At 42.9% G+C, this 72089-nt stretch overlaps 4 non-coding genes across 4 annotated transcripts; all 4 read left to right on the top strand.

Annotated features, from left to right (window-relative positions):
• The first annotated feature begins 14450 nt into the window (after nt 1–14450).
• LOC140274269 (U5 spliceosomal RNA) lies at nt 14451–14564 on the top strand. Its single transcript, XR_011908238.1, has one exon. It is a non-coding gene; the product is annotated as a U5 spliceosomal RNA (small nuclear RNA).
• Nucleotides 14565–34202: 19638 nt separating this feature from the next.
• LOC140274270 (U5 spliceosomal RNA) lies at nt 34203–34316 on the top strand. The gene has a single exon (XR_011908239.1). It is a non-coding gene; the product is annotated as a U5 spliceosomal RNA (small nuclear RNA).
• Nucleotides 34317–63600: 29284 nt separating this feature from the next.
• On the top strand, nt 63601–63714 carry LOC140274158 (U5 spliceosomal RNA). Its single transcript, XR_011908136.1, has one exon. It is a non-coding gene; the product is annotated as a U5 spliceosomal RNA (small nuclear RNA).
• A 308-nt stretch (nt 63715–64022) lies between these two features.
• Nucleotides 64023–64206, top strand: LOC140274389 (U2 spliceosomal RNA). The gene has a single exon (XR_011908343.1). It is a non-coding gene; the product is annotated as a U2 spliceosomal RNA (small nuclear RNA).
• Nucleotides 64207–72089: the final 7883 nt, after the last annotated feature.

The following is a 72089-nucleotide window of genomic DNA, read 5'->3' on the forward strand; positions in this document are numbered from 1 at the left end:
CCGACCATAATTGCTGAAAAATGTGTTAGAAAAGACTAGAATGCCGGACAATACATCATCAAAAGCTGGGAGAGGTGGTGTTCGGCTGCAAGTAGGTGTGAATGTCCAGCCATAATTACTCACAAACGGGTAAGAAAAGGTAGTTTTGCCAGACCATACACGATCAAAACAGGGAGCGGAGGTGGTTCAGCCGCAAGGTCTGAATGTCTGACTAAAGTTTATAAAAAGCGGGTAAGACAAGGTGCGAATGCGCGACAATGTATGATCAAAAGAGGGAGCGGAGGGGTTCCGCTGTAAGACGGTGTGAATGTCCGACCATAGTTGGTAAAAAGCAGGTAAGAAAAGGTTGACATACCCGACTGTACACAATCAATTGCGGGAGCGGAAGTGTTCGGCTGTGAGTAGGTGTGAATGTCCGACCATAATTGCTGAAAAATGTGTTAGAAAAGACTAGAATGCCGGACAATACATCATCAAAAGCTCGGAGAGGTGGTGTTCGGCTGCAAGTAGGTGTGAATGTCCAGCCATAATTACTCACAAATGGGTAAGAAAAGGTAGTATTGCCAGACCATACATGATCAAAACAGGGAGTGGAGGTGGTTCAGCTGCAGGGTGTGAATTTCTGACTAAAGTTTGTAAAAAGCGGGTAAGACAGGTGTTCAGCTGCAAGGTGTGAATGTCCACCCATAATTCCTGAAAAATGGGCAAAAAAAAGGTGTGAATGCCCAACCATACATCATCAAAAGCAGGAGTGGAAGTGTTCGGCTACAAGAAGGTGTGAACGTCCAACCAAAATATGTAAAAAGAAGTTAAGAAAAGGTTCGAATATCCAACCAAACATAATCAAAAGCGGGAGCAGAGCTGTTCGACTGCAAGTAGGTGTGAATGTCAGATCATAATTTGCAAAAAGCTGATGAGAAAGGGTGAGAATGCCCGACTATACATCATCAAATGCGGGAGCGGAGTTGTTCGGCTGTGAGTAGGTGTGAATCTCCGACCATAATTGCTGAAAAATGTGTTAGAAAAGGTAAAAATGCCGGTCCATACATCATCAAAAGCGAGAGAGGTTGTGTTCGACTGCAAGTAGGTGTGAATGTCCAGCCATAATTACTCACAAACGGGTAAGAAAAGGTAGTAGCCAGACCATATATGATCAAAACAGGGAGCGGAGGTGGTTCAGCTGCAAGAAGGTTTGAATGTCAAACTAAAGTTCAAATATATTAACAAAAGCGGGAGGAGAGGTCTTCGGATGAGAGTGGTTGAAAATTTCCAACCATAATGTATAAAATGCGGTGAAAAAAAAGGTGTGATAGAACACTAAAAGGTGGAGCGGAAGTGTTCGGCTGCAAGAAGGTGTGAATGTCCGACTATATTTGGTGAAAAGCAGGTGAAGCAAGGTCTGAATGCCCAACCTTACATCATCAAAAGCAAGATCAGAGTTGTTTGGCTGCAAGAAGGCCATAGTTTGCCAAAAGCGGGTAAGGTGCGAATGTCCGACTAAATATCAACAAAATTTGGGGCGGAGGTCTTCGGATGCAAGTGGGTGTGAATATCCCACCATACAAGTATGGTGGGTGGAGAGGAAGCTGTGAATAGCCGACCATAGTTTGGAAAAAGCGGGTAAGAAAAGGTTTGAATGCCCGAACATACACCATCAAAAGAGGGAGCGGAGGTGTTCCGCTGTACGAAGGTGTGAATGTCCAACCATACTTGGTAAAAAGCGGGTAAGAAAAGGTTAATATACCCGACTGTACACAATCAATAGCGGGAGCGGATGTGTTCGGCTACAAGAAGGTGTGACAGTCCGACCATGGTTTGTAAAAAGCCGGTAAGAAAAGGTGCGAATGTCCGACAATGTATGATCAAAAGAGAGAGCGGAGGTTTTCGGATACACGAAAGTTTGAATGTCCTACCATAGTTTGTAAATAGCGGGTAAGAAAAGGTTCAAATGCCCGACTATACACCATAAAAAGCGGGAGCGGAGGTGTTCCGCTGTAAGACGGTGTGAATGTCCGACCATAGTTGGTAAAAAGCGGGTAAGAAAAGGTTAAAATACCCGACTGTACAAAATCAATAGCGGGAGCGGAGTTGTTCGGCTACAAGAAGGTGTGAAAGTACGACCATGGTTTGTAAAAAGCAGTTAAGAAAAGGTTCGAATATCCAACCAAACATAATCAAAAGCGGGAGCAGAGCTGTTTGACTGCAAGTAGGTGTGAATGTCCAGCCATAATTACTCACAAACGGGGGAAGAAAAGGTAATATTGCCAGACCATACATGATCAAAACAGGGAGCGGAGGTTCAGCTGCAAGGTGTGAATGTCTGACTATAGTTTGTAAAAAGCGGGTAAGACAAGGTGCGAATGCCCGACAATGTATGATCAAAAGAGAGAGCGGAGGTGTTTGGCTGCAAGGTCTGAATGTCCAACCATAATTTGTAAAAACCGGGTAAGAAAACGCTCGAAAGCCCGACTATACATCATCAAAAGCGGGAGCGGAGGTGTTCAGCTGCAAGAAGGTGTGAATGTTCGACTAAAGTTTGTAAAAAGCTGGTAAGACAAGGAGCGATGTCCCGACATTGTATGATCAAAAGCGGGAGCGGAGGTGTCCAGCTGTGAGTAGGTGTGAATGTCCGACCATAATTGCTGAAAAATGTGTTAGAAAAGGTAAGAATACTGGGCCATACATCATCAAAAGCGGGAGAGGTGGTGTTCGGCTGCAAGAAGGTGTGAAAGTCCAACAATGGTTTGTAAAAAGCGGGTAAGAAAAGGTTAAAATACCCGACTGTATACAATCAATAGCGGGAGCGGATGTGTTCGGCTACAAGAAGATGTGAAAGTCCGACCATGGTTTGTAAAAAGCGGGTAAGAAAAGGTGCGAATGTCCGACAATGTATGATCAAAAGAGAGAGCGGAGGTTTTCGGATACAAGAAGGTTTGAATGTCCCACCATAGTTTGTAAAAAGCGGGTAAGAAAAGGTTCAAATGCCCGACTATACACCATAAAAAGCGGGAGCGGAGGTGTTCCGCTGTAAGACGGTGTGAATGTCCGACCATAGTTGGTAAAAAGCGGGTAAGAAAAGGTTAAAATACCCGACTGTACAAAATCAATAGCGGGAGCGGAGTTGTTCGGCTACAAGAAGGTGTGAAAGTACGACCATGGTTTGTAAAAAGCAGTTAAGAAAAGGTTCGAATATCCAACCAAACATAATCAAAAGCGGGAGCAGAGCTGTTTGACTGCAAGTAGGTGTGAATGTCCAGCCATAATTACTCACAAACGGGGGAAGAAAAGGTAATATTGCCAGACCATACATGATCAAAACAGGGAGCGGAGGTTCAGCTGCAAGGTGTGAATGTCTGACTATAGTTTGTAAAAAGCGGGTAAGACAAGGTGCGAATGCCCGACAATGTATGATCAAAAGAGAGAGCGGAGGTGTTTGGCTGCAAGGTCTGAATGTCCAACCATAATTTGTAAAAACCGGGTAAGAAAACGCTCGAAAGCCCGACTATACATCATCAAAAGCGGGAGCGGAGGTGTTCAGCTGCAAGAAGGTGTGAATGTTCGACTAAAGTTTGTAAAAAGCTGGTAAGACAAGGAGCGATGTCCCGACATTGTATGATCAAAAGCGGGAGCGGAGGTGTCCAGCTGTGAGTAGGTGTGAATGTCCGACCATAATTGCTGAAAAATGTGTTAGAAAAGGTAAGAATACTGGGCCATACATCATCAAAAGCGGGAGAGGTGGTGTTCGGCTGCAAGAAGGTGTGAAAGTCCAACAATGGTTTGTAAAAAGCGGGTAAGAAAAGGTTAAAATACCCGACTGTATACAATCAATAGCGGGAGCGGATGTGTTCGGCTACAAGAAGATGTGAAAGTCCGACCATGGTTTGTAAAAAGCGGGTAAGAAAAGGTGCGAATGTCCGACAATGTATGATCAAAAGAGAGAGCGGAGGTTTTCGGATACAAGAAGGTTTGAATGTCCCACCATAGTTTGTAAAAAGCGGGTAAGAAAAGGTTCGAATGCCCGACTATACACCATCAAAAGCGGGAGCAGAGGTGTTCCGCTGTAAGACGGTGTGAATGTCCGACCATAGTTGGTAAAAAGCGGGTAAGAAAAGGTTAAAATACCCGACTGTACACAATCAATAGCGGGAGCGGAGTTGTTCGGCTACAAGAAGGTGTGAAAGTCCGACCATGGTTTGTAAAAACCGGGAAGAAAAGGCTCGAAAGCCCGACTATACACCATCAAAACGAAGGTTTGAATGTCCATCAATAATTGCTTTAAAACAAGAAAGTAAATTTTCGAATATCAAACCGCACATGATCATAAGCGGTAGAGGAGGTGTTCGGCTGCAAGAAGGTGTGAATGTCCACCCATAATTCATGAAAAATGGGTAAAAAAAAAGGTGCGAATGCCTAACAATACATTATCAAAAGCAGGTGTGAATGTCAGATCATAATTTGTAAAAAGCTGATGAGAAAGGGTGAGAATGCCCGACTATACACCATCAAATGCGGGAGCGGAGGTGTTCGGCTCTGAGTAGGTGTGAATGTCCGACCATAATTGCTGAAGAATGTGTTAGAAAAGGTAAGAATGCTGGACCATACATCATCAAAAGCGGGAGAGGTGGTGTTCGGCTGCAAAAAGGTGTGACTGTTCGACTAAAGTTTGTAAAAAGTGGGTAAGACAAGGTGCGAATGCCTGACAATGTATGATCAAAAGCGGGAGCGGAGGTTTTCTGCTGCAAGAAGGTCTACATGTCCATCAATAATTGCTAGAAAACATGAAAGAAAATTTTTGAAAATCAAACCGCACATGATCATAAGTGGGATAGGAGGTGTTCAGCTGCAAGGTGTGAATGTCCACCCATAATTCCTGAAAAATGGGCAAAAAAAAGGTGTGAATGCCCAACCATACATCATCAAAAGCAGGAGTGGAAGTGTTCGGCTACAAGAAGGTGTGAACGTCCAACCAAAATATGTAAAAAGAAGTTAAGAAAAGGTTCGAATATCCAACCAAACATAATCAAAAGCGGGAGCAGAGCTGTTCGACTGCAAGTAGGTGTGAATGTCAGATCATAATTTGCAAAAAGCTGATGAGAAAGGGTGAGAATGCCCGACTATACATCATCAAATGCGGGAGCGGAGTTGTTCGGCTGTGAGTAGGTGTGAATCTCCGACCATAATTGCTGAAAAATGTGTTAGAAAAGGTAAAAATGCCGGTCCATACATCATCAAACGCGAGAGAGGTTGTGTTCGACTGCAAGTAGGTGTGAATGTCCAGCCATAATTACTCACAAACGGGTAAGAAAAGGTAGTAGCCAGACCATATATGATCAAAACAGGGAGCGGAGGTGGTTCAGCTGCAAGAAGGTTTGAATGTCAAACTAAAGTTAAAATATATTAACAAAAGCGGGAGGAGAGGTCTTCGGATGAGAGTGGTTGAAAATTTCCAACCATAATGTATAAAATGCGGTGAAAAAAAAGGTGTGATAGAACACTAAAAGGTGGAGCGGAAGTGTTCGGCTGCAAGAAGGTGTGAATGTCCGACTATATTTGGTGAAAAGCAGGTGAAGCAAGGTCTGAATGCCCAACCTTACATCATCAAAAGCAAGATCAGAGTTGTTTGGCTGCAAGAAGGCCATAGTTTGCCAAAAGCGGGTAAGGTGCGAATGTCCGACTAAATATCAACAAAATTTGGGGCGGAGGTCTTCGGATGCAAGTGGGTGTGAATATCCCACCATACAAGTATGGTGGGTGGAGAGGAAGCTGTGAATAGCCGACCATAGTTTGGAAAAAGCGGGTAAGAAAAAGTTTGAATGCCCGAACATACACCATCAAAAGAGGGAGCGGAGGTGTTCCGCTGTACGAAGGTGTGAATGTCCAACCATACTTGGTAAAAAGCGGGTAAGAAAAGGTTAATATACCCGACTGTACACAATCAATAGCGGGAGCGGATGTGTTCGGCTACAAGAAGGTGTGACAGTCCGACCATGGTTTGTAAAAAGCCGGTAAGAAAAGGTGCGAATGTCCGACAATGTATGATCAAAAGAGAGAGCGGAGGTTTTCGGATACACGAAAGTTTGAATGTCCTACCATAGTTTGTAAATAGCGGGTAAGAAAAGGTTCAAATGCCCGACTATACACCATAAAAAGCGGGAGCGGAGGTGTTCCGCTGTAAGACGGTGTGAATGTCCGACCATAGTTGGTAAAAAGCGGGTAAGAAAAGGTTAAGATACCCGACTGTACAAAATCAATAGCGAGAGCGGAGTTGTTCGGCTACAAGACGGTGTGAAAGTACGACCATGGTTTGTAAAAAGCAGTTAAGAAAAGGTTCGAATATCCAACCAAACATAATCAAAAGCGGGAGCAGATCTGTTCGACTGCAAGTAGGTTTGAATGTCCAGCCATAATTAATCACAAACGGGGGAAGAAAAGGTAGTATTGCCAGACCATACATGATCAAAACAGGGAGCGGAGGTTCAGCTGCAAGGTGTGAATGTCTGACTATAGTTTGTAAAAAGCGGGTAAGACAAGGTGCGAATGCCCGACAATGTATGATCAAAAGAGAGAGCGGAGGTGTTCGGCTGCAAGGTCTGAATGTCCAACCATAATTTGTAAAAACCGGGTAAGAAAAGGCTCGAAAGCCCGACTATACATCATCAAAAGCGGGAGCGGAGGTGTTCAGCTGCAAGAAGGTGTGAATGTTCGACTAAAGTTTGTAAAAAGCTGGTAAGACAAGGAGCGATGTCCCGACATTGTATGATCAAAAGCGGGAGCGGAGGTGTCCAGCTGTGAGTAGGTGTGAATGTCCGACCATAATTGCTGAAAAATGTGTTAGAAAAGGTTACTGGACCATACATCATCAAAAGCGGGAGAGGTGGTGTTCGGCTGCAAGAAGGTGTGAAAGTCCAACAATGGTTTGTAAAAAGCGGGTAATAAAAGGTTCGAATGCCCGAATATACATCATCAAAAGCGGAAGCGGAGGTGTTCGGATGCAAGAAGGTGTGAACGTCCGACCAAAGTTTGTAAAAAGCAGTGAAAAGCGAGAAAAAGCTTTTCGTGAGTTTTGCATGATTTGGGATTTTGCTTATAAAATGCATTACTTCACTCAAACTATGTTAAAACTGATTTGTCCTTCATATTTACCATGTCTAGAAAGATTTAAACAAAAAAACAACGTTGTACTTTGCAGTAAAAGAAAGAGCAAATCTAAAGTTTCAGGAATCCGAGTATAAGCCTGCTTTCATGAGTTCTGCACGATTTCGGATTTTGCTATAAAATGAATTGCTTTGCTCAAACCAAGTTAAAACTGCTTTGTCCTTCCATATTCATCAATGTCTAGATCGACTTCAACAAAGAAAAACATTGGACTTTGCAGTAGAAGAAGTTGAAATCCATCTACACATTGATAAATACGAAGGACAAAGCAGTTCCCACTTGCCCATAAGAAAATAAGCTTATTCTCGGATTCCTGATCCTTCAGTTTTGCTCTTTCTTCTACTGCAAAATACAATGTTGTTCTTTGTTGAAGTCGATCTAGACATTGATAAATATGAATGAAAAAGCAGTTTTAACTTGGTTTGAGTGAATGAATTCATTTTATACATAAAATCCGAAATCGTGCAGAACTCATGAAAATAAGCTTATTCTCGGATTCCTAAAACTTTTGATTGGCTCTTTCTTTTACTGCAAAGTACAACGTTGTTTTTTTGTTTAAATCTATCGAGACATTGATAAATATGAAGGTAAAAGCCGTTTTAACATAGTTTGAGTGAAGGAATTGATTTTATAGATAAAATCCCAAATCATGCAGAACTCCTCAAAAGGGGCGTATGGCTTAATCACAAGTGTGGCTCTTTCTCATTCAGGGTAGTATGAGGAAGTTTATGCTTGAAATATATGTAGAAATGGGTACATATGAAGGACAAAGCAGTGTTAACTTAGTTTGAGTGAAGGAATTAATTTTATACATAAAATCCCAAATCATGCAGAACGTATGAAAAGAAGCTTATTCTCGGATTCCTGATCCTTCAGTTTTGCTCTTTCTTCTACTGCAAAATACAATGTTGTTCTTTGTTGAAGTCGATCTAGACATTAATAAATATGAAGGAAAAAGCAGTTTTAACTTGGTTTGAGTGAATGAATTCATTTTATACATAAAATCCGAAATCGTGCAGAACTCATGAAAATAAGCTTATTCTCGGATTCCTAAAACTTTTGATTTGCTCTTTCTTTTATTGCAAAGTACAACGTTGTTTTTTTGTTTAAATCTATCGAGACATTGATAAATATGAAGGTAAAAGCCGTTTTAACATAGTTTGAGTGAAGGAATTAATTTTATAGATAAAATCCCAAACCATGCAGAACTCCTCAAAAGGGGCGTATGGCTTAATCACAAGTGTTGCTCTTTCTCATTCAGGGTAGTATGAGGAAGTTTATGCTTGAAATATATGTAGAAATGGGTACATATGAATGACAAAGCAGTGTTAACTTAGTTTGCGTGAAGGAATTCATTTTATACATAAAATCCGAAATCGTGCAGAACTCATGAAAATAAGCTTATTCTCGGATTCCTAAAACTTTTGATTTGCACTTTCTTTTACTGCAAAGTACAACGTTGTTTTTTGTTGAAATCTATCTAGACATTGATAAATACCAGTCGAAACTCTGCTGCCGCTTTTGATCATTTATGGTTGGGCATTCTTACCTTTTCTTACCCGCTTTTTACAAATTATGATCTTACATTCACACCTACTTGCAGTCGAACACCTTCTCATCCACTTATGATCATGTGCGGTTGGGCTTTCGCACCTTTTCTTACCCATTTTTCAGTAATTATGGGTGGACATTCAGACCTTCTTGCAGCCGAAAACCTCCACTCCTCTTTTGATCATACATTGTCGGGAATTCACACCTTGTCTTACCCGCTTTTTACAAACTTTAGTCGGACATTCAAACCTTCTTGCAGCTGAACCACCTCCGCTCCCTGTTTTGATCATATATGGTCTGGCAATAGTACCCTTTCTTACCCGTTTGTGAGTAATTATGGCTGGACATTCACACCTACTTGCAGCCGAACACAACCTCTCCCGCTTTTGGTGATATATGGTCCGGCATTCTTACCTTTTCTAACACATTTTTCAGCAATTATGGTTGTAGAATCACACCTACTCACAGCCGAACAACTCCGCTCCCACATTTGATAGTGTATAGTCGGGCATTCTCACCCTTTCTCAACAGCTTTTTGCAAATTATGATCTGATATTCACACCTACTTGCAGTCGAACAGCTCTGCTCCCGCTTTTGATTATGTTTGGTTGAATATTCGAACATTTTCTTAACTGCTTTTTACAAAATTTGGTCGTACTTTCACACCGTCTTGCAGCCGAACACCTCCGCTTCCGCTTTTGATGGTATATAGTCGGGCATTCGAGCCTTTTCTTACCCGCCTATTACTTACTATGGTTGGACATTCAAACCTTCTTGTAGCCGAACACATCCGCTCCTGCTTTTGATGATGTATTATTTGGCATTTGCACCTTTTCTTACCCATTTTTCATTAATTTTTGGTCGGATATTCAGACCTTCTTGCACCTGAACACCTCTGCTCCCGCTTTTGATGGTGTATAGTCGGGCTTTCGAGCCTTTTCTTCCCCGATTTTTACAAATTGTGGTTGGACATTCAGACCTTGCAGCTGAAAACCTCCGCTCCCTCTTTTGATCATACATTGTCGGGCATTCGCCCCTTGTCTTACACGGTTTTTACAAACTTTAGTCAGACATTCACACCTTGCAGCTGAACCACCTCCATTCCCTGTTTTGATCATGTGTGGTCTGGAAATACTACCTTTTCTTCCCCCGTTTGTGAGTGATTATGGCTGGACATTCACACCTACTTGCAGCCGAAAAACCACCTCTCCCGCTTTTGATGATGTATTGTCCGGCATTCTAGTCTTTTCTATCACATTTTTCAGCAATTATGATCTGACATTCACACCTACTTGCAGTCGAACAGCTCTGCTCCCGCTTTTGATTATGTTCGGTTGGATATTCAAACCTTTTCTTAACTGCTTTTTACAAACTTTGGTCGGACGTTCACACCTTCTTGCAGCCGAACACCTCCGCTTCCGCTTTTGATGGTATACATTCGGGTATTCGAACCTTTTCTTACCCGCTTTTTACAAACCATGGTTTGTAAAACCTTCTTGTAGCTGAACAACTCCACTCCTGCTTTTGATGATTTATGGTTGGACATTCGCATCTTTTCCTACCCATTTTTCAGTAATTATGGGTGGATATTCACATCTTCTTGCAGCTGAACACCTCCTCTCCCGCTAATGATCATGTAAGGTTTGATATTCGAAAATTTTCTTTCATGTTTTAAAGCAATTATTAATGGACATTCACACCTACTTGCAGCCGAACACAACCTCTCTCGCTTTTGATGATGTATGGACCGGCATTCTTACCTTTTCTAACACATTTTTCAGCAATTATGGTCGGAGATTCACACCTACTCACAGCCGAACAACTCCGCTCCCGCATTTGATGGTGTATAGTCGGGCATTCTCACCCTTTCTCATCAGCTTTTTGCAAATTATGATCTGATATTCACACCTACTTGCAGTCGAACAGCTCTGCTCCCGCTTTTGATTATGTTTGGTTAGATATTCGAACCTTTTCTTAACTGCTTTTTACAAAATTTGGTCGGACGTTCACAATATCTTGCAGCCGAACACCTCCGCTTCCGCTTTTGATGGTGTATAGTCGGGCATTCGAGCCTTTTCTTACCCACCTATTACTTACTATGGTTGGACATTCAAACCTTCTTGTAGCCGAACACATCCGCTCCTGCTTTTGATGATGTATGATTTGGCATTCGCACCTTTTCTTACCCATTTTTCAGTAATTATTGGTCGGACATTCAGACCTGCTTGCACCTGAACACCTCTGCTCCCGCTTTTGATGGTGTATAGTCGGGCTTTCGAGCCTTTTCTTCCCCGATTTTTACAAATTGTGGTTGGACATTCAGACCTTGCAGCTGAAAACCTCCGCTCCCTCTTTTGATCATACATTGTCGGGCATTCGCCCCTTGTCTTACACAGTTTTTACAAACTTTAGTCAGACATTCACACCTTGCAGCTGAACCACCTCCATTCCCTGTTTTGATCATGTGTGGTCTGGAAATACTACCTTTTCTTCCCCCGTTTGTGAGTAATTATGGCTGGACATTCACACCTACTTGCAGCCGAAAAACCACCTCTCCCGCTTTTGATGATGTATTGTCCGGCATTCTAGTCTTTTCTATCACATTTTTCAGCAATTATGATCTGACATTCACACCTACTTGCAGTCGAACAGCTCTGCTCCCGCTTTTGATTATGTTCGGTTGGATATTCAAACCTTTTCTTAACTGCTTTTTACAATATTTGGTCGGACGTTCACACCTTCTTGCAGCCGAACACCCCCACTTCCGCTTTTGATGGTATATATTCGGGTATTCGAACCTTCTCTTACCCGCTTTTTACAAACCATGGTTGGACTTTCATACCTTCTTGTAGCTGAACAACTCCACTCCTGCTTTTGATGATTTATGGTTGGACATTCGCATCTTTTCCTACCCATTTTTCAGTAATTATGGGTGGATATTCACATCTTCTTGCAGCTGAACACCTCCTCTCCCGCTAATGATCATGTAAGGTTTGATATTCGAAAATTTTCTTTCATGTTTTAAAGCAATTATTAATGGACATTCACACCTACTTGCAGCCGAACACCACCTCTCCCGCTTTTGATGATGTATGGACCGGCATTCTTACCTTTTCTAACACATTTTTCAGCAATTATGGTTGGAGAATCACACCTACTCACAGCCGAAAAACTCCGCTACCGCATTTGATGGTGTATAGTCGGGATTTCTCACCCTTTCTCATCAGCTTTTTGCAAATTATTCTCTGACATTCACACCTACTTGCAGTCGAACAGCTCTGCTCCCGCTTTTGATTATGTTTGGTTAGATATTCGAACCTTTTCTTAACTGCTTTTTTACAAACTTTGGTTGGACGTTCACACCTTTTAGTAGCCGAACAACTCCGCTCCCGCTATTGATTGTGTACAGTCGGGTATTTTAACCTTTTCTTACCCGCTTTTTACCAACTATGGTCGGACATTCACACCTTCGTACAGCGGAACACCTCCGCTCCCTCTTTTGATGGTGTATGTTCGGGTATTCAAACCTTTTCTTACCCGCTTTTTCCAAACTATGGTCGGCTATTCACAGCTTCCTCTCCACCATACTTGTATGGTTGGATATTCACACCCACTTGCATCCGAAGACCTCTGCCCCAAATTTTGTTGATATTTAGTCGGACATTCGCACCTTACCCGCTTTTGGCAAACTATGGCCTTCTTGCAGCCAAACACCTCTGATCTCGCTTTTGATGATGTAAGGTTGGGCATTCAGACCTTGCTTCACCTGCTTTTCACCAAATATAGTCGGATATTCACACCTTCTTGCAGCCGAACACTTCCGCTCCACCTTTTAGTGTTCTATCACACCTTTTTTTCACCGCATTTTATACATTATGGTTGGAAATTTTCAACCACTCTCATCCGAAGACCTCTCCTCCCGCTTTCTTTAATATATTTGAACTTTAGTCGGACATTCAAACCTTCTTGCAGCTGAACCACCTCCGCTCCCTGTTTTTATCATATATGGTCTGGCAATACTACCTTTTCTTACCCGTTTGTGAGTAATTATGGCTGGACATTCACACCTACTTGCAGCCGAACACAACCTCTCTCGCTTTTGATGATGTATGGACCGGCATTTTTACCTATTCTAACACATTTTTCAGCAATTATGGTCGGAGATTCACACCTACTCCGCTCCCGCATGATGTATAGTCGGGCATTCTCACCCTTTCTCATCAGCTTTTTGAAAATTATGATCTGACATTCACACCTACTTCCAGTCGAACAGCTCTGCTCCCGCTTTTGATTATGTTTGGTTAGATATTCGAACCTTTTCTTAACTGCTTTTTACAAACTTTGGTCGGACGTTCACAATATCTTGCAGCCGAACACCTCCGCTTCCGCTTTTGATGGTGTATATTCGGGCATACGAACCTTTTCTTACCCGCTTTTTACAAACCAAGGTCGGACTTTCACACCTTCTCTTAGCTGAACAACTCCGCTCCCTCTTTTGATTGTGTACAGTCGGGTAATTTAACCTTTTCTTACCCGCTTTTTACCATCTATGGTCGGACATTCACACCGTCTTACAGCGGAACACCTCCGCTCCCTCTTTTGATGATGTATGGTTAGGCATTCGCACCTTCTCTCACCCGCCTTTTACTATGGTCGGCCATTCACAGCTTCCTCTCCACCATACTTGTATGGTGGGATATTCACACCCACTTGCATCCGAAGACCTCCGCTTCCGCTTTTGATGGGAACTGACAACATAAGAAGTCCGGACATACTTTGATAGTATATGAATAAGTGGGTAGCTACTGACAAGCATTAAGCATGTCACACAGCCCAAACATATAACATTTCAGGACACACCACACAGTTAACAACCACAGTGAAGCGTGTCAAAGCCCAAACATGTAACATTCAACAGGACACTTACACAACACATTCAAATCAAACAGTCAGACAACATACAAGAACATATACCCCAGCCGGCATTGCTCCCTGCCTATTTTCGTACAGCACACTATGTGTGCGCACACCTTTATTCACAAACTCTTCAACTTATACTCTTTTACCGAAGTTGCTACAGCTCGATTGGCCGAATACCCTTTGATCCTATTTCGGTGAATTTGACATCTGCCTTACATATAACAGATTAGCGGTTTAGCAGTTTTAATTTAGTTTGAGTGAAGGAATTCATTTTATAGCAAAATCCGAAATCGTGAAGAACTCATGAAAGTAAGCTTATTCTCGGATTCCTGAAACTTTAGATTTGCTCTTTCTTTTACTGCAAAGTACACGTTGTTTTTTTTGTTTAAATCTTTCTAGACATGGTAAATATTAAGGACAAAGCAGTTTTCACATAGTTTGAGTGAAGGAATTCATTTTATAGATAAAATCCCAAGAGTCTGATGGGAAAAGAGAGTGAATGCGAAGTAGACTTTAACACGGCTATGGGAGCGAGCCGAGTGTGGGCTAACCAGGAGAATTGCTTGAAAGAAATGCGACCCCGAATGAGCGGTCAGAACAAAGCCTCAATACGGGATTCTCGTGGTGTTTTTGTTGCTGCCTTGTCTTTTGCACAGAGTAAAAGACATGGCAGCCATCGAATAGGGCCCGATTGTTCCTACTTGGTCAGCCGAGGAGCAAGGGGGGGGGGGGGGGAGCAAGTGTCTCAACCAAGCAAAGCTCACCATGGGGAAGGTGGCTATGCCAACAAGCCTGATGCCCTGCTCCCGCAGTGACGGATAATCGTACTCTGGTTTCTCTTCATAACGTACAAGTCTTTCGCCTTTTACTAAAGATTTCTGTGGAGAGCAGCACTAATGAGTTGTTTCTATTTTTGGCAGGCTTTACCTTTGCGGGTGAAGCCCTTTCTGTCTGTGCAAAAGAAATCTTGTTACTGTGCAGAGTGACTTCTCTGAGTAGAGTCGCCTTACTTGTTGCGACTGTGCCGATGTTCGAAGCTGGAGTGCAAAGTTGTTGCTTGAATGGTGCTTGCTGGAGCGTGCGGGAGTGCAAAGTTATACCATTTAAAAGGGCTGAAGAGTGCTCAGTGCAGCGGGTGGGCGACACTCTGGCCACCTTGAAAACCGAGGTTACATCCACTACCAGGGGCAGCCCAAGTTCTGCCACAAGTGTGGTGGGCATGGGCACCTGGTTGAGGCTTGTACCAAGGTGTTATGTGGGAAGAGCAGAGAAATTGGGCAAACTTTTGGAGAGTGTCCAAATGGCAGGAAATGTAATCTCTGTGGAGAATTAAATCACCTCTTCAGAGATTGCCCTAAATCTTTTGCCAACAAATTAAAGACGGTAAAGCCACAGTCAAGCCAACAAAGAGAAGGACCAAAGGTGGCAGTTGGTGAACAAAGTGAAGAGGTTGACCCAATAAATTCAAACTTCCCGCCAAAAGCTTGGATTGGAAGTGAGGAGCAAAAAGGGGAGGGGCCTGTAGAGGCCTCACCACTCAGTGTTGAAGTCTGTGAGAATTCACAGGCAGAGGGTGGAGCTACGCTAAATGAGGAGGAAGAGCAGACAGGTGAGTCTAGTGAAGATACTCACCTCCCCGAAGGTCAACAGAAGGTCAATTTGTTGATAGGCATTCATTTATTTCTTCACTTCTGATGAAGTTTCAACAATAAACAACAAACTTTGTATTATTAGAAAGAACCAGAATAATTCTTCAGGAATCCGAAAATAAACTCTATTTTATGAGTTATGCACGAATTCGGATTCTCCTATGAAACGAATTCATTAACTCAAACCAAGTTAAGACTGCTTTGTCCTTCATATTTATTCATGTCTAATCAAGTTTCAACGATAAACAACGTTGTACTTTGTAGAATGAGAAAGAACTTCTTCAGCAATAAGCATCTCTCGACATATGACGAAGTACAGATTTTGCTATAAAATTAATTCCTTCTATCAGCCTGACTTAAAACTGTTTGTCCTCCTTATTTATCCACTTCAAATCAAGTTTCAACAAATAAAAAAAAGTTGTAGTTTGAGAAAGTACAACTTAATCTTCAGCAATCAGTATAAAAAGAGGTGCAAATGCCAACCATACATACCTACAAGGTGGAGCGGAAGTATTCAGCTGCAAGTAGGTGTGAATGTTCGACTATAATTTGTAAAAAGCGGGTAAGAAAAGGTTCGAATGCCCGACTATATATTAACAAAAGCGGGAGGAGAGGTCTTCGGATGAGAGTGGGTGAGAATTTCCAACCATAATCTATAAAATACGGTGAAAAGAAATATGTGAATGCCTCATAGAACACTAAAGGCGGAAGTGTTCGGCTGCAAGAAGGTGTGAATGTCCGACTATATTTGGTGAAAAGCAGGTGAAGCAAGGTCTGAATGCCCAACCTTATATCATCAAAAGCGAGATCAGAGGTGTTTGGCTGCAAGAAGGCCATAGTTTTCCAAAAGCGGGTAAGGTGCGAATGTCCGACTAAATAACAACAAAATTTGGGGCGGAGGTCTTCGGATGCAAGTGGGTGTAAATATCCCACCATACAAGTATGGTGGAGAGGAAGCTGTAAATAGCCGACCATAGTTTGGAAAAAGCGGGTAAGAAAAGGTTTGAATGCCCGAACATACACCATCAAAAGAGGGAGCGGAGGTGTTCCGCTGTACGAAGGTGTGAATGTCCGACCATACTTGGTAAAAAGCGGGTAAGAAAAGGTTAAAATACCCGACTGTACACAATCAATAGCGGGAGCGGATGTGTTCGGCTACAAGAAGATGTGAAAGTCCGACCATGGTTTGTAAAAAGCGGGTAAGAAAAGGTGCGAATGTCCGACAATGTATGATCAAAAGAGAGAGCGGAGGTTTTCAGATACAAGAAGGTTTGAATGTCCCACCATAGTTTGTAAAAAGCGGGTAAGAAAAGGTTCGAATGCCCGACTATACACCATCAAAAGCGGGAATAGAGGTGCTCCGCTGTAAGACGGTGTGAATGTCCGACCATAGTTGGTAAAAAGCGGGTAAGAAAAGGTTAAAATACCCGACTGTACACAATCAATAGCGGGAGCGGAGTTGTTCGGCTACAAGAAGTTGTGAAAGTCCGACCATGGTTTGTAAAAACCGGGAAGAAAAGGCTCGAAAGCCCGACTATACACCATCAAAAAGAAGGTTTGAATGTCCATCAATAATTGCTTTAAAACAAGAAAGTAAATTTTCGAATATCAAACCGCACATGATCATAAGCGGGAGAGGAGGTGTTCGGCTGCAAGAAGGTGTGAATGTCCACCCATAATTCATGAAAAATGGGTAAAAAAAAAGGTGCGAATGCCTAACAATACATTATCAAAAGCAGGTGTGAATGTCAGATCATAATTTGTAAAAAGCTGATGAGAAAGGGTGAGAATGCCCGACTATACACCATCAAATGCGGGAGCGGAGGTGTTCGGCTCTGAGTAGGTGTGAATGTCCGACCATAATTGCTGAAGAATGTGTTAGAAAAGGTAAGAATGCTGGACCATACATCATCAAAAGCGGGAGAGGTGGTGTTCGGCTGCAAAAAGGTGTGACTGTTCGACTAAAGTTTGTAAAAAGTGGGTAAGACAAGGTGCGAATGCCTGACAATGTATGATCAAAAGCGGGAGCGGAGGTGTTCAGCTGCAAGAAGGTCTAAATGTCCATCAATAATTGCTAGAAAACATGAAAGAAACTTTTCGAAAATCAAACCGCACATGATCATAAGTGGGATAGGTGTTCAGCTGCAAGGTGTGAATGTCCACCCATAATTCCTGAAAAATGGGCAAAAAAAAGGTGTGAATGCCCAACCATACATCATCAAAAGCAGGAGTGGAAGTGTTCGGCTACAAGAAGGTGTGAACGTCCAACCAAAATATGTAAAAAGAAGTTAAGAAAAGGTTCGAATATCCAACCAAACATAATCAAAAGCGGGAGCAGAGCTGTTCGACTGCAAGTAGGTGTGAATGTCAGATCATAATTTGCAAAAAGCTGATGAGAAAGGGTGAGAATGCCCGACTATACATCATCAAAAGCGGGAGCGGAGTTGTTCGGCTGTGAGTAGGTGTGAATCTCCGACCATAATTGCTGAAAAATGTGTTAGAAAAGGTAAAAATGCCGGTCCATACATCATCAAAAGCGAGAGAGGTTGTGTTCGACTGCAAGTAGGTGTGAATGTCCAGCCATAATTACTCACAAACGGGTAAGAAAAGGTAGTAGCCAGACCATATATGATCAAAACAGGGAGCGGAGGTGGTTCAGCTGCAAGAAGGTTTGAATGTCAAACTAAAGTTCAAATATATTAACAAAAGCGGGAGGAGAGGTCTTCGGATGAGAGTGGTTGAAAATTTCCAACCATAATGTATAAAATGCGGTGAAAAAAAAGGTGTGATAGAACACTAAAAGGTGGAGCGGAAGTGTTCGGCTGCAAGAAGGTGTGAATGTCCGACTATATTTGGTGAAAAGCAGGTGAAGCAAGGTCTGAATGCCCAACCTTACATCATCAAAAGCAAGATCAGAGTTGTTTGGCTGCAAGAAGGCCATAGTTTGCCAAAAGCGGGTAAGGTGCGAATGTCCGACTAAATATCAACAAAATTTGGGGCGGAGGTCTTCGGATGCAAGTGGGTGTTAATATCCCACCATACAAGTATGGTGGGTGGAGAGGAAGCTGTGAATAGCCGACCATAGTTTGGAAAAAGCGGGTAAGAAAAGGTTTGAATGCCCGAACATACACCATCAAAAGAGGGAGCGGAGGTGTTCCGCTGTACGAAGGTGTGAATGTCCAACCATACTTGGTAAAAAGCGGGTAAGAAAAGGTTAATATACACGACTGTACACAATCAATAGCGGGAGCGGATGTGTTCGGCTACAAGAAGGTGTGACAGTCCGACCATGGTTTGTAAAAAGCCGGTAAGAAAAGGTGCGAATGTCCGACAATGTATGATCAAAAGAGAGAGCGGAGGTTTTCGGATACACGAAAGTTTGAATGTCCTACCATAGTTTGTAAATAGCGGGTAAGAAAAGGTTCAAATGCCCGACTATACACCATAAAAAGCGGGAGCGGAGGTGTTCCGCTGTAAGACGGTGTGAATGTCCGACCATAGTTGGTAAAAAGCGGGTAAGAAAAGGTTAAAATACCCGACTGTACAAAATCAATAGCGAGAGCGGAGTTGTTCGGCTACAAGACGGTGTGAAAGTACGACCATGGTTTGTAAAAAGCAGTTAAGAAAAGGTTCGAATATCCAACCAAACATAATCAAAAGCGGGAGCAGAGCTGTTCGACTGCAAGTAGGTGTGAATGTCCAGCCATAATTACTCACAAACGGGGGAAGAAAAGGTAGTATTGCCAGACCATACATGATCAAAACAGGGAGCGGAGGTTCAGCTGCAAGGTGTGAATGTCTGACTATAGTTTGTAAAAAGCGGGTAAGACAAGGTGCGAATGCCCGACAATGTATGATCAAAAGAGAGAGCGGAGGTGTTCGGCTGCAAGGTCTGAATGTCCAACCATAATTTGTAAAAACCGGGTAAGAAAAGGCTCGAAAGCCCGACTATACATCATCAAAAGCGGGAGCGGAGGTGTTCAGCTGCAAGAAGGTGTTAATGTTCGACTAAAGTTTGTAAAAAGCTGGTAAGACAAGGAGCGATGTCCCGACATTGTATGATCAAAAGCGGGAGCGGAGGTGTCCAGCTGTGAGTAGGTGTGAATGTCCGACCATAATTGCTGAAAAATGTGTTAGAAAAGGTAAGAATACTGGACCATACATCATCAAAAGCGAGAGAGGTGGTGTTCGGCTGCAAGAAGGTGTGAAAGTCCAACAATGGTTTGTAAAAAGCGGGTAAGAAAAGGTTAAAATACCCGACTGTACACAATCAATAGCGGGAGCGGATGTGTTCGGCTACAAGAAGATGTGAAAGTCCGACCATGGTTTGTAAAAAGCGGGTAAGAAAAGGTGCGAATGTCCGACAATGTATGATCAAAAGAGAGAGCGGAGGTTTTCGGATACAAGAAGGTTTGAATGTCCCACCATAGTTTGTAAAAAGCGGGTAAGAAAAGGTTCGAATGCCCGACTATACACCATCAAAAGCGGGAGCAGAGGTGTTCCGCTGTAAGACGGTGTGAATGTCCGACCATAGTTGGTAAAAAGCGGGTAAGAAAAGGTTAAAATACCCGACTGTACACAATCAATAGCGGGAGCGGAGTTGTACGGCTACAAGAAGGTGTGAAAGTCCGACCATGGTTTGTAAAAACCGGGAAGAAAAGGCTCGAAAGCCCGACTATACACCATCAAAAAGAAGGTTTGAATGTCCATCAATAATTGCTTTAAAACAAGAAAGTAAATTTTCGAATATCAAACCGCACATGATCATAAGCGGTAGAGGAGGTGTTCGGCTGCAAGAAGGTGTGAATGTCCACCCATAATTCATGAAAAATGGGTAAAAAAAAAGGTGCGAATGCCTAACAATACATTATCAAAAGCAGGTGTGAATGTCAGATCATAATTTGTAAAAAGCTGATGAGAAAGGGTGAGAATGCCCGACTATACACCATCAAATGCGGGAGCGGAGGTGTTCGGCTCTGAGTGGGTGTGAATGTCCGACCATAATTGCTGAAGAATGTGTTAGAAAAGATAAGAATGCTGGACCATACATCATCAAAAGCGGGAGAGGTGGTGTTCGGCTGCAAAAAGGTGTGACTGTTCGACTAAAGTTTGTAAAAAGTGGGTAAGACAAGGTGCGAATGCCTGACAATGTATGATCAAAAGCGGGAGCGGAGGTGTTCAGCTGCAAGAAGGTCTACATGTCCATCAATAATTGCTAGAAAACATGAAAGAAACTTTTCGAAAATCAAACCGCACATGATCATAAGTGGGATAGGAGGTGTTCAGCTGCAAGGTGTGAATGTCCACCCATAATTCCTGAAAAATGGGCAAAAAAAAGGTGTGAATGCCCAACCATACATCATCAAAAGCAGGAGTGGAAGTGTTCGGCTACAAGAAGGTGTGAACGTCCAACCAAAATATGTAAAAAGAAGTTAAGAAAAGGTTCGAATATCCAACCAAACATAATCAAAAGCGGGAGCAGAGCTGTTCGACTGCAAGTAGGTGTGAATGTCAGATCATAATTTGCAAAAAGCTGATGAGAAAGGGTGAGAATGCCCGACTATACATCATCAAATGCGGGAGCGGAGTTGTTCGGCTGTGAGTAGGTGTGAATCTCCGACCATAATTGCTGAAAAATGTGTTAGAAAAGGTAAAAATGCCGGTCCATACATCATCAAAAGCGAGAGAGGTTGTGTTCGACTGCAAGTAGGTGTGAATGTCCAGCCATAATTACTCACAAACGGGTAAGAAAAGGTAGTAGCCAGACCATATATGATCAAAACAGGGAGCGGAGGTGGTTCAGCTGCAAGAAGGTTTGAATGTCAAACTAAAGTTCAAATATATTAACAAAAGCGGGAGGAGAGGTCTTCGGATGAGAGTGGTTGAAAATTTCCAACCATAATGTATAAAATGCGGTGAAAAAAAAGGTGTGATAGAACACTAAAAGGTGGAGCGGAAGTGTTCGGCTGCAAGAAGGTGTGAATGTCCGACTATATTTGGTGAAAAGCAGGTGAAGCAAGGTCTGAATGCCCAACCTTACATCATCAAAAGCAAGATCAGAGTTGTTTGGCTGCAAGAAGGCCATAGTTTGCCAAAAGCGGGTAAGGTGCGAATGTCCGACTAAATATCAACAAAATTTGGGGCGGAGGTCTTCGGATGCAAGTGGGTGTGAATATCCCACCATACAAGTATGGTGGGTGGAGAGGAAGCTGTGAATAGCCGACCATAGTTTGGAAAAAGCGGGTAAGAAAAGGTTTGAATGCCCGAACATACACCATCAAAAGAGGGAGCGGAGGTGTTCCGCTGTACGAAGGTGTGAATGTCCAACCATACTTGGTAAAAAGCGGGTAAGAAAAGGTTAATATACCCGACTGTACACAATCAATAGCGGGAGCGGATGTGTTCGGCTACAAGAAGGTGTGACAGTCCGACCATGGTTTGTAAAAAGCTGGTAAGAAAAGGTGCGAATGTCCGACAATGTATGATCAAAAGAGAGAGCGGAGGTTTTCGGATACACGAAAGTTTGAATGTCCTACCATAGTTTGTAAATAGCGGGTAAGAAAAGGTTCAAATGCCCGACTATACACCATAAAAAGCGGGAGCGGAGGTGTTCCGCTGTAAGACGGTGTGAATGTCCGACCATAGTTGGTAAAAAGCGGGTAAGAAAAGGTTAAAATACCCGACTGTACAAAATCAATAGCGGGAGCGGAGTTGTTCGGCTACAAGACGGTGTGAAAGTACGACCATGGTTTGTAAAAAGCAGTTAAGAAAAGGTTCGAATATCCAACCAAACATAATCAAAAGCGGGAGCAGAGCTGTTCGACTGCAAGTAGGTGTGAATGTCCAGCCATAATTACTCACAAACGGGGGAAGAAAAGGTAGTATTGCCAGACCATACATGATCAAAACAGGGAGCGGAGGTTCAGCTGCAAGGTGTGAATGTCTGACTATAGTTTGTAAAAAGCGGGTAAGACAAGGTGCGAATACCCGACAATGTATGATCAAAAGAGAGAGCGGAGGTGTTCGGCTGCAAGGTCTGAATGTCCAACCATAATTTGTAAAAACCGGGTAAGAAAAGGCTCGAAAGCCCGACTATACATCATCAAAAGCGGGAGCGGAGGTGTTCAGCTGCAAGAAGGTGTGAATGTTCGACTAAAGTTTGTAAAAAGCTGGTAAGACAAGGAGCGATGTCCCGACATTGTATGATCAAAAGCGGGAGCGGAGGTGTCCAGCTGTGAGTATGTGTGAATGTCCGACCATAATTGCTGAAAAATGTGTTAGAAAAGGTAAGAATACTGGACCATATATCATCAAAAGCGGGAGAGGTGGTGTTCGGCTGCAAGAAGGTGTGAAAGTCCAACAATGGTTTGTAAAAAGCGGGTAAGAAAAGGTTAAAATACCCGACTGTACACAATCAATAGCGGGAGCGGATGTGTTCGGATACAAGAAGATGTGAAAGTCCGACCATGGTTTGTAAAAAGCGGGTAAGAAAAGGTGCGAATGTCCGACAATGTATGATCAAAAGAGAGAGCGCAGGTTTTCGGATACAAGAAGGTTTGAATGTCCCACCATAGTTTGTAAAAAGCGGGTAAGAAAAGGTTCGAATGCCCGACTATACACCATCAAAAGCGGGAGCACAGGTGTTCCGCTGTAAGACGGTGTGAATGTCCGACCATAGTTGGTAAAAAGCGGGTAAGAAAAGGTTAAAATACCCGACTGTACACAATCAATAGCGGGAGCGGAGTTGTACGGCTACAAGAAGGTGTGAAAGTCCGACCATGGTTTGTAAAAACCGGGAAGAAAAGGCTCGAAAGCCCGACTATACACCATCAAAAAGAAGGTTTGAATGTCCATCAATAATTGCTTTAAAACGAGAAAGTAAATTTTCGAATATCAAACCGCACATGATCATAAGCGGTAGAGGAGGTGTTCGGCTGCAAGAAGGTGTGAATGTCCACCCATAATTCATGAAAAATGGGTAAAAAAAAAGGTGCGAATGCCTAACAATACATTATCAAAAGCAGGTGTGAATGTCAGATCATAATTTGTAAAAAGCTGATGAGAAAGGGTGAGAATGCCCGACTATACACCATCAAATGCGGGAGCGGAGGTGTTCGGCTCTGAGTAGGTGTGAATGTCCGACCATAATTGCTGAAGAATGTGTTAGAAAAGGTAAGAATGCTGGACCATACATCATCAAAAGCGGGAGAGGTGGTGTTCGGCTGCAAAAAGGTGTGACTGTTCGACTAAAGTTTGTAAAAAGTGGGTAAGACAAGGTGCGAATGCCTGACAATGTATGATCAAAAGCGGGAGCGGAGGTGTTCAGCTGCAAGAAGGTCTACATGTACATCAATAATTGCTAGAAAACATGAAAGAAACTTTTCGAAAATCAAACCGCACATGATCATAAGTGGGATAGGAGGTGTTCAGCTGCAAGGTGTGAATGTCCACCCATAATTCCTGAAAAATGGGCGAAAAAAAGGTGTGAATACCCAACCATACATCATCAAAAGCAGGAGTGGAAGTGTTCGGCTACAAGAAGGTGTGAACGTCCAACCAAAATATGTAAAAAGAAGTTAAGAAAAGGTTCGAATATCCAACCAATCATAATCAAAAGCGGGAGCAGAGCTGTTCGACTGCAAGTAGGTGTGAATGTCAGATCATAATTTGCAAAAAGCTGATGAGAAAGGGTGAGAATGCCCGACTATACATCATCAAATGCGGGAGCGGAGTTGTTCGGCTGTGAGTAGGTGTGAATCTCCGACCATAATTGCTGAAAAATGTGTTAGAAAAGGTAAAAATGCCGGTCCATACATCATCAAAAGCGAGAGAGGTTGTGTTCGACTGCAAGTAGGTGTGAATGTCCAGCCATAATTACTCACAAACGGGTAAGAAAAGGTAGTAGCCAGACCATATATGATCAAAACAGGGAGCGGAGGTGGTTCAGCTGCAAGAAGGTTTGAATGTCAAACTAAAGTTCAAATATATTAACAAAAGCGGGAGGAGAGGTCTTCGGATGAGAGTGGTTGAAAATTTCCAACCATAATGTATAAAATGCGGTGAAAAAAAAGGTGTGATAGAACACTAAAAGGTGGAGCGGAAGTGTTCGGCTGCAAGAAGGTGTGAATGTCCGACTATATTTGGTGAAAAGCAGGTGAAGCAAGGTCTGAATGCCCAACCTTACATCATCAAAAGCAAGATCAGAGTTGTTTGGCTGCAAGAAGGCCATAGTTTGCCAAAAGCGGGTAAGGTGCGAATATCCGACTAAATATCAACAAAATTTGGGGCGGAGGTCTTCGGATGCAAGTGGGTGTGAATATCCCACCATACAAGTATGGTGGGTGGAGAGGAAGCTGTGAATAGCCGACCATAGTTTGGAAAAAGCGGGTAAGAAAAGGTTTGAATGCCCGAACATACACCATCAAAAGAGGGAGCGGAGGTGTTCCGCTGTACGAAGGTGTGAATGTCCAACCATACTTGGTAAAAAGCGGGTAAGAAAAGGTTAATATACCCGACTGTACACAATCAATAGCGGGAGCGGATGTGTTCGGCTACAAGAAGGTGTGACAGTCCGACCATGGTTTGTAAAAAGCTGGTAAGAAAAGGTGCGAATGTCCGACAATGTATGATCAAAAGAGAGAGCGGAGGTTTTCGGATACACGAAAGTTTGAATGTCCTACCATAGTTTGTAAATAGCGGGTAAGAAAAGGTTCAAATGCCCGACTATACACCATAAAAAGCGGGAGCGGAGGTGTTCCGCTGTAAGACGGTCTGAATGTCCGACCATAGTTGGTAAAAAGCGGGTAAGAAAAGGTTAAAATACCCGACTGTACAAAATCAATAGCGGGAGCGGAGTTGTTCGGCTACAAGACGGTGTGAAAGTACGACCATGGTTTGTAAAAAGCAGTTAAGAAAAGGTTCGAATATCCAACCAAACATAATCAAAAGCGGGAGCAGAGCTGTTCGACTGCAAGTAGGTGTGAATGTCCAGCCATAATTACTCACAAACGGGGGAAGAAAAGGTAGTATTGCCAGACCATACATGATCAAAACAGGGAGCGGAGGTTCAGCTGCAAGGTGTGAATGTCTGACTATAGTTTGTAAAAAGCGGGTAAGACAAGGTGCGAATGCCCGACAATGTATGATCAAAAGAGAGAGCGGAGGTGTTCGGCTGCAAGGTCTGAATGTCCAACCATAATTTGTAAAAACCGGGTAAGAAAAGGCTCGAAAGCCCGACTATACATCATCAAAAGCGGGAGCGGAGGTGTTCAGCTGCAAGAAGGTGTGAATGTTCGACTAAAGTTTGTAAAAAGCTGGTAAGACAAGGAGCGATGTCCCGACATTGTATGATCAAAAGCGGGAGCGGAGGTGTCCAGCTGTGAGTAGGTGTGAATGTCCGACCATAATTGCTGAAAAATGTGTTAGAAAAGGTAAGAATACTGGACCATATATCATCAAAAGCGGGAGAGGTGGTGTTCGGCTGCAAGAAGGTGTGAAAGTCCAACAATGGTTTGTAAAAAGCGGGTAAGAAAAGGTTAAAATACCCGACTGTACACAATCAATAGCGGGAGCGGATGTGTTCGGATACAAGAAGATGTGAAAGTCCGACCATGGTTTGTAAAAAGCGGGTAAGAAAAGGTGCGAATGTCCGACAATGTATGATCAAAAGAGAGAGCGCAGGTTTTCGGATACAAGAAGGTTTGAATGTCCCACCATAGTTTGTAAAAAGCGGGTAAGAAAAGGTTCGAATGCCCGACTATACACCATCAAAAGCGGGAGCACAGGTGTTCCGCTGTAAGACGGTGTGAATGTCCGACCATAGTTGGTAAAAAGCGGGTAAGAAAAGGTTAAAATACCCGACTGTACACAATCAATAGCGGGAGCGGAGTTGTACGGCTACAAGAAGGTGTGAAAGTCCGACCATGGTTTGTAAAAACCGGGAAGAAAAGGCTCGAAAGCCCGACTATACACCATCAAAAAGAAGGTTTGAATGTCCATCAATAATTGCTTTAAAACAAGAAAGTAAATTTTCGAATATCAAACCGCACATGATCATAAGCGGTAGAGGAGGTGTTCGGCTGCAAGAAGGTGTGAATGTCCACCCATAATTCATGAAAAATGGGTAAAAAAAAAGGTGCGAATGCCTAACAATACATTATCAAAAGCAGGTGTGAATGTCAGATCATAATTTGTAAAAAGCTGATGAGAAAGGGTGAGAATGCCCGACTATACACCATCAAATGCGGGAGCGGAGGTGTTCGGCTCTGAGTAGGTGTGAATGTCCGACCATAATTGCTGAAGAATGTGTTAGAAAAGGTAAGAATGCTGGACCATACATCATCAAAAGCGGGAGAGGTGGTGTTCGGCTGCAAAAAGGTGTGACTGTTCGACTAAAGTTTGTAAAAAGTGGGTAAGACAAGGTGCGAATGCCTGACAATGTATGATCAAAAGCGGGAGCGGAGGTGTTCTGCTGCAAGAAGGTCTACATGTCCATCAATAATTGCTAGAAAACATGAAAGAAACTTTTCGAAAATCAAACCGCACATGATCATAAGTGGGATAGGAGGTGTTCAGCTGCAAGGTGTGAATGTCCAACCATAATTCCTGAAAAATGGGCAAAAAAAAGGTGTGAATGCCCAACCATACATCATCAAAAGCAGGAGTGGAAGTGTTCGGCTACAAGAAGGTGTGAACGTCCAACCAAAATATGTAAAAAGAAGTTAAGAAAAGGTTCGAATATCCAACCAAACATAATCAAAAGCGGGAGCAGAGCTGTTCGACTGCAAGTAGGTGTGAATGTCAGATCATAATTTGCAAAAAGCTGATGAGAAAGGGTGAGAATGCCCGACTATACATCATCAAATGCGGGAGCGGAGTTGTTCGGCTGTGAGTAGGTGTGAATCTCCAACCATAATTGCTGAAAAATGTGTTAGAAAAGGTAAAAATGCCGGTCCATACATCATCAAAAGCGAGAGAGGTTGTGTTCGACTGCAAGTAGGTGTGAATGTCCAGCCATAATTACTCACAAACGGGTAAGAAAAGGTAGTAGCCAGACCATATATGATCAAAACAGGGAGCGGAGGTGGTTCAGCTGCAAGAAGGTTTGAATGTCAAACTAAAGTTCAAATATATTAACAAAAGCGGGAGGAGAGGTCTTCGGATGAGAGTGGTTGAAAATTTCCAACCATAATGTATAAAATGCGGTGAAAAAAAAGGTGTGATAGAACACTAAAAGGTGGAGCGGAAGTGTTCGGCTGCAAGAAGGTGTGAATGTCCGACTATATTTGGTGAAAAGCAGGTGAAGCAAGGTCTGAATGCCCAACCTTACATCATCAAAAGCAAGATCAGAGTTGTTTGGCTGCAAGAAGGCCATAGTTTGCCAAAAGCGGGTAAGGTGCGAATGTCCGACTAAATATCAACAAAATTTGGGGCGGAGGTCTTCGGATGCAAGTGGGTGTGAATATCCCACCATACAAGTATGGTGGGTGGAGAGGAAGCTGTGAATAGCCGACCATAGTTTGGAAAAAGCGGGTAAGAAAAGGTTTGAATGCCCGAACATACACCATCAAAAGAGGGAGCGGAGGTGTTCCGCTGTACGAAGGTGTGAATGTCCAACCATACTTGGTAAAAAGCGGGTAAGAAAAGGTTAATATACCCGACTGTACACAATCAATAGCGGGAGCGGATGTGTTCGGCTACAAGAAGGTGTGACAGTCCGACCATGGTTTGTAAAAAGCCGGTAAGAAAAGGTGCGAATGTCCGACAATGTATGATCAAAAGAGAGAGCGGAGGTTTTCGGATACACGAAAGTTTGAATGTCCTACCATAGTTTGTAAATAGCGGGTAAGAAAAGGTTCAAATGCCCGACTATACACCATAAAAAGCGGGAGCGGAGGTGTTCCGCTGTAAGACGGTGTGAATGTCCGACCATAGTTGGTAAAAAGCGGGTAAGAAAAGGTTAAAATACCCGACTGTACAAAATCAATAGCGAGAGCGGAGTTGTTCGGCTACAAGACGGTGTGAAAGTACGACCATGGTTTGTAAAAAGCAGTTAAGAAAAGGTTCGAATATCCAACCAAACATAATCAAAAGCGGGAGCAGATCTGTTCGACTGCAAGTAGGTTTGAATGTCCAGCCATGATTAATCACAAACGGGGGAAGAAAAGGTAGTATTGCCAGACCATACATGATCAAAACAGGGAGCGGAGGTTCAGCTGCAAGGTGTGAATGTCTGACTATAGTTTGTAAAAAGCGGGTAAGACAAGGTGCGAATGCCCGACAATGTATGATCAAAAGAGAGAGCGGAGGTGTTCGGCTGCAAGGTCTGAATGTCCAACCATAATTTGTAAAAACCGGGTAAGAAAAGGCTCGAAAGCCCGACTATACATCATCAAAAGCGGGAGCGGAGGTGTTCAGCTGCAAGAAGGTGTGAATGTTCGACTAAAGTTTGTAAAAAGCTGGTAAGACAAGGAGCGATGTCCCGACATTGTATGATCAAAAGCGGGAGCGGAGGTGTCCAGCTGTGAGTAGGTGTGAATGTCCGACCATAATTGCTGAAAAATGTGTTAGAAAAGGTAAGAATACTGGACCATACATCATCAAAAGCGGGAGAGGTGGTGTTCGGCTGCAAGAAGGTGTGAAAGTCCAACAATGGTTTGTAAAAAGCGGGTAATAAAAGGTTCGAATGCCCGAATATACATCATCAAAAGCGGAAGCGGAGGTGTTCGGATGCAAGAAGGTGTGAACGTCCGACCAAAGTTTGTAAAAAGCAGTGAAAAGCGAGAAAAAGCTTTTCGTGAGTTTTGCATGATTTGGGATTTTGCTTATAAAATGCATTACTTCACTCAAACTATGTTAAAACTGATTTGTCCTTCATATTTACCATGTCTAGAAAGATTTAAACAAAAAAACAACGTTGTACTTTGCAGTAAAAGAAAGAACAAATCTAAAGTTTCAGGAATCCGAGTATAAGCCTGCTTTCATGAGTTCTGCACGATTTCGGATTTTGCTATAAAATGAATTGCTTTGCTCAAACCAAGTTAAAACTGCTTTGTCCTTCCATATTCATCAATGTCTAGATCGACTTCAACAAAGAAAAACATTGGACTTTGCAGTAGAAGAAGTTGAAATCCATCTACACATTGATAAATACGAAGGACAAAGCAGTTCCCACTTGCCCATAAGAAAATAAGCTTATTCTCGGATTCCTGATCCTTCAGTTTTGCTCTTTCTTCTACTGCAAAATACAATGTTGTTCTTTGTTGAAGTCGATCTAGACATTGATAAATATGAATGAAAAAGCAGTTTTAACTTGGTTTGAGTGAATGAATTCATTTTATACATAAAATCCGAAATCGTGCAGAACTCATGAAAATAAGCTTATTCTCGGATTCCTAAAACTTTTGATTGGCTCTTTCTTTTACTGCAAAGTACAACGTTGTTTTTTTGTTTAAATCTATCGAGATATTGATAAATATGAAGGTAAAAGCCGTTTTAACATAGTTTGAGTGAAGGAATTGATTTTATAGATAAAATCCCAAATCATGCAGAACTCCTCAAAAGGGGCGTATGGCTTAATCACAAGTGTGGCTCTTTCTCATTCAGGGTAGTATGAGGAAGTTTATGCTTGAAATATATGTAGAAATGGGTACATATGAATGACAAAGCAGTGTTAACTTAGCTTGCGTGAAGGAATTCATTTTATACATAAAATCCGAAATCGTGCAGAACTATCTAGACATTGATAAATACCAGTCGAAACTCTGCTGCCGCTTTTGATAATTTATGGTTGGGCATTCTTACCTTTTCTTACCCGCTTTTTACAAATTATGATCTTACATTCACACCTACTTGCAGTCGAACACCTTCTCATCCACTTATGATCATGTGCGGTTGGGCTTTCGCACCTTTTCTTACCCATTTTTCAGTAATTATGGGTGGACATTCAGACCTTCTTGCAGCCGAAAACCTCCACTCCTCTTTTGATCATACATTGTCGGGAATTCACACCTTGTCTTACCCGCTTTTTACAAACTTTAGTCGGACATTCAAACCTTCTTGCAGCTGAACCACCTCCGCTCCCTGTTTTGATCATATATGGTCTGGCAATAGTACCCTTTCTTACCCGTTTGTGAGTAATTATGGCTGGACATTCACACCTACTTGCAGCCGAACACAACCTCTCCCGCTTTTGGTGATATATGGTCCGGCATTCTTACCTTTTCTAACACATTTTTCAGCAATTATGGTTGTAGAATCACACCTACTCACAGCCGAACAACTCCGCTCCCACATTTGATAGTGTATAGTCGGGCATTCTCACCCTTTCTCAACAGCTTTTTGCAAATTATGATCTGATATTCACACCTACTTGCAGTCGAACAGCTCTGCTCCCGCTTTTGATTATGTTTGGTTGGATATTCGAACATTTTCTTAACTGCTTTTTACAAACTTTGGTCGGACGTTCACACCGTCTTGCAGCCGAACACCTCCGCTTCCGCTTTTGATGGTATATAGTCGGGCATTCGAGCCTTTTCTTACCCGCCTATTACTTACTATGGTTGGACATTCAAACCTTCTTGTAGCCGAACACATCCGCTCCTGCTTTTGATGATGTATTATTTGGCATTCGCACCTTTTCTTACCCATTTTTCATTAATTTTTGGTCGGATATTCAGACCTTCTTGCACCTGAACACCTCTGCTCCCGCTTTTGATGGTGTATAGTCGGGCTTTCGAGCCTTTTCTTCCCCGATTTTTACAAATTGTGGTTGGACATTCAGACCTTGCAGCCGAAAACCTCCGCTCCCTCTTTTGATCATACATTGTTGGGCATTCGCCCCTTGTCTTACACGGTTTTTACAAACTTTAGTCAGACATTCACACCTTGCAGCTGAACCACCTCCATTCCCTGTTTTGATCATGTGTGGTCTGGAAATACTACCTTTTCTTCCCCCGTTTGTGAGTGATTATGGCTGGACATTCACACCTACTTGCAGCCGAAAAACCACCTCTCCCGCTTTTGATGATGTATTGTCCGGCATTCTAGTCTTTTCTATCACATTTTTCAGCAATTATGATCTGACATTCACACCTACTTGCAGTCGAACAGCTCTGCTCCCGCTTTTGATTATGTTCGGTTGGATATTCAAACCTTTTCTTAACTGCTTTTTACAAACTTTGGTCGGACGTTCACACCTTCTTGCAGCCGAACACCTCCGCTTCCGCTTTTGATGGTATATATTCGGGTATTCGAACCTTTTCTTACCCGCTTTTTACAAACCATGGTTGGACTTTCATACCTTCTTGTAGCTGAACAACTCCACTCCTGCTTTTGATGATTTATGGTTGGACATTCGCATCTTTTCCTACCCATTTTTCAGTAATTATGGGTGGATATTCACATCTTCTTGCAGCTGAACACCTCCTCTCCCGCTAATGATCATGTAAGGTTTGATATTCGAAAATTTTCTTTCATGTTTTAAAGCAATTATTAATGGACATTCACACCTACTTGCAGCCGAACACAACCTCTCTCGCTTTTGATGATGTATGGACCGGCATTCTTACCTTTTCTAACACATTTTTCAGCAATTATGGTCGGAGATTCACACCTACTCACAGCCGAACAACTCCGCTCCCGCATTTGATGGTGTATAGTCGGGCATTCTCACCCTTTCTCATCAGCTTTTTGCAAATTATGATCTGATATTCACACCTACTTGCAGTCAAACAGCTCTGCTCCCGCTTTTGATTATGTTTGGTTAGATATTCGAACCTTTTCTTAACTGCTTTTTACAAACTTTGGTCGGACGTTCACAATATCTTGCAGCCGAACACCTCCGCTTCCGCTTTTGATGGTGTATAGTCGGGCATTCGAGCCTTTTCTTACCCACCTATTACTTACTATGGTTGGACATTCAAACCTTCTTGTAGCCGAACACATCCGCTCCTGCTTTTGATGATGTATGGTTTGGCATTCGCACCTTTTCTTACCCATTTTTCAGTAATTATTGGTCGGACATTCAGACCTGCTTGCACCTGAACACCTCTGCTCCCGCTTTTGATGGTGTATAGTCGGGCTTTCGAGCCTTTTCTTCCCCGATTTTTACAAATTATGGTTGGACATTCAGACCTTGCAGCCGAAAACCTCCGCTCCCTCTTTTGATCATACATTGTCGGGCATTCGCCCCTTGTCTTACACGGTTTTTACAAACTTTAGTCAGACATTCACACCTTGCAGCTGAACCACCTCCATTCCCTGTTTTGATCATGTGTGGTCTGGAAATACTACCTTTTCTTCCCCCATTTGTGAGTAATTATGGCTGGACATTCACACCTACTTGCAGCCGAAAAACCACCTCTCCCGCTTTTGATGATGTATTGTCCGGCATTCTAGTCTTTTCTATCACATTTTTCAGCAATTATGATCTGACTTTCACACCTACTTGCAGTCGAACAGCTCTGCTCCCGCTTTTGATTATGTTCGGTTGGATATTCAAACCTTTTCTTAACTGCTTTTTACAAACTTTGGTCGGACGTTCACAATATCTTGCAGCCGAACACCTCCGCTTCCGCTTTTGATGGTGTATATTCGGGCATACGAACCTTTTCTTACCCGCTTTTTACAAACCAAGTTCGGACTTTCACACCTTCTCTTAGCTGAACAACTCCGCTCCCTCTTTTGATTGTGTACAGTTGGGTAATTTAACCTTTTCTTACCCGCTTTTTACCATCTATGGTCGGACATTCACACCGTCTTACAGCGGAACACCTCCGCTCCCTCTTTTGATGATGTATGGTTAGGCATTCGCACCTTCTCTCACCCGCCTTTTACTATGGTCGGCCATTCACAGCTTCCTCTCCACCATACTTGTATGGTGGGATATTCACACCCACTTGCATCCGAAGACCTCCGCTTCCGCTTTTGATGGGAACTGACAACATAAGAAGTCCGGACATACTTTGATAGTATATGAATAAGTGGGTAGCTACTGACAAGCATTAAGCATGTCACACAGCCCAAACATATAACATTTCAGGACACACCACACAGTTAACAACCACAGTGAAGCGTGTCAAAGCCCAAACATGTAACATTCAACAGGACACTTACACAACACATTCAAATCAAACAGTCAGACAACATACAAGAACATATACCCCAGCCGGCATTGCTCCCTGCCTATTTTCGTACAGCACACTATGTGTGCGCACACCTTTATTCACAAACTCTTCAACTTATACTCTTTTACCGAAGTTGCTACAGCTCGATTGGCCGAATACCCTTTGATCCTATTTCGGTGAATTTGACATCTGCCTTACATATAACAGATTAGCGGTTTAGCAGTTTTAATTTAGTTTGAGTGAAGGAATTCATTTTATAGCAAAATCCGAAATCGTGAAGAACTCATGAAAGTAAGCTTATTCTCGGATTCCTGAAACTTTAGATTTGCTCTTTCTTTTACTGCAAAGTACAACGTTGTTTTTTTTGTTTAAATCTTTCTAGACATGGTAAATATTAAGGACAAAGCAGTTTTCACATAGTTTGAGTGAAGGAATTCATTTTATAGATAAAATCCCAAGAGTCTGATGGGAAAAGAGAGTGAATGCGAAGTAGACTTTAACACGGCTATGGGAGCGAGCCGAGTGTGGGCTAACCAGGAGAATTGCTTGAAAGAAATGCGACCCCGAATGAGCGGTCAGAACAAAGCCTCAATACGGGATTCTCGTGGTGTTTTTGTTGCTGCCTTGTCTTTTGCACAGAGTAAAAGACAAGGCAGCCATCGAATAGGGCCCGATTGTTCCTACTTGGTCAGCCGAGGAGCAAGGGGGGGGGGAGCAAGCGTCTCAACCAAGCAAAGCTCACCATGGGGAAGGTGGCTATGCCAACAAGCCTGATGCCCTGCTCCCGCAGTGACGGATAATCGTACTCTGGTTTCTCTTCATAACGTACAAGTCTTTCGCCTTTTACTAAAGATTTCTGTGGAGAGCAGCACTAATGAGTTGTTTCTATTTTTGGCAGGCTTTACCTTTGCGGGTGAAGCCCTTTCTGTCTGTGCAAAAGAAATCTTGTTACTGTGCAGAGTGACTTCTCTGAGTAGAGTCGCCTTACTTGTTGCGACTGTGCCGATGTTCGAAGCTGGAGTGCAAAGTTGTTGCTTGAATGGTGCTTGCTGGAGCGTGCGGGAGTGCAAAGTTATACCATTTAAAAGGGCTGAAGAGTGCTCAGTGCAGCGGGTGGGCGACACTCTGGCCACCTTGAAAACCGAGGTTACATCCACTACCAGGGGCAGCCCAAGTTCTGCCGCAAGTGTGGTGAGCATGGGCACCTGGTTGAGGCTTGTACCAAGGTGTTATGTGGGAAGAGCAGAGAAATTGGGCAAACTTTTGGAGAGTGTCCAAATGGCAGGAAATGTAATCTCTGTGGAGAATTAAATCACCTCTTCAGAGATTGCCCTAAATCTTTTGCCAACAAATTAAAGACGGTAAAGCCACAGTCAAGCCAACAAAGAGAAGGACCAAAGGTGGCAGTTGGTGAACAAAGTGAAGAGGTTGACCCAATAAATTCAAACTTCCCGCCAAAAGCTTGGATTGGAAGTGAGGAGCAAAAAGGGGAGGGGCCTGTAGAGGCCTCACCACTCAGTGTTGAAGTCTGTGAGAATTCACAGGCAGAGGGTGGAGCTACGCTAAATGAGGAGGAAGAGCAGACAGGTGAGTCTAGTGAAGATACTCACCTCCCCGAAGGTCAACAGAAGGTCAATTTGTTGATAGGCATTCATTTATTTCTTCACTTCTGATGAAGTTTCAACAATAAACAACAAACTTTGTATTATTAGAAAGAACCAGAATCATTCTTCAGGAATCCGAAAATAAGCTCTATTTTATGAGTTATGCACGAATTCGGATTCTCCTATAAAACGAATTCATTAACTCAAACCAAGTTAAGACTGCTTTGTCCTTCATATTTATTCATGTCTAATCAAGTTTCAACGATAAACAACGTTGTACTTTGTAGAATGAGAAAGAACTTCTTCAGCAATAAGCATCTCTCGACATATGATGAAGTACAGATTTTGCTATAAAATTAATTCCTTCTATCAGCCTGACTTAAAACTGTTTGTCCTCCTTATTTATCCACTTCAAATCAAGTTTCAACAAATAAAAAAAAGTTGTAGTTTGAGAAAGTACAACTTAATCTTCAGCAATCAGTATAAAAAGAGGTGCAAATGCCAACCATACATACCTACAAGGTGGAGCGGAAGTATTCAGCTGCAAGTAGGTGTGAATGTTCGACTATAATTTGTAAAAAGCGGGTAAGAAAAGGTTCGAATGCCCGACTATATATTAACAAAAGCGGGAGGAGAGGTCTTCGGATGAGAGTGGGTGAGAATTTCCAACCATAATCTATAAAATACGGTGAAAAAAAATGTGAATGCCTCATAGAACACTAAAAGCGGAAGTGTTCGGCTGCAAGAAGGTGTGAATGTCCGACTATATTTGGTGAAAAGCAGGTGAAGCAAGGTCTGAATGCCCAACCTTATATCATCAAAAGCGAGATCAGAGGTGTTTGGCTGCAAGAAGGCCATAGTTTTCCAAAAGCGGGTAAGGTGCGAATGTCCGACTAAATATCAACAAAATTTGGGGCGGAGGTCTTCGGATGCAAGTGGGTGTTCCGCTGTACGAAGGTGTGAATGTCCGACCATACTTGGTAAAAAGCGGGTAAGAAAAGGTTAAAATACCCGACTGTACACAATCAATAGCGGGAGCGGATGTGTTCGGCTACAAGAAGATGTGATAGTCCGACCATGGTTTGTAAAAAGCGGGTAAGAAAAGGTGCGAATGTCCGACAATGTATGATCAAAAGAGAGAGCGGAGGTTTTCGGATACAAGAAGGTTTGAATGTCCCACCATAGTTTGTAAAAAGCGGGTAAGAAAAGGTTCGAATGCCCGACTATACACCATCAAAAGCGGGAATAGAGGTGTTCCGCTGTAAGACGGTGTGAATGTCCGACCATAGTTGGTAAAAAGCGGGTAAGAAAAGGTTAAAATACCCGACTGTACACAATCAATAGCGGGAGCGGAGTTGTTCGGCTACAAGAAGGTGTGAAAGTCCGACCATGGTTTGTAAAAACCGGGAAGAAAAGGCTCGAAAGCCCAACTATACACCATCAAAAAGAAGGTTTGAATGTCCATCAATAATTGCTTTAAAACAAGAAAGTAAATTTTCGAATATCAAACCGCACATGATCATAAGCGGGAGAGGAGGTGTTCGGCTGCAAGAAGGTGTGAATGTCCACCCATAATTCATGAAAAATGGGTAAAAAAAAAGGTGCGAATGCCTAACAATACATTATCAAAAGCAGGTGTGAATGTCAGATCATAATTTGTAAAAAGCTGATGAGAAAGGGTGAGAATACCCGACTATACACCATCAAATGCGGGAGCGGAGGTGTTCGGCTCTGAGTAGGTGTGAATGTCCGACCATGATTGCTGAAGAATGTGTTAGAAAAGGTAAGAATGCTGGACCATACATCATCAAAAGCGGGAGAGGTGGTGTTCGGCTGCAAAAAGGTGTGACTGTTCGACTAAAGTTTGTAAAAAGTGGGTAAGACAAGGTGCGAATGCCTGACAATGTATGATCAAAAGCGGGAGCGGAGGTGTTCAGCTGCAAGAAGGTCTACATGTCCATCAATAATTGCTAGAAAACATGAAAGAAACTTTTCGAAAATCAAACCGCACATGATCATAAGTGGGATAGGAGGTGTTCAGCTGCAAGGTGTGAATGTCCACCCATAATTCCTGAAAAATGGGCAAAAAAAAGGTGTGAATGCCCAACCATACATCATCAAAAGCAGGAGTGGAAGTGTTCGGCTACAAGAAGGTGTGAACGTCCAACCAAAATATGTAAAAAGAAGTTAAGAAAAGGTTCGAATATCCAACCAAACATAATCAAAAGCGGGAGCAGAGTTGTTCGGCTGTGAGTAGGTGTGAATCTCCGACCATAATTGCTGAAAAATGTGTTAGAAAAGGTAAAAATGCCGGTCCATACATCATCAAAAGCGAGAGAGGTTGTGTTCGACTGCAAGTAGGTGTGAATGTCCAGCCATAATTACTCACAAACGGGTAAGAAAAGGTAGTAGCCAGACCATATATGATCAAAACAGGGAGCGGAGGTGGTTCAGCTGCAAGAAGGTTTGAATGTCAAACTAAAGTTCAAATATATCAACAAAAGCGGGAGGAGAGGTCTTCGGATGAGAGTGGTTGAAAATTTCCAACCATAATGTATAAAATGCGGTGAAAAAAAAGGTGTGATAGAACACTAAAAGGTGGAGCGGAAGTGTTCGGCTGCAAGAAGGTGTGAATGTCCGACTATATTTGGTGAAAAGCAGGTGAAGCAAGGTCTGAATGCCCAACCTTACATCATCAAAAGCAAGATCAGAGTTGTTTGGCTGCAAGAAGGCCATAGTTTGCCAAAAGCGGGTAAGGTGCGAATGTCCGACTAAATATCAACAAAATTTGGGGCGGAGGTCTTCGGATGCAAGTGGGTGTGAATATCCCACCATACAAGTATGGTGGGTGGAGAGGAAGCTGTGAATAGCCGACCATAGTTTGGAAAAAGCGGGTAAGAAAAGGTTTGAATGCCCGAACATACACCATCAAAAGAGGGAGCGGAGGTGTTCCGCTGTACGAAGGTGTGAATGTCCAACCATACTTGGTAAAAAGCGGGTAAGAAAAGGTTAATATACCCGACTGTACACAATCAATAGCGGGAGCGGATGTGTTCGGCTACAAGAAGGTGTGAGAGTCCGACCATGGTTTGTAAAAAGCTGGTAAGAAAAGGTGCGAATGTCCGACAATGTATGATCAAAAGAGAGAGCGGAGGTTTTCGGATACACGAAAGTTTGAATGTCCTACCATAGTTTGTAAATAGCGGGTAAGAAAAGGTTCAAATGCCCGACTATACACCATAAAAAGCGGGAGCGGAGGTGTTCCGCTGTAAGACGGTGTGAATGTCCGACCATAGTCGGTAAAAAGCGGGTAAGAAAAGGTTAAAATACCTGACTGTACAAAATCAATAGCGGGAGCGGAGTTGTTCGGCTACAAGAAGGTGTGAAAGTACGACCATGGTTTGTAAAAAGCAGTTAAGAAAAGGTTCGAATATCCAACCAAACATAATCAAAAGCGGGAGCAGAGCTGTTCGACTGCAAGTAGGTGTGAATGTCCAGCCATAATTACTCACAAACGGGGGAAGAAAAGGTAGTATTGCCAGACCATACATGATCAAAACAGGGAGCGGAGGTTCAGCTGCAAGGTGTGAATGTCTGACTATAGTTTGTAAAAAGCGGGTAAGACAAGGTGCGAATGCCCGACAATGTATGATCAAAAGAGAGAGCGGAGGTGTTTGGCTGCAAGGTCTGAATGTCCAACCATAATTTGTAAAAACCGGGTAAGAAAAGGCTCGAAAGCCCGACTATACATCATCAAAAGCGGGAGCGGAGGTGTTCAGCTGCAAGAAGGTGTGAATGTTCGACTAAAGTTTGTAAAAAGCTGGTAAGACAAGGAGCGATGTCCCGACATTGTATGATCAAAAGCGGGAGCGGAGTTGTCCAGCTGTGAGTAGGTGTGAATGTCCGACCATAATTGCTGAAAAATGTGTTAGAAAAGGTAAGAATACTGGGCCATACATCATCAAAAGCGGGAGAGGTGGTGTTCGGCTGCAAGAAGGTGTGAAAGTCCAACAATGGTTTGTAAAAAGCGGGTAAGAAAAGGTTAAAATACCCGACTGTACACAATCAATAGCGGGAGCGGATGTGTTCGGCTACAAGAAGATGTGAAAGTCCGACCATGGTTTGTAAAAAGCGGGTAAGAAAAGGTGCGAATGTCCGACAATGTATGATCAAAAGAGAGAGCGGAGGTTTTCGGATACAAGAAGGTTTGAATGTCCCACCATAGTTTGTAAAAAGCGGGTAAGAAAAGGTTAGAATGCCCGACTATACACCATCAAAAGCGGGAGCAGAGGTGTTCCGCTGTAAGACGGTGTGAATGTCCGACCATAGTTGGTAAAAAGCGGGTAAGAAAAGGTTAAAATACCCGACTGTACACAATCAATAGCGGGAGCGGAGTTGTTCGGCTACAAGAAGGTGTGAAAGTCCGACCATGGTTTGTAAAAACCGGGAAGAAAAGGCTCGAAAGCCCGACTATACACCATCAAAAAGAAGGTTTGAATGTCCATCAATAATTGCTTTAAAACAAGAAAGTAAATTTTCGAATATCAAACCGCACATGATCATAAGCGGTAGAGGAGGTGTTCGGCTGCAAGAAGGTGTGAATGTCCACCCATAATTCATGAAAAATGGGTAAAAAAAAAGGTGCGAATGCCTAACAATACATTATCAAAAGCAGGTGTGAATGTCAGATCATAATTTGTAAAAAGCTGATGAGAAAGGGTGAGAATGCCCGACTATACACCATCAAATGCGGGAGCGGAGGTGTTCGGCTCTGAGTAGGTGTGAATGTCCGACCATAATTGCTGAAGAATGTGTTAGAAAAGGTAAGAATGCTGGACCATACATCATCAAAAGCGGGAGAGGTGGTGTTCGGCTGCAAAAAGGTGTGACTGTTCGACTAAAGTTTGTAAAAAGTGGGTAAGACAAGGTGCGAATGCCTGACAATGTATGATCAAAAGCGGGAGCGGAGGTGTTCTGCTGCAAGAAGGTCTACATGTCCATCAATAATTGCTAGAAAACATGAAAGAAACTTTTCGAAAATCAAACCGCACATGATCATAAGTGGGATAGGAGGTGTTCAGCTGCAAGGTGTGAATGTCCACCCATAATTCCTGAAAAATGGGCAAAAAAAAGGTGTGAATGCCCAACCATACATCATCAAAAGCAGGAGTGGAAGTGTTCGGCTACAAGAAGGTGTGAACGTCCAACCAAAATATGTAAAAAGAAGTTAAGAAAAGGTTCGAATATCCAACCAAACATAATCAAAAGCGGGAGCAGAGCTGTTCGACTGCAAGTAGGTGTGAATGTCAGATCATAATTTGCAAAAAGCTGATGAGAAAGGGTGAGAATGCCCGACTATACATCATCAAAAGCGGGAGCGGAGTTGTTCGGCTGTGAGTAGGTGTGAATCTCCGACCATAATTGCTGAAAAATGTGTTAGAAAAGGTAAAAATGCCGGTCCATACATCATCAAAAGCGAGAGAGGTTGTGTTCGACTGCAAGTAGGTGTGAATGTCCAGCCATAATTACTCACAAACGGGTAAGAAAAGGTAGTAGCCAGACCATATATGATCAAAACAGGGAGCGGAGGTGGTTCAGCTGCAAGAAGGTTTGAATGTCAAACTAAAGTTCAAATATATTAACAAAAGCGGGAGGAGAGGTCTTCGGATGAGTATACAAGTATGGTGGGTGGAGAGGAAGCTGTGAATAGCCGACCATAGTTTGGAAAAAGCGGGTAAGAAAAGGTTTGAATGCCCGAACATACACCATCAAAAGAGGGAGCGGAGGTGTTCCGCTGTACGAAGGTGTGAATGTCCAACCATACTTGGTAAAAAGCGGGTAAGAAAAAGTTAATATACCCGACTGTACACAATCAATAGCGGGAGCGGATGTGTTCGGCTACAAGAAGGTGTGAGAGTCCGACCATGGTTTGTAAAAAGCTGGTAAGAAAAGGTGCGAATGTCCGACAATGTATGATCAAAAGAGAGAGCGGAGGTTTTCGGATACACGAAAGTTTGAATGTCCTACCATAGTTTGTAAATAGCGGGTAAGAAAAGGTTCAAATGCCCGACTATACACCATAAAAAGCGGGAGCGGAGGTGTTCCGCTGTAAGACGGTGTGAATGTCCGACCATAGTCGGTAAAAAGCGGGTAAGAAAAGGTTAAAATACCTGACTGTACAAAATCAATAGCGGGAGCGGAGTTGTTCGGCTACAAGAAGGTGTGAAAGTACGACCATGGTTTGTAAAAAGCAGTTAAGAAAAGGTTCGAATATCCAACCAAACATAATCAAAAGCGGGAGCAGAGCTGTTCGACTGCAAGTAGGTGTGAATGTCCAGCCATAATTACTCACAAACGGGGGAAGAAAAGGTAGTATTGCCAGACCATACATGATCAAAACAGGGAGCGGAGGTTCAGCTGCAAGGTGTGAATGTCTGACTATAGTTTGTAAAAAGCGGGTAAGACAAGGTGCGAATGCCCGACAATGTATGATCAAAAGAGAGAGCGGAGGTGTTCGGCTGCAAGGTCTGAATGTCCAACCATAATTTGTAAAAACCGGGTAAGAAAAGGCTCGAAAGCCCGACTATACATCATCAAAAGCGGGAGCGGAGGTGTTCAGCTGCAAGAAGGTGTGAATGTTCGACTAAAGTTTGTAAAAAGCTGGTAAGACAAGGAGCGATGTCCCGACATTGTATGATCAAAAGCGGGAGCGGAGTTGTCCAGCTGTGAGTAGGTGTGAATGTCCGACCATAATTGCTGAAAAATGTGTTAGAAAAGGTAAGAATACTGGGCCATACATCATCAAAAGCGGGAGAGGTGGTGTTCGGCTGCAAGAAGGTGTGAAAGTCCAACAATGGTTTGTAAAAAGCGGGTAAGAAAAGGTTAAAATACCCGACTGTACACAATCAATAGCGGGAGCGGATGTGTTCGGCTACAAGAAGATGTGAAAGTCCGACCATGGTTTGTAAAAAGCGGGTAAGAAAAGGTGCGAATGTCCGACAATGTATGATCAAAAGAGAGAGCGGAGGTTTTCGGATACAAGAAGGTTTGAATGTCCCACCATAGTTTGTAAAAAGCGGGTAAGAAAAGGTTAGAATGCCCGACTATACACCATCAAAAGCGGGAGCAGAGGTGTTCCGCTGTAAGACGGTGTGAATGTCCGACCATAGTTGGTAAAAAGCGGGTAAGAAAAGGTTAAAATACCCGACTGTACACAATCAATAGCGGGAGCGGAGTTGTTCGGCTACAAGAAGGTGTGAAAGTCCGACCATGGTTTGTAAAAACCGGGAAGAAAAGGCTCGAAAGCCCGACTATACACCATCAAAAAGAAGGTTTGAATGTCCATCAATAATTGCTTTAAAACAAGAAAGTAAATTTTCGAATATCAAACCGCACATGATCATAAGCGGTAGAGGAGGTGTTCGGCTGCAAGAAGGTGTGAATGTCCACCCATAATTCATGAAAAATGGGTAAAAAAAAAGGTGCGAATGCCTAACAATACATTATCAAAAGCAGGTGTGAATGTCAGATCATAATTTGTAAAAAGCTGATGAGAAAGGGTGAGAATGCCCGACTATACACCATCAAATGCGGGAGCGGAGGTGTTCGGCTCTGAGTAGGTGTGAATGTCCGACCATAATTGCTGAAGAATGTGTTAGAAAAGGTAAGAATGCTGGACCATACATCATCAAAAGCGGGAGAGGTGGTGTTCGGCTGCAAAAAGGTGTGACTGTTCGACTAAAGTTTGTAAAAAGTGGGTAAGACAAGGTGCGAATGCCTGACAATGTATGATCAAAAGCGGGAGCGGAGGTGTTCTGCTGCAAGAAGGTCTACATGTCCATCAATAATTGCTAGAAAACATGAAAGAAACTTTTCGAAAATCAAACCGCACATGATCATAAGTGGGATAGGAGGTGTTCAGCTGCAAGGTGTGAATGTCCACCCATAATTCCTGAAAAATGGGCAAAAAAAAGGTGTGAATGCCCAACCATACATCATCAAAAGCAGGAGTGGAAGTGTTCGGCTACAAGAAGGTGTGAACGTCCAACCAAAATATGTAAAAAGAAGTTAAGAAAAGGTTCGAATATCCAACCAAACATAATCAAAAGCGGGAGCAGAGCTGTTCGACTGCAAGTAGGTGTGAATGTCAGATCATAATTTGCAAAAAGCTGATGAGAAAGGGTGAGAATGCCCGACTATACATCATCAAAAGCGGGAGCGGAGTTGTTCGGCTGTGAGTAGGTGTGAATCTCCGACCATAATTGCTGAAAAATGTGTTAGAAAAGGTAAAAATGCCGGTCCATACATCATCAAAAGCGAGAGAGGTTGTGTTCGACTGCAAGTAGGTGTGAATGTCCAGCCATAATTACTCACAAACGGGTAAGAAAAGGTAGTAGCCAGACCATATATGATCAAAACAGGGAGCGGAGGTGGTTCAGCTGCAAGAAGGTTTGAATGTCAAACTAAAGTTCAAATATATTAACAAAAGCGGGAGGAGAGGTCTTCGGATGAGAGTGGTTGAAAATTTCCAACCATAATGTATAAAATGCGGTGAAAAAAAAGGTGTGATAGAACACTAAAAGGTGGAGCGGAAGTGTTCGGCTGCAAGAAGGTGTGAATGTCCGACTATATTTGGTGAAAAGCAGGTGAAGCAAGGTCTGAATGCCCAACCTTACATCATCAAAAGCAAGATCAGAGTTGTTTGGCTGCAAGAAGGCCATAGTTTGCCAAAAGCGGGTAAGGTGCGAATATCCGACTAAATATCAACAAAATTTGGGGCGGAGGTCTTCGGATGCAAGTGGGTGTGAATATCCCACCATACAAGTATGGTGGGTGGAGAGGAAGCTGTGAATAGCCGACCATAGTTTGGAAAAAGCGGGTAAGAAAAGGTTTGAATGCCCGAACATACACCATCAAAAGAGGGAGCGGAGGTGTTCCGCTGTACGAAGGTGTGAATGTCCAACCATACTTGGTAAAAAGCGGGTAAGAAAAGGTTAATATACCCGACTGTACACAATCAATAGCGGGAGCGGATGTGTTCGGCTACAAGAAGGTGTGACAGTCCGACCATGGTTTGTAAAAAGCCGGTAAGAAAAGGTGCGAATGTCCGACAATGTATGATCAAAAGAGAGAGCGGAGGTTTTCGGATACACGAAAGTTTGAATGTCCTACCATAGTTTGTAAATAGCGGGTAAGAAAAGGTTCAAATGCCCGACTATACACCATAAAAAGCGGGAGCGGAGGTGTTCCGCTGTAAGACGGTGTGAATGTCCGACCATAGTTGGTAAAAAGCGGGTAAGAAAAGGTTAAAATACCCGACTGTACAAAATCAATAGCGAGAGCGGAGTTGTTCGGCTACAAGACGGTGTGAAAGTACGACCATGGTTTGTAAAAAGCAGTTAAGAAAAGGTTCGAATATCCAACCAAACATAATCAAAAGCGGGAGCAGATCTGTTCGACTGCAAGTAGGTTTGAATGTCCAGCCATAATTAATCACAAACGGGGGAAGAAAAGGTAGTATTGCCAGACCATACATGATCAAAACAGGGAGCGGAGGTTCAGCTGCAAGGTGTGAATGTCTGACTATAGTTTGTAAAAAGCGGGTAAGACAAGGTGCGAATGCCCGACAATGTATGATCAAAAGAGAGAGCGGAGGTGTTCGGCTGCAAGGTCTGAATGTCCAACCATAATTTGTAAAAACCGGGTAAGAAAAGGCTCGAAAGCCCGACTATACATCATCAAAAGCGGGAGCGGAGGTGTTCAGCTGCAAGAAGGTGTGAATGTTCGACTAAAGTTTGTAAAAAGCTGGTAAGACAAGGAGCGATGTCCCGACATTGTATGATCAAAAGCGGGAGCGGAGGTGTCCAGCTGTGAGTAGGTGTGAATGTCCGACCATAATTGCTGAAAAATGTGTTAGAAAAGGTAAGAATACTGGACCATACATCATCAAAAGCGGGAGAGGTGGTGTTCGGCTGCAAGAAGGTGTGAAAGTCCAACAATGGTTTGTAAAAAGCGGGTAATAAAAGGTTCGAATGCCCGAATATACATCATCAAAAGCGGAAGCGGAGGTGTTCGGATGCAAGAAGGTGTGAACGTCCGACCAAAGTTTGTAAAAAGCAGTGAAAAGCGAGAAAAAGCTTTTCGTGAGTTTTGCATGATTTGGGATTTTGCTTATAAAATGCATTACTTCACTCAAACTATGTTAAAACTGATTTGTCCTTCATATTTACCATGTCTAGAAAGATTTAAACAAAAAAACAACGTTGTACTTTGCAGTAAAAGAAAGAGCAAATCTAAAGTTTCAGGAATCCGAGTATAAGCCTGCTTTCATGAGTTCTGCACGATTTCGGATTTTGCTATAAAATGAATTGCTTTGCTCAAACCAAGTTAAAACTGCTTTGTCCTTCCATATTCATCAATGTCTAGATCGACTTCAACAAAGAAAAACATTGGACTTTGCAGTAGAAGAAGTTGAAATCCATCTACACATTGATAAATACGAAGGACAAAGCAGTTCCCACTTGCCCATAAGAAAATAAGCTTATTCTCGGATTCCTGATCCTTCAGTTTTGCTCTTTCTTCTACTGCAAAATACAATGTTGTTCTTTGTTGAAGTCGATCTAGACATTGATAAATATGAATGAAAAAGCAGTTTTAACTTGGTTTGAGTGAATGAATTCATTTTATACATAAAATCCGAAATCGTGCAGAACTCATGAAAATAAGCTTATTCTCGGATTCCTAAAACTTTTGATTGGCTCTTTCTTTTACTGCAAAGTACAACGTTGTTTTTTTGTTTAAATCTATCGAGACATTGATAAATATGAAGGTAAAAGCCGTTTTAACATAGTTTGAGTGAAGGAATTGATTTTATAGATAAAATCCCAAATCATGCAGAACTCCTCAAAAGGGGCGTATGGCTTAATCACAAGTGTGGCTCTTTCTCATTCAGGGTAGTATGAGGAAGTTTATGCTTGAAATATATGTAGAAATGGGTACATATGAAGGACAAAGCAGTGTTAACTTAGTTTGAGTGAAGGAATTAATTTTATACATAAAATCCCAAATCATGCAGAACGTATGAAAAGAAGCTTATTCTCGGATTCCTGATCCTTCAGTTTTGCTCTTTCTTCTACTGCAAAATACAATGTTGTTCTTTGTTGAAGTCGATCTAGACATTAATAAATATGAAGGAAAAAGCAGTTTTAACTTGGTTTGAGTGAATGAATTCATTTTATACATAAAATCCGAAATCGTGCAGAACTCATGAAAATAAGCTTATTCTCGGATTCCTAAAACTTTTGATTTGCTCTTTCTTTTATTGCAAAGTACAACGTTGTTTTTTTGTTTAAATCTATCGAGACATTGATAAATATGAAGGTAAAAGCCGTTTTAACATAGTTTGAGTGAAGGAATTAATTTTATAGATAAAATCCCAAACCATGCAGAACTCCTCAAAAGGGGCGTATGGCTTAATCACAAGTGTTGCTCTTTCTCATTCAGGGTAGTATGAGGAAGTTTATGCTTGAAATATATGTAGAAATGGGTACATATGAATGACAAAGCAGTGTTAACTTAGTTTGCGTGAAGGAATTCATTTTATACATAAAATCCGAAATCGTGCAGAACTCATGAAAATAAGCTTATTCTCGGATTCCTAAAACTTTTGATTTGCACTTTCTTTTACTGCAAAGTACAACGTTGTTTTTTGTTGAAATCTATCTAGACATTGATAAATACCAGTCGAAACTCTGCTGCCGCTTTTGATAATTTATGGTTGGGCATTCTTACCTTTTCTTACCCGCTTTTTACAAATTATGATCTTACATTTACACCTACTTGCAGTCGAACACCTTCTCATCCACTTATGATCATGTGCGGTTGGGCTTTCGCACCTTTTCTTACCCATTTTTCAGTAATTATGGGTGGACATTCAGACCTTCTTGCAGCCGAAATCCTCCACTCCTCTTTTGATCATACATTGTCGGGAATTCACACCTTGTCTTACCCGCTTTTTACAAACTTTAGTCGGACATTCAAACCTTCTTGCAGCTGAACCACCTCCGCTCCCTGTTTTGATCATATATGGTCTGGCAATAGTACCCTTTCTTACCCGTTTGTGAGTAATTATGGCTGAACATTCACACCTACTTGCAGCCGAACACAACCTCTCTCGCTTTTGATGATGTATGGACCGGCATTCTTACCTTTTCTAACACATTTTTCAGCAATTATGGTCGGAGATTCACACCTACTCACAGCCGAACAACTCCGCTCCCGCATTTGATGGTGTATAGTCGGGCATTCTCACCCTTTCTCATCAGCTTTTTGCAAATTATGATCTGATATTCACACCTACTTGCAGTCGAACAGCTCTGCTCCCGCTTTTGATTATGTTTGGTTAGATATTCGAACCTTTTCTTAACTGCTTTTTACAAACTTTGGTCGGACGTTCACAATATCTTGCAGCCGAACACCTCCGCTTCCGCTTTTGATGGTGTATAGTCGGGCATTCGAGCCTTTTCTTACCCACCTATTACTTACTATGGTTGGACATTCAAACCTTCTTGTAGCCGAACACATCCGCTCCTGCTTTTGATGATGTATGATTTGGCAATCGCACCTTTTCTTACCCATTTTTCAGTAATTATTGGTCGGACATTCAGACCTGCTTGCACCTGAACACCTCTGCTCCCGCTTTTGATGGTGTATAGTCGGGCTTTCGAGCCTTTTCTTCCCCGATTTTTACAAATTATGGTTGGACATTCAGACCTTGCAGCCGAAAACCTCCACTCCCTCTTTTGATCATACATTGTCGGGCATTCGCCCCTTGTCTTACACGGTTTTTACAAACTTTAGTCAGACATTCACACCTTGCAGCTGAACCACCTCCATTCCCTGTTTTGATCATGTGTGGTCTGGAAATACTACCTTTTCTTCCCCCGTTTGTGAGTAATTATGGCTGGACATTCACACCTACTTGCAGCCGAAAAACCACCTCTCCCGCTTTTGATGATGTATTGTCCGGCATTCTAGTCTTTTCTATCACATTTTTCAGCAATTATGATCTGACATTCACACCTACTTGCAGTCGAACAGCTCTGCTCCCGCTTTTGATTATGTTCGGTTGGATATTCAAACCTTTTCTTAACTGCTTTTTACAATATTTGGTCGGACGTTCACACCTTCTTGCAGCCGAACACCCCCACTTCCGCTTTTGATGGTATATATTCGGGTATTCGAACCTTCTCTTACCCGCTTTTTACAAACCATGGTTGGACTTTCATACCTTCTTGTAGCTGAACAACTCCACTCCTGCTTTTGATGATTTATGGTTGGACATTCGCATCTTTTCCTACCCATTTTTCAGTAATTATGGGTGGATATTCACATCTTCTTGCAGCTGAACACCTCCTCTCCCGCTAATGATCATGTAAGGTTTGATATTCGAAAATTTTCTTTCATGTTTTAAAGCAATTATTAATGGACATTCACACCTACTTGCAGCCGAACACCACCTCTCCCGCTTTTGATGATGTATGGACCGGCATTCTTACCTTTTCTAACACATTTTTCAGCAATTATGGTTGGAGAATCACACCTACTCACAGCCGAACAACTCCGCTACCGCATTTGATGGTGTATAGTCGGGATTTCTCACCCTTTCTCATCAGCTTTTTGCAAATTATTCTCTGACATTCACACCTACTTGCAGTCGAACAGCTCTGCTCCCGCTTTTGATTATGTTTGGTTAGATATTCGAACCTTTTCTTAACTGCTTTTTTACAAACTTTGGTCGGACGTTCACACCTTCTTGCAGCCGAACACCTCCGCTCCCTCTTTTGTTGGTGTATGTTCGGGCATTCGAACCTTTTCTTACCCGCTTTTTACAAACCAGGGTCGGACTTTCACACCTTTTAGTAGCCGAACAACTCCGCTCCCGCTATTGATTGTGTACAGTCGGGTATTTTAACCTTTTCTTACCCGCTTTTTACCAACTATGGTCGGACATTCACACCTTCGTACAGTGGAACACCTCCGCTCCCTCTTTTGATGGTGTATGTTCGGGTATTCAAACCTTTTCTTACCCGCTTTTTCCAAACTATGGTCGGCTATTCACAGCTTCCTCTCCACCATACTTGTATGGTTGGATATTCACACCCACTTGCATCCGAAGACCTCTGCCCCAAATTTTGTTGATATTTAGTCGGACATTCGCACCTTACCCGCTTTTGGCAAACTATGGCCTTCTTGCAGCCAAACACCTCTGATCTCGCTTTTGATGATGTAAGGTTGGGCATTCAGACCTTGCTTCACCTGCTTTTCACCAAATATAGTCGGATATTCACACCTTCTTGCAGCCGAACACTTCCGCTCCACCTTTTAGTGTTCTATCACACCTTTTTTTCACCGCATTTTATACATTATGGTTGGAAATTTTCAACCACTCTCATCCGAAGACCTCTCCTCCCGCTTTCTTTAATATATTTGAACTTTAGTCGGACATTCAAACCTTCTTGCAGCTGAACCACCTCCGCTCCCTGTTTTGATCATATATGGTCTGGCAATACTACCTTTTCTTACCCGTTTGTGAGTAATTATGGCTGGACATTCACACCTACTTGCAGCCGAACACAACCTCTCTCGCTTTTGATGATGTATGGACCGGCATTTTTACCTATTCTAACACATTTTTCAGCAATTATGGTCGGAGATTCACACCTACTCACAGCCGAACAACTCCGCTCCCGCATTTGATGATGTATAGTCGGGCATTCTCACCCTTTCTCATCAGCTTTTTGAAAATTATGATCTGACATTCACACCTACTTCCAGTCGAACAGCTCTGCTCCCGCTTTTGATTATGTTTGGTTAGATATTCGAACCTTTTCTTAACTGCTTTTTACAAACTTTGGTTGGACGTTCACAATATCTTGCAGCCGAACACCTCCGCTTCCGCTTTTGATGGTGTATATTCGGGCATACGAACCTTTTCTTACCCGCTTTTTAGAAACCAAGGTCGGACTTTCACACCTTCTCTTAGCTGAACAACTCCGCTCCCTCTTTTGATTGTGTACAGTCGGGTAATTTAACCTTTTCTTACCCGCTTTTTACCATCTATGGTCGGACATTCACACCGTCTTACAGCGGAACACCTCCGCTCCCTCTTTTGATGATGTATGGTTAGGCATTCGCACCTTCTCTCACCCGCCTTTTACTATGGTCGGCCATTCACAGCTTCCTCTCCACCATACTTGTATGGTGGGATATTCACACCCACTTGCATCCGAAGACCTCCGCTTCCGCTTTTGATGGGAACTGACAACATAAGAAGTCCGGACATACTTTGATAGTATATGAATAAGTGGGTAGCTACTGACAAGCATTAAGCATGTCACACAGCCCAAACATATAACATTTCAGGACACACCACACAGTTAACAACCACAGTGAAGCGTGTCAAAGCCCAAACATGTAACATTCAACAAGACACTTACACAACACATTCAAATCAAACAGTCAGACAACATACAAGAACATATACCCCAGCCGGCATTGCTCCCTGCCTATTTTCGTACAGCACACTATGTGTGCGCACACCTTTATTCACAAACTCTTCAACTTATACTCTTTTACCGAAGTTGCTACAGCTCGATTGGCCGAATACCCTTTGATCCTATTTCGGTGAATTTGACATCTGCCTTACATATAACAGATTAGCGGTTTAGCAGTTTTAATTTAGTTTGAGTGAAGGAATTCATTTTATAGCAAAATCCGAAATCGTGAAGAACTCATGAAAGTAAGCTTATTCTCGGATTCCTGAAACTTTAGATTTGCTCTTTCTTTTACTGCAAAGTACACGTTGTTTTTTTTGTTTAAATCTTTCTAGACATGGTAAATATTAAGGACAAAGCAGTTTTCACATAGTTTGAGTGAAGGAATTCATTTTATAGATAAAATCCCAAGAGTCTGATGGGAAAAGAGAGTGAATGCGAAGTAGACTTTAACACGGCTATGGGAGCGAGCCGAGTGTGGGCTAACCAGGAGAATTGCTTGAAAGAAATGCGACCCCGAATGAGCGGTCAGAACAAAGCCTCAATACGGGATTCTCGTGGTGTTTTTGTTGCTGCCTTGTCTTTTGCACAGAGTAAAAGACATGGCAGCCATCGAATAGGGCCCGATTGTTCCTACTTGGTTGTGTTTTTTGGTGAAAAAAAAGGTGTGATAGAACACTAAAAGGTGGAGCGGAAGTGTTCGGCTGCAAGAAGGTGTGAATGTCCGACTATATTTGGTGAAAAGCAGGTGAAGCAAGGTCTGAATGCCCCACCTTACATCATCAAAAGCAAGATCAGAGTTGTTTGGCTGCAAAAAGGCCATAGTTTGCCAAAAGCGGGTAAGGTGCGAATGTCCGACTAAATATCAACAAAATTTGGGGCGGAGGTCTTCGGATGCAAGTGGGTGTGAATATCCCACCATACAAGTATGGTGGGTGGAGAGGAAGCTGTGAATAGCTGACGATAGTTTGGAAAAAGCGGGTAAGAAAAGGTTTGAATGCCCGAACATACACCATCAAAAGAGGGAGCGGAGGTGTTCCGCTGTACGAAGGTGTGAATGTCCAACCATACTTGGTAAAAAGCGGGTAAGAAAAGGTTAATATACCCGACTGTACACAATCAATAGCGGGAGCGGATGTGTTCGGCTACAAGAAGGTGTGACAGTCCGACCATGGTTTGTAAAAAGCCGGTAAGAAAAGGTGCGAATGTCCGACAATGTATGATCAAAAGAGAGAGCGGAGGTTTTCGGATACACGAAAGTTTGAATGTCCTACCATAGTTTGTAAATAGCGGGTAAGAAAAGGTTCAAATGCCCGACTATACACCATAAAAAGCGGGAGCGGAGGTGTTCCGCTGTAAGACGGTGTGAATGTCCGACCATAGTTGGTAAAAAGCGGGTAAGAAAAGGTTAAAATACCCGACTGTACAAAATCAATAGCGAGAGCGGAGTTGTTCGGCTACAAGACGGTGTGAAAGTACGACCATGGTTTGTAAAAAGCAGTTAAGAAAAGGTTCGAATATCCAACCAAACATAATCAAAAGCGGGAGCAGAGCTGTTCGACTGCAAGTAGGTGTGACTGTCCAGCCATAATTACTCACAAACGGGGGAAGAAAAGGTAGTATTGCCAGACCATACATGATCAAAACAGGGAGCGGAGGTTCAGCTGCAAGGTGTGAATGTCTGACTATAGTTTGTAAAAAGCGGGTAAGACAAGATGCGAATGCCCGACAATGTATGATCAAAAGAGAGAGCGGAGGTGTTCGGCTGCAAGGTCTGAATGTCCAACCATAATTTGTAAAAACCGGGTAAGAAAAGGCTCGAAAGCCCGACTATACATCATCAAAAGCGGGAGCGGAGGTGTTCAGCTGCAAGAAGGTGTGAATGTTCGACTAAAGTTTGTAAAAAGCTGGTAAGACAAGGAGCGATGTCCCGACATTGTATGATCAAAAGCGGGAGCGGAGGTGTCCAGCTGTGAGTAGGTGTGAATGTCCGACCATAATTGCTGAAAAATGTGTTAGAAAAGGTAAGAATACTGGACCATACATCATCAAAAGCGGGAGAGGTGGTGTTCGGCTGCAAGAAGGTGTGAAAGTCCAACAATGGTTTGTAAAAAGCGGGTAAGAAAAGGTTAAAATACCCGACTGTACACAATCAATAGCGGGAGCGGATGTGTTCGGCTACAAGAAGATGTGAAAGTCCGACCATGGTTTGTAAAAAGCGGGTAAGAAAAGGTGCGAATGTCCGACAATGTATGATCAAAAGAGAGAGCGGAGGTTTTCGGATACAAGAAGGTTTGAATGTCCCACCATAGTTTGTAAAAAGCGGGTAAGAAAAGGTTCGAATGCCCGACTATACACCATCAAAAGCGGGAGCAGAGGTGTTCCGCTGTAAGACGGTGTGAATGTCCGACCATAGTTGGTAAAAAGCGGGTAAGAAAAGGTTAAAATACCCGACTGTACACAATCAATAGCGGGAGCGGAGTTGTACGGCTACAAGAAGGTGTGAAAGTCCGACCATGGTTTGTAAAAACCGGGAAGAAAAGGCTCGAAAGCCCAACTATACACCATCAAAAAGAAGGTTTGAATGTCCATCAATAATTGCTTTAAAACAAGAAAGTAAATTTTCGAATATCAAACCGCACATGATCATAAGCGGTAGAGGAGGTGTTCGGCTGCAAGAAGGTGTGAATGTCCACACATAATTCATGAAAAATGGGTAAAAAAAAAGGTGCGAATGCCTAACAATACATTATCAAAAGCAGGTGTGAATGTCAGATCATAATTTGTAAAAAGCTGATGAGAAAGGGTGAGAATGCCCGACTATACACCATCAAATGCGGGAGCGGAGGTGTTCGGCTCTGAGTAGGTGTGAATGTCCGACCATAATTGCTGAAGAATGTGTTAGAAAAGGTAAGAATGCTGGACCATACATCATCAAAAGCGGGAGAGGTGGTGTTCGGCTGCAAAAAGGTGTGACTGTTCGACTAAAGTTTGTAAAAAGTGGGTAAGACAAGGTGCGAATGCCTGACAATGTATCATCAAAAGCGGGAGCGGAGGTGTTCAGCTGCAAGAAGGTCTACATGTCCATCAATAATTGCTAGAAAACATGAAAGAAACTTTTCGAAAATCAAACCGCACATGATCATAAGTGGGATAGGAGGTGTTCAGCTGCAAGGTGTGAATATGCACCCATAATTCCTGAAAAATGGGCAAAAAAAAGGTGTGAATGCCCAACCATACATCATCAAAAGCAGGAGTGGAAGTGTTCGGCTACAAGAAGGTGTGAACATCCAACCAAAATATGTAAAAAGAAGTTAAGAAAAGGTTCGAATATCCAACCAAACATAATCAAAAGCGGGAGCAGAGCTGTTCGACTGCAAGTAGGTGTGAATGTCAGATCATAATTTGCAAAAAGCTGATGAGAAAGGGTGAGAATGCCCGACTATACATCATCAAAAGCGGGAGCGGAGTTGTTCGGCTGTGAGTAGGTGTGAATCTCCGACCATAATTGCTGAAAAATGTGTTAGAAAAGGTAAAAATGCCGGTCCATACATCATCAAAAGCGAGAGAGGTTGTGTTCGACTGCAAGTAGGTGTGAATGTCCAGCCATAATTACTCACAAACGGGTAAGAAAAGGTAGTAGCCAGACCATATATGATCAAAACAGGGAGCGGAGGTGGTTCAGCTGCAAGAAGGTTTGAATGTCAAACTAAAGTTCAAATATATTAACAAAAGCGGGAGGAGAGGTCTTCGGATGAGAGTGGTTGAAAATTTCCAACCATAATGTATAAAATGCGGTGAAAAAAAAGGTGTGATAGAACACTAAAAGGTGGAGCGGAAGTGTTCGGCTGCAAGAAGGTGTGAATGTCCGACTATATTTGGTGAAAAGCAGGTGAAGCAAGGTCTGAATGCCCAACCTTACATCATCAAAAGCAAGATCAGAGTTGTTTGGCTGCAAGAAGGCCATAGTTTGCCAAAAGCGGGTAAGGTGCGAATGTCCGACTAAATATCAACAAAATTTGGGGCGGAGGTCTTTGGATGCAAGTGGGTGTGAATATCCCACCATACAAGTATGGTGGATGGAGAGGAAGCTGTGAATAGCCGACCATAGTTTGGAAAAAGCGGGTAAGAAAAGGTTTGAATGCCCGAACATACACCATCAAAAGAGGGAGCGGAGGTGTTCCGCTGTACGAAGGTGTGAATGTCCAACCATACTTGGTAAAAAGCGGGTAAGAAAAGGTTAATATACCCGACTGTACACAATCAATAGCGGGAGCGGATGTGTTCGGCTACAAGAAGGTGTGACAGTCCGACCATGGTTTGTAAAAAGCCGGTAAGAAAAGGTGCGAATGTCCGACAATGTATGATCAAAAGAGAGAGCGGAGGTTTTCGGATACACGAAAGTTTGAATGTCCTACCATAGTTTGTAAATAGCGGGTAAGAAAAGGTTCAAATGCCCGACTATACACCATAAAAAGCGGGAGCGGAGGTGTTCCGCTGTAAGACGGTGTGAATGTCCGACCATAGTTGGTAAAAAGCGGGTAAGAAAAGGTTAAAATACCCGACTGTACAAAATCAATAGCGAGAGCGGAGTTGTTCGGCTACAAGACGGTGTGAAAGTACGACCATGGTTTGTAAAAAGCAGTTAAGAAAAGGTTCGAATATCCAACCAAACATAATCAAAAGCGGGAGCAGATCTGTTCGACTGCAAGTAGGTTTGAATGTCCAGCCATAATTAATCACAAACGGGGGAAGAAAAGGTAGTATTGCCAGACCATACATGTTCAAAACAGGGAGCGGAGGTTCAGCTGCAAGGTGTGAATGTCTGACTATAGTTTGTAAAAAGCGGGTAAGACAAGGTGCGAATGCCCGACAATGTATGATCAAAAGAGAGAGCGGAGGTGTTCGGCTGCAAGGTCTGAATGTCCAACCATAATTTGTAAAAACCGGGTAAGAAAAGGCTCGAAAGCCCGACTATACATCATCAAAAGCGGGAGCGGAGGTGTTCAGCTGCAAGAAGGTGTGAATGTTCGACTAAAGTTTGTAAAAAGCTGGTAAGACAAGGAGCGATGTCCCGACATTGTATGATCAAAAGCGGGAGCGGAGGTGTCCAGCTGTGAGTAGGTGTGAATGTCCGACCATAATTGCTGAAAAATGTGTTAGAAAAGGTAAGAATACTGGACCATACATCATCAAAAGCGGGAGAGGTGGTGTTCGGCTGCAAGAAGGTGTGAAAGTACAACAATGGTTTGTAAAAAGCGGGTAATAAAAGGTTCGAATGCCCGAATATACATCATCAAAAGCGGAAGCGGAGGTGTTCGGATGCAAGAAGGTGTGAACGTCCGACCAAAGTTTGTAAAAAGCAGTGAAAAGCGAGAAAAAGCTTTTCGTGAGTTTTGCATGATTTGGGATTTTGCTTATAAAATGCATTACTTCACTCAAACTATGTTAAAACTGATTTGTCCTTCATATTTACCATGTCTAGAAAGATTTAAACAAAAAAACAACGTTGTACTTTGCAGTAAAAGAAAGAGCAAATCTAAAGTTTCAGGAATCCGAGTATAAGCCTGCTTTCATGAGTTCTGCACGATTTCGGATTTTGCTATAAAATGAATTGCTTTGCTCAAACCAAGTTAAAACTGCTTTGTCCTTCCATATTCATCAATGTCTAGATCGACTTCAACAAAGAAAAACATTGGACTTTGCAGTAGAAGAAGTTGAAATCCATCTACACATTGATAAATACGAAGGACAAAGCAGTTCCCACTTGCCCATAAGAAAATAAGCTTATTCTCGGATTCCTGATCCTTCAGTTTTGCTCTTTCTTCTACTGCAAAATACAATGTTGTTCTTTGTTGAAGTCGATCTAGACATTGATAAATATGAATGAAAAAGCAGTTTTAACTTGGTTTGAGTGAATGAATTCATTTTATACATAAAATCCGAAATCGTGCAGAACTCATGAAAATAAGCTTATTCTCGGATTTCTAAAACTTTTGATTGGCTCTTTCTTTTACTGCAAAGTACAACGTTGTTTTTTTGTTTAAATCTATCGAGACATTGATAAATATGAAGGTAAAAGCCGTTTTAACATAGTTTGAGTGAAGGAATTGATTTTATAGATAAAATCCCAAATCATGCAGAACTCCTCAAAAGGGGCGTATGGCTTAATCACAAGTGTGGCTCTTTCTCATTCAGGGTAGTATGAGGAAGTTTATGCTTGAAATATATGTAGAAATGGGTACATATGAAGGACAAAGCAGTGTTAACTTAGTTTGAGTGAAGGAATTAATTTTATACATAAAATCCCAAATCATGCAGAACGTATGAAAAGAAGCTTATTCTCGGATTCCTGATCCTTCAGTTTTGCTCTTTCTTCTACTGCAAAATACAATGTTGTTCTTTGTTGAAGTCGATCTAGACATTGATAAATATGAAGGAAAAAGCAGTTTTAACTTGGTTTGAGTGAATGAATTCATTTTATACATAAAATCCGAAATCGTGCAGAACTCATGAAAATAAGCTTATTCTCGGATTCCTAAAACTTTTGATTTGCTCTTTCTTTTATTGCAAAGTACAACGTTGTTTTTTTGTTTAAATCTATCGAGACATTGATAAATATGAAGGTAAAAGCCGTTTTAACATAGTTTGAGTGAAGGAATTAATTTTATAGATAAAATCCCAAACCATGCAGAACTCCTCAAAAGGGGCGTATGGCTTAATCACAAGTGTTGCTCTTTCTCATTCAGGGTAGTATGAGGAAGTTTATGCTTGAAATATATGTAGAAATGGGTACATATGAATGACAAAGCAGTGTTAACTTAGTTTGCGTGAAGGAATTAATTTTATACATAAAATCCGAAATCGTGCAGAACTCATGAAAATAAGCTTATTCTCGGATTCCTAAAACTTTTGATTTGCACTTTCTTTTACTGCAAAGTACAACGTTGTTTTTTGTTGAAATCTATCTAGACATTGATAAATACCAGTCGAAACTCTGCTGCCGCTTTTGATAATTTATGGTTGGGCATTCTTACCTTTTCTTACCCGCTTTTTACAAATTATGATCTTACATTCACACCTACTTGCAGTCGAACACCTTCTCATCCACTTATGATCATGTGCGGTTGGGCTTTCGCACCTTTTCTTACCCATTTTTCAGTAATTATGGGTGGACATTCAGACCTTCTTGCAGCCGAAAACCTCCACTCCTCTTTTGATCATACATTGTCGGGAATTCACACCTTGTCTTACCCGCTTTTTACAAACTTTAGTCGGACATTCAAACCTTCTTGCAGCTGAACCACCTCCGCTCCCTGTTTTGATCATATATGGTCTGGCAATAGTACCCTTTCTTACCCGTTTGTGAGTAATTATGGCTGGACATTCACACCTACTTGCAGCCGAACACAACCTCTCCCGCTTTTGGTGATATATGGTCCGGCATTCTTACCTTTTCTAACACATTTTTCAGCAATTATGGTTGTAGAATCACACCTACTCACAGCCGAACAACTCCGCTCCCACATTTGATAGTGTATAGTCGGGCATTCTCACCCTTTCTCAACAGCTTTTTGCAAATTATGATCTGATATTCACACCTACTTGCAGTCGAACAGCTCTGCTCCCGCTTTTGATTATGTTTGGTTGGATATTCGAACATTTTCTTAACTGCTTTTTACAAACTTTGGTCGGACGTTCACACCGTCTTGCAGCCGAACACCTCCGCTTCCGCTTTTGATGGTATATAGTGTGGCATTCGAGCCTTTTCTTACCCGCCTATTACTTACTATGGTTGGACATTCAAACCTACTTGCAGCCGAACACCACCTCTCCCGCTTTTGATGATGTATGGACCGGCATTCTTACCTTTTCTAACACATTTTTCAGCAATTATGGTTGGAGAATCACACCTACTCACAGCCGAACATCTCCGCTACCGCATTTGATGGTGTATAGTCGGGATTCTCCCTCCTGAGCTGTCACCTTATCGTGGTGGGGGAGTTTGCGTGCCCCAATGAGTCTGGGAGCTATGTTGCCCGGGGCTTTAAGCCCCTGGTAGGGTCACCCAAGGCAAACAGATCCTAGATGAGGGACCAGACAAAGAACAGCTCAAAAGACCCCTTATGATGAACAAAAAATTTGGACCTCGTGATCCCTTGCCCGGATATGGGACACCGGGGCCTCCCCCCGGAGCCAGGCCCGGGGGTGGGGCCCGGCAGCGGGCGCCTGGTGGCCGGGTCTGTGCCCATGGGGCTCGGTCGGGCATAGCCCGAAATGATGACGTGGGTCCCCCTCTTCCGACGGGCTCACCACCCGTGGGAGGGGCCAAGGGGGTCGGGTGCGATGTGAGCTGGGTAGCGGCCGAAGGCAGAGGCCTTGGCGGTCTGATCCTCGGCTACTGAAGCTAGCTCTTGGGACGTGGAATGTCACCTCTCTGTTGGGGAAGGAGCCGGAGCTGGTGCGCGAGGCTGAGCGGTTCCGGCTAGATATAGTCGGACTCACCTCGACGCACGGCTTGGGCTCTGGAACCAGTCCTCTTGAGAGGGGTTGGACTCTCTTCCACTCTGGAGTTGCCCGTGGTGAGAGGCGCAGAGCAGGTGTGGGCATACTTATTGCCCCCCGGCTGTGTGCCAGTACATTGGGGTTTACCCCAGTGAACGAGAGGGTAGCCTCCCTCCGCCTTCGGGTGGGGGGACGAGTCCTGACTTGTTTGTGCCTATGCGCCAAACAGCAGTTCAGAGTACCCACCCTTTTTGGAGTCTCTGGGGGAGGCACTGGAGAATGCTCCTACCGGAGACTCCCTCGTTCTGCTGGGGGACTTCAATGCTCACGTGGGCAATGACAGTGAGACCTGGAGGGGTGTGATTGGGAGGAACGGCCCCCCCGATCTGAACCAGAGTGGTGTTATGTTGTTGGACTTCTGTGCTGGTCATGGACTGTCCATAACGAACACCATGTTCAGACATAAGGGTGTCCATATGTGCACTTGGCACCAGGACACCCTTGGCCGCAGTTCGATGATCGACTTTGTGGTTGTATCATCGGACTTGCGGCCGTATGTCCTGGACACTCGGGTGAAGAGAGGGGCGGAGCTGTCAACTGATCACCACCTGGTGGTGAGTTGGCTCCGCTGGTGGGGGAGGATGCCGATCAGACCTGGCAGGCCCAAACGTATTGTGAGGGTCTGCTGGGAGCGTTTGTCAGAATCCCCCGTCAGAAGGAGCTTTAACTCCCACCTCCGGCAGAGCTTCAACCATATCCCGGGGGAGGTGGGGGACATTGAGTCCGAATGGGCCATGTTCCGTGACTCCATTGCCGAGGCAGCTGATCGGAGTTGTGGCCGTAAGGTGGTCGGTGCCTGTCGTGGCGGCAACCCTCGAACCTGCTGGTGGACACCAGTGGTGAGGGAAGCCGTCAAGCTGAAGAAGGAGTCCTATCGGGCCTTTTTGGCCAGTGGGACCCTGGAAGCAGCTGATAGGTACCGACAGGCCAGACGGGCTGCGGCTTCGGCGGTTGCTGAGGCAAAAACTCGGGCCTGGGAGGAGTTCGGTGAGACCATGGAGAACGATTTCCGGACGGCCTCGAAGAGATTCTGGTCCACCATCCGGCGTCTCAGGGGGGGGAAGCGGCTCACAGTCAACACTGTTTACAGTGGGGACGGGGCTTTGCTGACCTCAACTAGGGATGTTGTGAGTCGGTGGGGGGAGTACTTCGAGGAACTCCTCAATCCTACCAACACGTGCTCGGAAGAGGCAGAGTCGGAGAGCTCGGAGACAGGGCCTCCCATTTCTGGGGCTGAGGTTGCCGAGGTGGTCAAAAAGCTCCTCGGTGGCAAGGCCCCGGGGGTGGATGAGGTCCGTCCTGAGTTTCTCAAGGCTCTGGATGTTGTAGGGCTGTCTTGGCTGACACGCCTCTGCAGCATCGCGTGGACATCGGGGACAGTGCCTCTGGACTGGCAGATTGGGGTGGTGGTCCCCCTCTTTAAAAAGGGGGACCGGAGGGTGTGTTCCAACTATAGGGGTATCACACTCCTCAGCCTCCCTGGTAAGGTCTATTCGGGGGTATTGGAGAGGAGGATCCGTCGGATAATCGAGCCTCGGATTCAGGAGATGCAGTGTGGCTTTCGTCCTGGCCCATTTGTGAGTAATTATGGCTGGACATTCACACCTACTTGCAGCCGAACACCACTTCTCCCGCTTTTGATGATGTATGGACCGGCATTCTTACCTTTTCTAACACATTTTTCAGCAATTATGGTTGGAGATTCACACCTACTCACAGCCGAACACCTCCGCTCCCGCATTTGATGGTGTATATTCGGGCATACGAACCTGTTCTTACCCGCTTTTTACAAACCATGGTCGGACTTTCACACCTTCTTGTAGCTGAACAACTCCGCTCCCTCTTTTGATTGTGTACAGTCGGGCATACAAACCTGTTCTTACCCGCTTTTTACAAACTATGGTCGGACATTCAAACCTTCTTGTAGCCGAACACATCCACTCCTGCTTTTGATGATGTATGGTTGGGCATTCGCACCTTTTCTTACCCATTTTTCAGTAATTATGGGTGGATATTCACACCTTCTTGCAGCGGAACACCTCCTCTCCCGCTTACGATTATGTGCGGTTTGATATTCGAAAATTTTCTTTCATGTTTTATAGCAATTATTGATGGACATTCATACCTTCTTGAAGCCGAACACATCCACTCCTGCTTTTGATGATGTATGGTTGGAATTTCGAACCTACTTGTTGCCCGTTTTTCATTAATTATGGGTAGACATTCACACCTTGTTGCAGCCAAACACCTCCGCTCCCTGTTTTGATCATGTATGTTTTGACATTCGCACCTTTTCTCACCTGCTTTTTACTATTGTCGGCCAATCACAGCTTCCTCTCCACCATACTTGTATGGTAGGAAATTCTCACCCACTCTCATCCGAAGACCTCTCCTCCCGCTTTTGTTAATATTTAGTCGGGCATTCGAACCTTTTCTTACCCACTTTTTACAAATTTTGGTCGAACATTCACACCTACTTGACGCTGAATACTTCCGCTCCACCTTTTAGTGATGTATGGTTGGCATTTGCACCTTTTGTTGCCCTCTTTTTATACTGATTGCTGAAGATTAAGTTGTTCTTTCTCAAACTACAATTTTTTTTTAATTGTTGAAACTTGATTTGAAGTGGATAAATAAGGAGGACAAACAGTTTTAAGTCACGCTGATAGAAGAAATTAATTTTATAGCAAAATCTGTATTTCGTCATATGTCGAGAGATGCTTATTGCTGAAGAAGTTCTTTCTCATTCTACAAAGTACAACGTTGTTTATCGTTGAAACTTGATTAGACATGAATAAATATGAAGGAAAAAGCAGTCTTAACTTGGTTTGAGTTAATTAATTCGTTTTATAGGAGAATCCGAATTCGTGCTTATTTTCGGATTCCTGAAGAATGAGTCTGGTTCTTTCTCATAATACAAAGTTTGTTGTTTATTGTTGAAACTTCATCAGAAGTGAAGAAATAAATGAATGCCTATCAACAAATGTGGGATCTAAACTCTACTGCTTCCTCTAAAATAATTTCTTTTCTCAATTCAGAAATGTGTGTGTGTAAGTCACAACACCCGTGACACCAAAACGGCTTTCTTTTCTCTCTTTTCTCTACACTCTGCACTATGAGCACACACACCAAATCAGAAAGGCTTTTTTCTCTCTTTTCTACATTATGGACTGTGGGGACACAAAACCGCTCTCTCTTTTTTTTTTTGATTGTGTGCCAGGGCGTTGTCTCACGTATTAGATTATGCTTAAGATACGAATGGGTTTATCAGTCACATCAGAATCCATACATACTGATCCTCCCGTAATAAAATGGTCGGATCTTATCAAACACACTTTGTTTCTTGTGACAATCAAGTCAGCGAAACAGCGTATACACGTCAAGACACTGAATCAAGTTTGCCACAAGCACTCATAAGTTTGGCAGTATTGCTCTGCCGTCAGCAATCATACACCCATTTTATTTTCGTGAGACGTGCAGGCACCTGTTCATCTACTGTTCTATCACTATGAATTAGTTTATCTATTATCAATAAGGATACTTCTACAACTACTATCAAAGTATGTCCAGACTTCTTATGTTGTCAGTTGCTATATATGAATAAGTGGGTAGCTACTGACAAGCATTAAGCATGTCACACAGCCCAAACATATAACATTTCAGGACACACCACACAGTTAACAACCACAGTGAAGTGTCAAAGCCCAAACATTCAACAGGACACTTACACAACACATTCAAATCAAACAGTCAGACAACATACAAGAACATATACCCCAGCCGGCATTGCTCCCTGCCTATTTTCCTACAGTTCACTATGTGTGCGCACACCTTTATTCACAAACTCTTCAACTTATACTCTTTTACCGAAGCTGCTACAGCTCGATTGGCCGAATACCCTTAGATCCTATTTCGGTGAATTTGACATCTGCCTTACATGTAACAGATTAGCGGTTTAGCAGTTTTAATTTAGTTTGAGTGAAGGAATTCATTTTATAGCAAAATCCGAAATCGTGAAGCACTCATGAAAGTAAGCTTATTCTCGGATTCCTGAAACTTTAGATTTGCTCTTTCTTTTACTGCAAAGTACAACGTTGTTTTTTTTGTATAAATCTTTCTAGACATGGTAAATATGAACGACAAAGCAGTTTTAACATAGTTTGAGTGAAGGAATTCATTTTATAGATAAAATCCCAATCCCAATCCCAAGAGAGAAAAGAGAGTGAATGCGAAGTAGACTTTAACACGGCTATGGGAGCGAGCCGAGTGTGGGCTAACCGGGAGAATTGCTTGAAAGAAACGCGACACTGAATGAGTGGTCAGAACAAAGCCTCAATACGGGATTCTCGTGGTGTTTTTGTTGCTGCCTTGTCTTTTGCATAGAGTAAAAGACAAGGCAGCCATCGACTCAACCAAGCGTCTCAACCAAGCAAAGCTCACCACGCCTGATGCCCTGCTCCCGCAGTGACGGATAATCGTACTCTGGTTTCTCTTCATAACATACAAGTCTTTCGCCTTTTACTAAAGACTTCCGTGGAGAGCAGCACTAATGAGTTGTTTCTATTATTGGCAGGCTTTACCTTTGCGGGTGAAGCCCTTTCTGTCTGTGCAAAAGAAATCTTGCTACTTTGCAGAGTGACTTCTCTGAGTAGAGTCGCCTTACTTGTTGCGACTGTGCCGATGTTCGAAGCTGGAGTGCAAAGTTGTTGCTTGAATGGTGCTTGCTGGAGCATGCGGGAGTGCAAAGTTATACCATTTAAAAGGGCTGAAGAGTGCTCAGTGCAGCGGGTGGGCGGAGGTGCAACGTGACACTCTGGCCACCTATGGCCATAAAAAGAACACTGCTACAAGTGCGCATTGTGCCAGCAAGGGCCCTCGGACCTGAAACAGTGGACAGTTATCGCTTCTCGGCCTTTTGGCTAAGATCAAGTGTAGTATCTGTTCTTATCAGTTTAATATGTCCTCTATACGAGGACAACATATTAAATGGATTTTTAAGAATAGGAGTTGAAAAAGAAGCTTGCTCCGTTCACTCCAAGCCTCGACCCGGTACTGCAGTGCCGCTGGGAACGGTGCGCTCTCCTCTGCTCTTGTGAAAAAGCAAACAGCGGTGTAGGATGGAAGTTTCAGGGAGCCCAAGATGAAACTTTCTTTTAATCTGCTGAGAAAAGAGAGTGAATGCGAAGTGGACTTTAACACGGCTCTGGGAGCGAGCCGAGTGCGGGCTAACCGGGAGAATTGCTTGAAAGAAACGCGACACCGAATGAATGGTCAGAACAAAGCCTCAATACGGTGTTCCCGTGGTGTTTGTGGCTGCCTTGTCTTTTGCACAGAGTAAAAGACAAGGCAGCCATCGAATAGATTGTTTCTACTTGGTCAGCCGAGGAGCAGGGGGGGGGGGCAAGCGTCTCAACCAAGCAAAGCTCACCAAGTAGGAACAATCGGGCCCTTTTCGATGGCTGCAACACCTGAAAGAGATATTGATGCGAGACCCGATCAAATGCTTTTTCAAAGTCTAAATTTAAGATGACAAGCCGGGTGTTTCTGTCTCTAGCGTAATCAATGATGTCTCGAATCAGTACGAGGCTGTCGGTGAGTTGTCTCCCTGAGATGGCACAAGCTTGGTCTGGGTGAATTACCTCCTCTAAAACAGAGGACATCCGTGTCGCTAAAACCTTGCTAAAATGTTTACAGTCAAAGTTTAAAAGTGTGATGGGCCTCCAATTCTTTAGGTCAGTCTTATCATTTTTTTTATAAAGTAGAGTCACTATTCCCACTCTAAAACTGTCAGGCAGTCGGTCGAGTTTTTCAAAATCTTTAAAAACATCTAAAATGTCTGATGATAAAAGGTCCCAATAGGTCAGATAGAATTCTGCAGGAAGCCCGTCTAAACCCGGAGCTCGACTTCTCTTAAAACCTGTTAGGCATTTTTTTAACTCTAAAGCAGTAAAATTCTGTGTCAAGTGTGCATTCTCTTTTACGGTTTTGTCAACGAATTTTAAGATTTCTGCCGATGTTTCCAAGTGCACTGGTTTCTCTTTGTACATGTTACTATAAAAGGTATGTACAGTTTCAATCATCTCTTGTGTGGATTTTGTTAAAAACCCATCTTCTCTTTTTAGATTTTGAATACACTCCTTTTTATTTATAACTTTCTTTCTTTTTCACCTTCCTCAATTTCCTGCTCCCTGCTTCTTACAAAAATTCCTTTACTCTTTATTTCTGCTAAAACTGACATTTCCTTTTTGACATCTTTGATTTCTTCTTTAAAGTCTATGCCACACTGATTTAGTTTAAAGTAGCGCTGTAAGCGTTTATGTAGTCCCATCATACATCTATTCTCTTTCCTTTTTTTACGTTTACCTTGCTGTTTAAAAAAAGTCTGGGTCGTTTCCTTCACCATTTCCCACCATTGTGCATGTGTTTCGTAGAGGTCTTGAAGGGTCTGCCACTCTTTATAACATTCCCTGTACTGACTGACTATGATTTCATCCTCCAACAGGGAACAGTTGAGTTTCCACAGACCACTTCCTACCGTCACACCAGAAGGGGGTGAAAGGGTGCAGGAGAGCATAAGGTGGTCTGAAAAGAAAACAGGGGTTAATCTAACATCAGTGGGTGGGCAATCTCTAGTAAAGAAATAATCAATGCGAGAGGCTCTGGTGCCATCATGACTAAACCAGGTGAAGCCCTCCTCTCTGGGATGCATGGTTTTAAAACAGTCAGTAAGCTTAAAATCCCTGCATATGCCCTGAAGTAAAATCGAAGTCTTATCCACTTTAAAATCTACCCCTGCTCTTTTTCTATCTTTCCTGCTCAAGATACAGTTAAAATCCCCTCCTACAACTAAAGGTACTTGCCCTAGCATGTAAAGCTGTATATCTTCTAAAAGGTCATACCTTTCATTTTTTCATTACATGTTTGGGCTTTGACACTTCACTGTGGTTGTTAACTGTGTGGTGTGTCCTGAAATGTTATATGTTTGGGCTGTGTGACATGCTTAATGCTTGTCAGTAGCTACCCACTTATTCATATATAGCAACTGACAACATAAGAAGTCCGGACATACTTTGATAGTAGTTGTAGAAGTATCCTTATTGATAATAGATCACTAATTCATAGTGATAGAACAGTAGATGAACAGGTGTTTGCACATGTCTCACGAAAATAAAATGGGTGTATGATTGCTGACGGCAGAGCAATACTGCCAAACTTATGAGTTCTTGTGGCAAACTTGATTCAGTGTCTTGACGTGTATACGCTGTTTCGCTGACTTGATTGTCACAAGAAACAAAGTGTGTTTGATAAGATCCGACCATTTTATTACGGGAGGATCAGTATGTATGGATTCTGATGTGACTGATAAACCCATTCGTATCTTAAGCATAATCTAATACGTGAGACAACGCCCTGGCACACGATAAAAAAAAAAAAAGAGAGAGAGCGGTTTTGTGTCCCCACAGTCCATAATGTAGAAAAGAGAGAAAAAAGCCTTTCTGATTTGGTGTGTGTGCTCATAGTGCAGAGTGTAGAGAAAAGAAAGCCGTTTTGGTGTCACGGGTGTTGTGACTTACACACACACATTTCTAAATTGAGAAAGGAAATTATTTTAGAGGAAGCACTAGAGTTTAGATCCCACATTTGTTGATAGGCATTCATTTATTTCCTCACTTCTGATGAAGTTTCAACAATAAACAACAAACTTTGTATTATGAGAAAGAACCAGACTCATTCTTCAGGAATCCGAAAATAAGCTCTATTTTATGAGTTATGCACGAATTCGGATTCTCCTATAAAAAGAATTCATTAACTCAAACCAAGTTAAGACTGCTTTGTCCTTCATATATATTCATGTCTAATCAAGTTTCAACGATAAACAACGTTGTACTTTGTAGAATGAGAAAGAACTTCTTCAGAAATAAGCATCTCTCGACATATGACGAAATACAGATTTTGCTATAAAATTAATTCCTTCTATCAGCCTGACTTAAAACTGTTTGTCCTCCTTATTTATCCACTTCAAATCAAGTTTCAACAATTAAAAAAAATTTGTAGTTTGAGAAAGAACAACTTAATCTTCAGCAATCAGTATAAAAAGAGGTGCAAATGCCAACCATACATACCTAAAAGGTGGAGCGGAAGTATTCAGCTGCAAGTAGGAGTGAATGTTCGACCATAATTTGTAAAAAGCGGGTAAGAAAAGGTTCGAATGCCCGACTATATATTAACAAAAGCGGGAGGAGAGGTCTTCGAATGAGAGTGGGTGAGAATTTCCAACCATAATCTATAAAATACGGTGAAAAAAAATATGTGAATGCCTCATAGAACACTAAAAGCGGAAGTGTTCGGCTGCAAGAAGGTGTGAATGTCCGACTATATTTGGTGAAAAGCAGGTGAAGCAAGGTCTGAATGCCCAACCTTACATCATCAAAAGCGAGATCAGAGGTGTTTGGCTGCAAGAAGGCCATAGTTTGACAAAAGCAGGTAAGGTGCGAATGACCGACTAAATATCAACAAAAGTGGGGGCGGAGGTCTTCGGATGCAAGTGGGTGTGAATATCCCACCATACAAGTATGGTGGAGAGGAAGCTGTGAATGGCCGACCATAGTAAAAGGCGGGTGAGAGAAGGTGCGAATGTCAAACCATACATAATCAAAACAGGGAGCGGAGGTGTTCTGCTGTAAGAAGGTGTGAATGTCCAACCATAGTTGGTAAAAAGCGGGTAAGAAAAGGTTAAAATACCCGACTGTACACAATCAATAGCAGGAGCGGAGTTGTTCGGCTACTAAAAGGTGTGAAAGTCCGACCATGGTTTGTAAAAAGCGGGTAAGAAAAGGTGCGAATGCCCGACAATGTATGATCAAAAGAGGGAGTGGAGGTTTTCGGCTGCAAGAAGGTCTGAATGTCCAACAATAATTTGTAAAAACCGGGGAAGAAAAGGCTCGAAAGCCCGACTATACACCATCAAAAGTGGGAGCGGAGGTGTTCAGCTGCAAGACGGTCTGAATGTCCATCAATAATTGCTAGAAAACATGAAAGAAAATTTTCGAATATCAAACTGCACATGATCATAAGCGGGAGAGGAGGTGTTCAGCTGCAAGAAGGTGTGAATGTCTACCCATAATTACTGAAAAATGGGTAAGAAAAGGTGCGAATGCCTAACCATACATCATCAAAAGAGGGAGCGGAGGTGTTCCGCTGTAAGACGATGTGAATGTCCGACCATAGATGGTAAAAAGCGGGTAAGAAAAGGTTAAATTACCCGACTGTACACAATCAAAAGAGGGAGCGGAGTTGTTCAGCTAAGAGAAGGTGTGAAAGTCCGACCTTGGTTTGTAAAAAGCGGGTAAGAAAAGGTTCGTATGCCCGAATATACACCATCAAAAGCGGAAGCGGAGGTGTTCGGCTGTAAGATATTGTGAACATCCGACCAAAGTTTGTAAAAAGCAGTTAAGAAAAGGTTGAATATCTAACCAAACATAATCAAAAGCAGGAGCAGAGCTGTTCGACTGGAAGTAGGTGTGAATGTCAGATCATAATTTGCAAAAAGCTGATGAGAAAGGGTGAGAATGCCCGACTATACACCATCAAATGCGGTAGCGGAGTTGTTCGGCTGTGAGTAGGTGTGAATCTCCAACCATAATTGCTGAAAAATGTGTTAGAAAAGGTAAAAATGCCGGTCCATACATAATCAAAATCGGGAGAGGTGGTGTTCAGCTGCAAGAAGGTCTAAATGTCCATCAATAATTGCTAGAAAACATGAAAGAAAATTTTCGAAAATCAAACCACACATGATCATAAGTGGGAGAGGAGGTGTTCAGCTGCAAGAAGGTGTGAATGTCCACCCATAATACCTGAAAAATGGGTCAAAAAAAGGTGCGAATGCCCAACCATACATCATCAAAAGCAGGAGTGCATGTGTTCGGCTACAAGAAGGTGTGAACGTCCGACCAAAGTTTGTAAAAAGCAGTTAAGAAAAGGTTCGAATATCCAACCATACATAATCAAAAGCGGGAGCAGAGCTGTTCGACTGCAAGTAGGTGTGAATGTCAGATCATAATTTGCAAAAAGCTGATGAGAAAGGGTGACAATGCCCGACTATACACCATCAAATGCGGGAGCGGAGTTGTTCGGCTGTGAGTAGGTGTGAATCTCCGACCATAATTGCTGAAAAATGTGTTAGAAAAGGTAAGAATGCCGGTCCATACATCATCAAAAGCGAGAGAGGTTGTGTTCGGCTGCAAGTAGGTGTGAATGTCCAGCCATAATTACTCACAAACGGGTAAGAAAAGGTAGTATTGCCAGACCATATATGATCAAAATAGGGAGCGGAGGTGGTTCAGCTGCAAGAAGGTTTGAATGTCCAACTAAAGTTCAAATATATTAACAAAAGCGGGAGGAGAAGTCTTCGGATGAGAGTGGTTGAAAATTTCCAACCATAATGTATAAAATGCGGTGAAGAAAAAGGTGTGATAGAACACTAAAAGGTGGAGCGGAAGTGTTCGGCTGCAAGAAGGTGCGAATGTCCGACTAAATATCAACAAAATTTGGGGCGGAGGTCTTCGGATGCAAGTGGGTGTGAATGTCCGACTATATTTGGTGAAAAGCAGGTGAAGCAAGGTCTGAATGCCCAACCTTACATCATCAAAAGCGAGATCAGAGGTGTTTGGCTGCAAGAAGGCCATAGTTTGCCAAAAGCGGGTAAGGTGCGAATGATTGACTAAATATCAACAAAAGTGGGGGCGGAGGTCTTCGGATGCAAGTGGGTGTGAATATCCCACCATACAAGTATGGTGGAGAGGAAGCTGTGAATGGCCGACCATAGTAAAAGGCGGGTGAGAGAAGGTGGGAATGTCAAACCATACATAATCAAAACAGGGAGCGGAGGTGTTCTGCTGTAAGAAGGTGTGAATGTCCAACCATAGTTGGTAAAAAGCGGGTAAGAAAAGGTTAAAATACCCGACTGTACACAATCAATAGCAGGAGCGGAGTTGTTCGGCTCCTAAAAGGTGTGAAAGTCCGACCATGGTTTGTAAAAAGCGGGTAAGAAAAGGTGCGAATGCCCGACAATGTATGATCAAAAGAGGGAGTGGAGGTTTTCGGCTGCAAGAAGGTCTGAATGTCCAACCATAATTTGTAAAAAACGGGGAAGAAAAGGCTCGAAAGCCCGACTATACACCATCAAAAGTGGGAGCGGAGGTGTTCAGCTGCAAGACGGTCTGAATGTCCATCAATAATTGCTAGAAAACATGAAAGAAAATTTTCGAATATCAAACTGCACATGATCATAAGCGGGAGAGGAGGTGTTCAGCTGCAAGAAGGTGTGAATGTCTACCCATAATTAGTGAAAAATGGGTAAGAAAAGGTGCGAATGCCTAACCATACATCATCAAAAGAGGGAGCGGAGGTGTTCCGCTGTAAGACGGTGTGAATGTCCGACCATAGATGGTAAAAAGCGGGTAAGAAAAGGTTAAATTACCCGACTGTACACAATCAAAAGAGGGAGCGGAGTTTTTCAGCTAAGAGAAGGTGTGAAAGTCCGACCTTGGTTTGTAAAAAGCGGGTAAGAAAAGGTTCGTATGCCCGAATATACACCATCAAAAGCGGAAGCGGAGGTGTTCGGCTGCAAGATATTGTGAACGTCCGACCAAAGTTTGTAAAAAGCAGTTAAGAAAAGGTTTGAATATCTAACCAAACATAATCAAAAGCGGGAGCAGAGCTGTTCGACTGGAAGTAGGTGTGAATGTCAGATCATAATTTGCAAAAAGCTGATGAGAAAGGGTGAGAATGCCCGACTATACACCATCAAATGCGGTAGCGGAGTTGTTCGGCTGTGAGTAGGTGTGAATCTCCAACCATAATTGCTGAAAAATGTGTTAGAAAAGGTAAAAATGCCGGTCCATACATAATCAAAATCGGGAGAGGTGGTGTTCAGCTGCAAGAAGGTCTAAATGTCCATCAATAATTGCTAGAAAACATGAAAGAACATTTTCGAAAATCAAACCACACATGATCATAAGTGGGAGAGGAGGTGTTCAGCTGCAAGAAGGTGTGAATGTCCACCCATAATACCTGAAAAATGGGTAAAAAAAAAGGTGCGAATGCCCAACCATACATCATCAAAAGCAGGAGTGCATGTGTTCGGCTACAAGAAGGTGTGAACGTCCGACCAAAATTTGTAAAAAGCAGTTAAGAAAAGGTTCGAATATCCAACCATACATAATCAAAAGCGGGAGCAGATCTGTTCGACTGCAAGTAGGTGTGAATGTCAGATCATAATTTGCAAAAAGCTGATGAGAAAGGGTGAGAATGCCCGACTATACACCATCAAATGCGGGAGCGGAGTTGTTCGGCTGTGAGTAGGTGTGAATCTCCGACCATAATTGCTGAAAAATGTGTTAGAAAAGGTAAGAATGCCGGTCCATACATCATCAAAAGCGAGAGAGGTTGTGTTCGGCTGCAAGTAGGTGTGAATGTCCAGCCATAATTACTCACAAACGGGTAAGAAAAGGTAGTATTGCCACACCATATATGATCAAAACAGGGAGCGGAGGTGGTTAAGCTGCAGGAAGGTTTGAATGTCCGACTAAAGTTCAAATATATTAACAAAAGCGGGAGGAGAGGTCTTCGGATGAGAGTGGTTGAAGATTTCCAACCATAATGTATAAAATGCGGTGAAAAAAAGGTGTGATAGAACACTAAAAGGTGGAGCGGAAGTGTTCGGCTGCAAGAAGGTGTTAATGTCCGACTATATTTGGTGAAAAGCAGGTGAAGCAAGGTCTGAATGCCCAACCTTACATCATCAAAAGCGAGATCAGAGGTGTTTGGCTGCAAGAAGGCCATAGTTTGCCAAAAGCGGGTAAGGTGCGAATGACCGACTAAATATCAACAAAAGTGGGGGCGGAGGTCTTCGGATGCAGGTGGGTGTGAATATCCCACCATACAAGTATGGTGGAGAGGAAGCTG

Source organism: Leuresthes tenuis, unplaced genomic scaffold (assembly GCF_036924035.1).
Source record: "Leuresthes tenuis unplaced genomic scaffold, fLeuTen1.0.hap1 SCAF_17, whole genome shotgun sequence".
In the NCBI taxonomy this organism is placed as follows: Eukaryota; Metazoa; Chordata; class Actinopteri; order Atheriniformes; family Atherinopsidae; genus Leuresthes; species Leuresthes tenuis.